General features: G+C 40.5%; 1 protein-coding gene across 1 annotated transcript; it reads right to left on the reverse strand.

Moving 5' to 3' along the window:
• Positions 1-14,459: 14,459 nt before the first annotated feature.
• LOC110919046 lies at positions 14,460-15,989 on the reverse strand. Its single transcript, XM_022163323.1, has 2 exons — positions 15,884-15,989; positions 14,460-14,926 (listed from the first exon to the last, which is right to left on the reverse strand). Exons 1-2 carry the CDS (start codon positions 15,987-15,989, stop codon positions 14,460-14,462), a joined length of 573 nt encoding a protein of 190 aa, XP_022019015.1.
• Between the last annotated feature and the right edge of the window lie 56,100 nt (positions 15,990-72,089).

The following is a 72,089-nucleotide window of genomic DNA, read 5'->3' on the forward strand; positions in this document are numbered from 1 at the left end:
CTCTTTGACCCCCTCATAAGTTAACTACTATTAATACTATAACCCGGCTATTTAGGACTGTATCCCTGCTGACTCAGACTACTTAGCCGAGGGTAACGTCACCGCCAGAAGCGGGGCCTACCATAATTTGCATTAATAACTTAATTCATTATCTTTCAATAATCCGACCCTTTAGGATTGTATCCTTGCTGACTCAAACTACTTGGTTGAGGGTAACGTCGCCTTCAAAAGAGGGGCCTACTACAATAACTAAGATAATCTCTTAAACAAGTGCAAAAGTGCGAAAATAATCAAAGGTTATACTAATACACGTGTCGGAACCAAGTGATTCATCTTGTCTATCTGTTTTTATTTTATTTTTATTTTCAGCATTTAGTTAGTTTTTATTTTTCTTAGTTTAAAACATTTTTCTAACCTTTTGATTTGATTAGACGTTGAGGATAAACCGGTATTAAAAGCTCTTGTGTCCTTGGACGACCTCGGTATCTTACCAACACTATACTACGTCCACGATGGGTGCACTTGCCCATATGTGTGTTTAGTGTTAGTGAATATCGTGTTTTATAAATTTAAAACTTGGCTAAAAGTGTAAAAAGGGCTTAAATATACATCTAAAATATACTACACTACACACGCATCAGGATACTTTCTTGGGTATGCCACCCCTAACTTACGAGTCTGGAATCTAGAGACTAAAAGGGTCGAGGAATGGTCTGAGGTCAGAGTACAAAGGCACACTTTGCCAGTCAAATGTCCTGGTCAGCCTTGGATGTTTGAGTACGATGACTTTTTCAATTCGATCAATGTTGAAGCCGTTGAAGAAACTGCTGCGGCAAGGATGTTTTTCGAGAGTGACAATGCAACAGTTTCACCGGTGGTTCGTCCAATTCTTGTCAATCAAGAACCATCTTCGGTGAACAATAATACTCTCGACAATGAGGATTTTCATGATGCAACCGAATTGAACGAATCTTCAGAGGATGATGAATTTCTAGATGCAGATCAAGAAGCTCCAACAACAGCAGTTCATGGTACTTCAGAGGGTACTCCTCCAGTGGATACCCCTAGAACAGCTGAAACAACTGCATCATCCTCTTCGTCAATTCCGGGCATTGATTTAGTTGTTGATCTCAATCTCAACAACCTGGGTATAAATATTCCAGTTCGAGATAATCCTGAAACAAGGATTCATAATACCCATCCTCAACAAAACATCATCGGAAATGTGCAAAGTGGCATTCAAACAAGAAACATGTTGCGAAACAACAACAATGCAGGCCTGTATGCAGCTATTCGAGAATCCGGGCAACAAAACGATTGGTCTTTCGCGTGTTATGTTTCACAGGAAGAGCCAAGAACTTGGAAAGAAGCCATGAAAGATAACTCTTGGGTTGAAGCAATGCAGGAAGAACTGCAACAATTCCAGAAGCTTGGTGTCTGGAAACTCGTAGAGAAACCTGCTGGCTACAAGAAGATTGGTACCCGTTGGGTGTTTAAATGCAAAAAGGATGACCGCGGAGTTGTTATCCGAAACAAAGCACGTTTAGTCGTTCAAGGTTTTCGTCAGATAGAAGGAATCGACTACAACGAAGTCTATGCACCTGTTGCACGTCTGGAAGCAATTCGGATCTTTCTGGGTTATGCCTCATTCAAAGGATTCAAGGTTTACCAGATGGACGTCAAAAGTGCATTCTTACATGGTGTGGTTGAAGAAGAGGTGTACGTCGAACAGCCTCCAGGTTTTGAAGATCCTATCGATCCCGATCGGGTTTGGTTGCTCAACAAAGCTCTCTATGGTCTTCATCAAGCACCGCGAGCTTGGTATGCAACCTTATCTAATTACTTGCTGGAGAACGGTTTTCGAAGGGGTCTTATCGACTGTACTCTTTTCATCAAAGAACAAGATGGAGATCTTCTTCTGGTACAGGTATACGTCGATGATATTATTTTTGGTTCTACTAATGATGTCTTGTGTAGGAATTTCGAGCGCATTATGCAGGATAAATTCGAGATGAGTGCTATGGGGGAAATGACTTTCTTTTTGGGCCTACAAGTATAACAAACGGAGTCTGGGATATTCATTCATCAGACTAAATATGTTGGCGACATCTTGAGCCGGTTCCAGATGTCTGTGCAACGCCCATTGGTACCCCATTGCCACAAAATCACGGAATTACTCCAGACTTGAAGGGTGAAGCTGTTAACCCCTCATATTACCGCGCAATGATCGGATCTCTTATGTACCTCACAGCATCAAGGCCAGATATAATGTACCCAACGTGCCTGCTTGCCAGATATCAAGTTAACCCGAAGGCCTCACATCTTGCAGCTGTAAAAAGGATTTTTCGTTATTTGAAGGGTTGTCCTGACACCGGTCTATGGTACCCTAGGGATAATAACTTTGAATTGGTCGCATTCAGTGATTCTGATTTTGGCGGATGCAAAATCGACGGCAAATCCACAACGGCTGGATGTCAGTTTTTAGGAAATCGCCTAGTCACATGGCAGTGCAAGAAGAAGACGTGCGTCGCTACATCAACATGAGAAGCTGAATACATTGCTGCCTCAAGTTGTTGCTCCCAAGTTCTTTGGATCCAACAACAATTACGCGACTACGGTTTTGAATTCCTAACTACTCCTATTTACGTTGATAATTCTGCTGCATTACAGATCACTAGAAATCCTGTGCAGCACTCAAAGACCAAACACATCGAAATCAAATATCACTTCATACGTGATTGCTTTGAGAAAAGGCTAATCGATGTTGTTAAGGTCCACACCGACGACCAACGTGCCGACCTTTTTACCAAAGCATTTGACAAATCAAGATTTGATTTTTTATTATTGGTAAACGGCATTAAGGTCAAGCAGGAGTAAACCAACATCGGAAAATCATTTTTGTAAATACCGTTGTGTTTCTTTAAATTTTATCTTAGTTTGTTGATTTTAGGGGGAGTAAATCAAAATTTGAAAATCCAAAAACATCGAAAAAATTTAAAAACACAAAAACAATAGAAAAGCAAAAATGAGTTTCCTGGCGAGCAAAAGAGAAAATGATAGTACATCAGTGGTCTATCCAAACCTCTTTAAACCTTAAATGAAAAACGATAAGCAGCTCTATATAAGATGTATCGGTAGGCTCACAATCATTTTAAAGTGTGCAGGGTGATATAAACTTAAATCGATTGAAGACCAGGTGGGAACCATTCATTAGCATATGGTCTTAGTACCGAAATTTCGTTTGATAGATTGCTGAGGTTCTGAGATATTCGGTCTTTATGCTGCTTATCATCTGGGTATCATGGTTGTATCTTTTACCGAAAAATAACGGGGACGCAAGTCTAGATCTTCCATGATACTATACGTGTACATACTGCATTCGACCTCAATAAGTGATCAACAATCACATGTCCATATCAAAATAAGTGATAATATATCACATTTATCCGGGAGTCAAGTTCGTCTCTCTGCTGTACGAAAGTACTGACCTGTTCACGGACTTGCTCCTGTGCCCTCATGCATATGAAAATCAAGTTCCTCATCAATAAGTGATTATATCACATAGGGCTTGTTTTCAAATCAAAATAAGTGAGAATCTCACATCATATACGGTCAAACAGTTGATAATCGGTATACTCACCGGTAAGATGAACCCTCGTGCATACCTTGATACGGGAATGTGTCGTGATATGGATGAACACCGGTCGGTAAGTATAAATCATACCTTAACGTATCCCCTCGCCATGATTACATCTGATAAGTTGAGCTTAAGTGGACAACAATACCGATAATTGTTATAGGATGCTTATCTTAATGTTAACTAATTGAACAACAAGAGCGTTTTGGCATGACCGTGCACTGATATGATTCTCTTACCCTCGAAACTCGCAAAAGAATGTCTGTATATATTTATTTACTGCTTTCAGTCTTTACATTTGAAAAATTCAAAAAAAAATATACCAAAAAGATTTTAGGTGTGTTTTAATATAAACTTTATAAAAGCCAAAAAGATTTTATTTCTATTTTATTTTCGATCGTACGATGTTGGAACTCGAGTCTTCGTTGCCTGAAACCTGAACGAAAACCGAATTGACTAAATCTTCATAAACGGTCGAAATTTGCAAGTTTTGAAAGTTAGAAACTAAAACTGACAAATTTATTAAACTTTCAAACTGTCGGACGGTGTTTGATTGTGACATGGTCATTCGTGTGTCATTTGTTTATATAAACTATATTTCAAGTAGTTGTTCTCATTACGCGTTTAGAGTTCTTGCATGTGCAGATTCTAAAGGCAAGGAGAATATGGTCGATGACAAGCTTCGGAATGAAGACACGACGTGAAGGCCCTCAAAAGATAAAAATGATCGAGTTGCCGCTGACCATCATCAACACCACAAGGATCTCAAGCTATAAGGATCAAGTCTTTCACGAGCATAACTCAAGGGGGAGCTTATGTCAAGGGGGAGTTTGTCAACACACTTCCTACATGAAACAGGGAGTTTGTTGATACACTTTCTGCTTTCAAGACGTGAAGACTTTGAAGATCCTCCGACATTGAAGACTTGAAAGGACGTCAGAGACTTGAAGACACGAAGATTGAGACAAAGCTACAGCCAAGGGGGAGTTTGTTGGTGCACTTGTGTCTGTACTTTGTCTGTATTTTGTCATGATATAAAACGATGTCTTTTGTTAGTCTTGTAAGTTTGACCAAGTCAACCATCCTCCTGGTTTGACTTGGCCAAACAGTTAGAACCTGATTGTAATATGCTTGTGCCGAAGGATGAGTTGTCGAAGGATGAGTCATCGAAGGATGAGTCATCGAAGGATTGTTTAGATCCTTCGATGAGCTCGAAGGATAAGCCTTCGATGGATGTTGATGGACCTCGAAGGATATCATCATTCGAGGTATATGTGGATCCTTCAATAGATTTCAGATCGATAGATGATCCTTCGATCAGTCTATCTGATCCTTCGACCAGACGAGCTGTGATGGGTATATATACTCATGTAATGTGTTCACTTCACAGACAGTCAGAAGTGAGTAAGAGAGAGTGTGTGAGTGAACTTAGTCTTGTAGAGAGTGTATTTTCAGTTTGGTCAAGGGCTGTAACCGTGTCCACTGAAATACAAGAGAAAACTTTGATATCTCGTGTGTCTACCTTTCTCTTTGTAGCTTGTGTTCTCATATAAACTACCGGTTTGCATTCTAGCTTGGATTCCGCACTTGCTAGTGTGTTAAACATAACAAGGATAAGGTTTAACCTCAACCTCCGGGGGACCTACAGAAAGATGGGGTTCGGTTGGTCTAGAACATTCTAGAACTTCTGAACCGTCCTCTCAATACTGATTCCAAGATCTCCGGCAATGTACCTTATCGGACATTTTGGAAACGGTAATGAAGTGGTTGGTATAGAGGTTCTAGAATATTATAGACAGCCGAACCCCAAATATCATTCGAAGAAGTCAACTCTTTTAAAGACTTCCCTGGTGTTCTGATCAATGGAGTCAGGATCGACCATCAGCTAACCGATGATGTTAGAATGGGCTACTACAAACTATGCTTGTATAAGAAAGAATTTTTTCATCCGGAAGACGTGTATGACAGGTTAGTGGTGGGCATGAATCGTTCTAACCGTAGAGATTGCTGGTGAGATTAAGAAGTGCAAGCTCAACACAGCTTACGAAGAGTTTGATAAATGGTATAAGTACCTAAAAGCTTTCTTGGGCTTTGGCATGAAAGTTGGGTTATTACACGATAAGTTTACCACCCTTGAAACACTTGTGCTTGATTCACAAGGTGCATTGGACATAAAGTAGTACATGGAGACAACACATGAACATAAACGCATAAAGATGAGTTAAAGAAAGTAACTGCCATGCATAAGGAATTGAAAGGAAGTGCTAAAAACTGTAAGGATTACAAGTATTTTAAAGAAGAAAGTTGAGATGCATGAACTTACGTTCAACAAGGTGATGAATGCACCATGGTAGGCTCTATCGATTCTCACAATGGAGTTTTTCCTAGATATGGTAAGATGAAAAACTAGATGAGGTTCACTAAATGTGGTTCACAATTCATAGGTTTTACAGTTCACCATAAAAAGAAAAACCAAGTTAATGACTCTCTGATAGAGCGACCATGGTGCATTCACCACCTTCTAGAACCTAAGTTCATGCCTCTCAACTTTTTGCTTTATAATTTCTGAAATCTCCTGACGGTTGTTAGCACTTCCCTTCAACTCCTTACGCGTCGCAGCTACATTCTTTAACTCATCTTTGATGAGTTTATGTTCATGTGTTTCTTCCATGAATTTCGTTATGTCCAATGCACTTTCTGAATCAAGCAAGTGTTTCAAGTGTGATTAACTTATCGCGTAAAAACCAAACTTTCATGGAAAAACTCTCAAAAGCTTTCAGGTACTTATCCCATTTATCAAACTCTTCCTTAGTTGTGGTGAGCTTGCACTTCTTAATCTTACTAGCAATCTCTACGGTTAGTAGACAAATCATACCCAGCACTAACTTGTCATACACGTCTTCCAGATGAAGAAATTCTTTCTTATACAAGCATAGTTTGTTGTAGCCCATCCTAACATCATCGATTACCAGATGGTCAATGCTGACTACATTGACCAGAATAAGTCTTCATAAGAGTTGGCTTCTTCGAATGAAAGATGGGGTTTGGTTGGTCTAGAACATTCTAGAACTTCTGAACCGTCCTCTCAATACTGTTTCCAAGATCTCCGATAATGTACCTTATCGGACATCTTGGAAACGGTAATGAAGTGGTTGGTTCAGAGGTTCTAGAATATTATAGACAACCGAACCCCAAATTTCATTCGAAGAAGTCAATTCTTTTGAAGACTTCCCTGGTGTTCTGGTCAATGGAGTCAGGATCGACCATCAGCTAACCGATGATGTTAGAAAGGGCTACTACAAACTATGCTTGTATAAGAAAGAATTTTTTTCATACGTAAGACGTGTATGACAGGTTAGTGGTGGGTATGAATCGTTGAGATTGCTGGTGAGATTAAGAAGTACAAGCTCAACACAGCTTAGGAAGTGTTTGATAAATGGGATAAGTACCTAAAAGCTTTCTTGGGTTTTGGCATGAAAGTTGGGTTATTACACGATAAGTTTACCACCCTTGAAACGCTTGTGCTTGATTCAAAACGTGCATTGGACATAAATTAGTACATGGAGACAACACATGAACATAAACGCATAAAGATGAGTTAAAGAAAGTTACTGCCATGCATAAGGAGTTGAAAGGAAGTGCTAAAAACTGTCAGCAGATTACGAGTATTTTAAAGAAGAAAGTTGAGATGCATGAACTTAAGTTCAACAAGGTGATGAATGCACCATGGTAGGCTCTATCGATTCTCACAAAGGAGTTTTTCCCAGATATGGTAAGCTGAAAAACTAGATGTGGTTCACTAAATGTGGTTCATAATTCATAGGTTTTACAGTTCACCATAAAAAGAAAACCAACTTAATGACTCTCTGATAGAGCCTACCATGGAGCATTCACCACCTTCTTGAACCTAAGTTCATGCCTCTCAACTTTCTTCTTTATAATACCTGAAATCTCTTGACGGTTGTTAGCACTTCCCTTCAACTCCTTACGCGTGGCAGCTACATTCTTTTACTTATCTTTGATGAGTTTATGTTCCTGTGTTTCCTCCATGTATTGCTTTATGTCCAATGCACCTTCTGAATCAAGCACAAGTGTTTCAAGTGTGATTAACTTATCACGTAAAAACCAAACTTCCAAGGAAAAACTCTCAAAAGCTTTCAGGTACTTATCCCATTTATCAAACTCTTCCATAGTTGTGGTGAGCTTGCACTTCTTAATCTTACTAGCAATCTCTACGGTTAGTAGACAAATCATACCCAGCACTAACTTGTCATACAGGTCTTTCGGATGAAGAAATTCTTTCTTATACAAGCATAGTTTGTTGTAGCCCATCCTAACATTATCGGTTACCAGATGGTCAATGCTGACAACATTGACCAGAATACGGAAGTCTTCATAAGGGTTGGCTTCTTCGAATGAAAGATGGGGTTCGGTTGGTCTAGAACATTCTAGAACTTCTGAACCGTCCTCTCAATACTGTTTCCAAGATCTCCGGCAATGTACCTTATAGGACATCTTGGAAATGGTAATGAAGTGGCTGGTATAGAGGTTCTAGAATATTATAGATAGCCGAACCCCAAATTTCATTCGAAGAAGTCAACTCTTTTAAAGACTTCCCTGGTGTTCTGGTCAATGGAGTCAGGATCGACCATTAGCTAACCGATGATGTTAGAATGGGCTACTACAAACTAAGCTTGTATAAGAAAGAATTTTTTCATCCGGAAGACGTGTATGACAGGTTAGTGGTGGGTATGAATCGTTCTAACCGTAGAGATTGCTGGTGAGATTAAGAAGTGCAAGCTCAACACAGCTTAGGAAGAGTTTGATAAATGGTATAAGTACCTAAAAGCTTTCTTGGGCTTTGGCATGAAAGTTGGGTTATTACACGATAAGTTTACCACCCTTGAAACACTTGTGCTTGATTCACAAGGTGCATTGGACATAAAGTAGTACATGGAGACAACACATGAACATAAACGCATAAAGATGAGTTAAAGAAAGTAACTGCCATGCATAAGGAATTGAAAGGAAGTGCTAAAAACTGTAAGGATTACGAGTATTTTAAAGAAGAAAGTTGAGATGCATGAACTTACGTTCAACAAGGTGATGAATGCACCATGGTAGGCTCTATGGATTCTCACAATGGAGTTTTTCCTAGATATGGTAAGATGAAAAACTAGATGAGGTTCACTAAATGTGGTTCACAATTCATAGGTTTTACAGTTCACCATAAAAAGAAAAACCAAGTTAATGACTCTCTGATAGAGCGACCATGGTGCATTCACCACCTTCTAGAACCTAAGTTCATGCCTCTCAACTTTTTGCTTTATAATTTCTGAAATCTCCTGACGGTTGTTAGCACTTCCCTTCAACTCCTTACGCGTCGCAGCTACATTCTTTAACTCATCTTTGATGAGTTTATGTTCATGTGTTTCTTCCATGAATTTCGTTATGTCCAATGCACTTTCTGAATCAAGCACAAGTGTTTCAAGTGTGATTAACTTATCGCGTAAAAACCAAACTTTCATGGAAAAACTCTCAAAAGCTTTCAGGTACTTATCCCATTTATCAAACTCTTCCTTAATTGTGGTGAGCTTGCACTTCTTAATCTTACTAGCAATCTCTACGGTTAGTAGACAAATCATACCCAGCACTAACTTGTCATACACGTCTTCCAGATGAAGAAATTCTTTCTTATACAAGCATAGTTTGTTGTAGCCCATCCTAACATCATCGATTACCAGATGGTCAATGCTGACTACATTGACCAGAATAAGTCTTCATAAGAGTTGGCTTCTTCGAATGAAAGATGGGGTTTGGTTGGTCTAGAACATTCTAGAACTTCTGAACCGTCCTCTCAATACTGTTTCCAAGATCTCCGATAATGTACCTTATCGGACATCTTGGAAACGGTAATGAAGTGGTTGGTTCAGAGGTTCTAGAATATTATAGACAACCGAACCCCAAATTTCATTCGAAGAAGTCAATTCTTTTGAAGACTTCCCTGGTGTTCTGGTCAATGGAGTCAGGATCGACCATCAGCTAACCGATGATGTTAGAAAGGGCTACTACAAACTATGCTTGTATAAGAAAGAATTTTTTTCATACGTAAGACGTGTATGACAGGTTAGTGGTGGGTATGAATCGTTGAGATTGCTGGTGAGATTAAGAAGTACAAGCTCAACACAGCTTAGGAAGTGTTTGATAAATGGGATAAGTACCTAAAAGCTTTCTTGGGTTTTGGCATGAAAGTTGGGTTATTACACGATAAGTTTACCACCCTTGAAACGCTTGTGCTTGATTCAAAACGTGCATTGGACATAAATTAGTACATGGAGACAACACATGAACATAAACGCATAAAGATGAGTTAAAGAAAGTTACTGCCATGCATAAGGAGTTGAAAGGAAGTGCTAAAAACTGTCAGCAGATTACGAGTATTTTAAAGAAGAAAGTTGAGATGCATGAACTTAAGTTCAACAAGGTGATGAATGCACCATGGTAGGCTCTATCGATTCTCACAAAGGAGTTTTTCCCAGATATGGTAAGCTGAAAAACTAGATGTGGTTCACTAAATGTGGTTCATAATTCATAGGTTTTACAGTTCACCATAAAAAGAAAACCAACTTAATGACTCTCTGATAGAGCCTACCATGGAGCATTCACCACCTTCTTGAACCTAAGTTCATGCCTCTCAACTTTCTTCTTTATAATACCTGAAATCTCTTGACGGTTGTTAGCACTTCCCTTCAACTCCTTACGCGTGGCAGCTACATTCTTTTACTTATCTTTGATGAGTTTATGTTCCTGTGTTTCCTCCATGTATTGCTTTATGTCCAATGCACCTTCTGAATCAAGCACAAGTGTTTCAAGTGTGATTAACTTATCACGTAAAAACCAAACTTCCAAGGAAAAACTCTCAAAAGCTTTCAGGTACTTATCCCATTTATCAAACTCTTCCATAGTTGTGGTGAGCTTGCACTTCTTAATCTTACTAGCAATCTCTACGGTTAGTAGACAAATCATACCCAGCACTAACTTGTCATACAGGTCTTTCGGATGAAGAAATTCTTTCTTATACAAGCATAGTTTGTTGTAGCCCATCCTAACATTATCGGTTACCAGATGGTCAATGCTGACAACATTGACCAGAATACGGAAGTCTTCATAAGGGTTGGCTTCTTCGAATGAAAGATGGGGTTCGGTTGGTCTAGAACATTCTAGAACTTCTGAACCGTCCTCTCAATACTGTTTCCAAGATCTCCGGCAATGTACCTTACAGGACATTTTGGAAACGGTAATGAAGTGGCTGGTATAGAGGTTCTAGAATATTATAGATAGCCGAACCCCAAATTTCATTCGAAGAAGTCAACTCTTTTAAAGACTTCCCTGGTGTTCTGGTCAATGGAGTCAGGATCGACCATTAGCTAACCGATGATGTTAGAATGGGCTACTACAAACTAAGCTTGTATAAGAAAGAATTTTTTCATCCGGAAGACGTGTATGACAGGTTAGTGGTGGGTATGAATCGTTCTAACCGTAGAGATTGCTGGTGAGATTAAGAAGTGCAAGCTCAACACAGCTTAGGAAGAGTTTGATAAATGGTATAAGTACCTAAAAGCTTTCTTGGGTTTTGGCATGAAAGTTGGGTTATTACACAATAAGTTTACCACCCTTGAAACACTTGTGCTTGATTCAAAAGGTGCATTGGACATAAAGTAGTACATGGACACAACACATGAACATAAACGCATAAAGATGAGTTAAAGAAAGTAACTGCCATGCATAAGGAATTGAAAGGAAGTGCTAAAAACTGTAAGGATTACGAGTATTTTAAAGAAGAAAGTTGAGATGCATGAACTTACGTTCAACAAGGTGATGAATGCACCATGGTAGGCTCTATCGATTCTCACAAAGGAGTTTTTCCTAGATATGGTAAGATGAAAAACTAGATGAGGTTCACTAAATGTGGTTCACAATTCATAGGTTTTACAGTTCACCATAAAAAGAAAAACCAAGTTAATGACTCTCTGATAGAGCCTACCATGGTGCATTCACCACCTTCTAGAACCTAAGTTCATGCCTCTCAACTTTCTGCTTTATAATTTCCGAAATCTCCTGACGGTTGTTAGCACTTCCCTTCAACTCCTTACGCTTCGCAGCTACATTCTTTAACTCATCTTTGATGAGTTTATGTTCATGTGTTTCTTCCATGAATTTCGTTATGTCCAATGCACCTTTTGAATCAAGCACAAGTGTTTCAAGTGTGATTAACTTATAGCGTAAAAACCAAACTTTCATGGAAAAACTCTCAAAAGCTTTCAGGTACTTATCCCATTTATCAAACTCTTCCTTAATTGTGGTGAGCTTGCACTTCTTAATCTTACTAGCAATCTCTACGGTTAGTAGACAAATCATACCCATCACTAACTTGTCATACACGTCTTCCAGATGAAGAAATTCTTTCTTATACAAGCATAGTTTGTTGTAGCCCATCCTAACATCATCGATTACCAGATGGTCAATGCTGACTACATTGACCAGAATAAGTCTTCATAAGAGTTGGCTTCTTCGAATGAAAGATGGGGTTCGGTTGGTCTAGAACATTCTAGAACTTCTGAACCGTCCTCTCAATATTGTTTCCAAGATCTCCGACAATGTACCTTATCGGACATCTTGGAAATGGTAATGAAGTGGTTGGTTCCGAGGTTCTAGAATATTATAGACAACCGAACCCCAAATTTCATTCGAAGAAGTCAATTCTTTTGAAGACTTCCCTGGTGTTCTGGTCAATGGAGTCAGGATCGACCATCAGCTAACCGATGATGTTAGAAAGGGCTACTACAAACTATGCTTGTATAAGAAAGAATTTTTTTCATACGTAAGACGTGTATGACAGGTTAGTGGTGGGGATGAATCGTTGAGATTGCTGGTGAGATTAAGAAGTGCAAGCTCAACACAGCTTAGGAAGTGTTTGATAAATGGGATAAGTACCTGAAAGCTTTCTTGGGTTTTGGCATGAAAGTTGGGTTATTACACGATAAGTTTATCACCCTTCAAACGCTTGTGCTTGATTCAAAACGTGCATTGGACATAAAGTAGTACATGGAGACAACACATGAACATAAACGCATAAAGATGAGTTAAAGAAAGTAACTGCCATGCATAAGGAGTTGAAAGGAAGTGCTAAAAACTGTCAGCAGATTACGAGTATTTTAAAGAAGAAAGTTGAGATGCATGAACTTAAGTTCAACAAGGTGATGAATGCACCATGGTAGGCTCTATCGATTCTCACAAAGGAGTTTTTCCCAGATATGGTAAGCTGAAAAACTAGATGTGGTTCACTAAATGTGGTTTGTAATTCATAGGTTTTACAGTTCACCATAAAAAGAAAACCAACTTAATGACTCTCTGATAGCGCCTACCATGGAGCATTCACCACCTTCTTGAACCTAAGTTCATGCCTCTCAACTTTCTTCTTTGTAATACCTGAAATCTCTTGACGGTTGTTAGCACTTCCCTTCAACTCCTTACGCGTGGCAGCTACATTCTTTAACTCATCTTTGATGAGTTTATGTTCATGTGTTTCCTCCATGTATTGCTTTATGTCCAATGCACCTTCTGAATCAAGCACAAGTGTTTCAAGTGTGATTAACTTATCACGTAAAAACCAAACTCTCATGGAAAAACTCTCAAAAGCTTTCAGGTACTTATCCCATTTATCAAACTCTTCCTTAGTTGTGGTGAGCTTGCACTTCTTAATCTTACTAGCAATCTCTACGGTTAGTAGACAAATCATACCCAACACTAACTTGTCATACAGGTCTTCCGGATGAAGAAATTCTTTCTTATACAAGCATAGTTTGTTGTAGCCCATCCTAACATTATCGGTTACCAGATGGTCAAGCTGACTACATTGACCAGAATACGGAAGTCTTCATAAGGTTTGGCTTCTTTGAATGAAAGATGGGGTTCGGTTGGTCTAGAACATTCTAGAACTTCTGAACCGTCCTCTCAATACTGTTTCCAAGATCTCCGGCAATGTACCTTATCGGACATTTTGGAAACGGTAATGAAGGGGTTGGTATAGAGGTTCTAGAATATTATAGACAGCCGAACCCCAAATTTCATTCGAAGAAGTCAACTCTTTTAAAGACTTCCATGGTGTTCTGGTCAATGGAGTCTGGATCGACCATCAGCTAACCGATGATGTTAGAATGGGCTACTACAAACTATGCTTGTATAAGAAAGAATTTTTTAACCGTAGAGGTCGGTATGAATCGTTCTAACCGTAGAGATTGCTGGTGAGATTAAGAAGTGCAAGCTCAACACAGCTTAGGAAGAGTTTGATAAATGGTATAAGTACCTAAAAGCTTTCTTGGGTTTTGGCATGAAAGTTGGGTTATTACACAATAAGTTTACCACCCTTGAAACACTTGTGCTTGATTAAAAAGGTGCATTGGACATAAAGTAGTACATGGAGACAACACATGAACATAAACGCATAAAGATGAGTTAAAGAAAGTAACTGCCATGCATAAGGAATTGAAAGGAAGTGCTAAAAACTGTAAGGATTACGAGTATTTTAAAGAAGAAAGTTGAGATGCATGAACTTACGTTCAACTAGGTGATGAATGCACCATGGTAGGCTCTATCGATTCTCACAAAGGAGTTTTTCCTAGATATGGTAAGATGAAAAACTAGATGAGGTTCACTAAATGTGGTTCACAATTCATAGGTTTTACAGTTCACCATAAAAAGAAAAACCAAGTTAATGTTAATGACTCTCTGATAGAGCCTACCATGGTGCATTCACCACCTTCTAGAACCTAAGTTCATGCCTCTCAACTGTCTGCTTTATAATTTCCGAAATCTCTTGACGGTTGTTAGCACTTCCCTTCAACTCCTTACGCATCGCAGCTACATTCTTTAACTCATCTTTGATGAGTTTATGTTCATGTGTTTCTTCCACGAATTTCGTTATGTCCAATGCACCTTCTGAATCAAGCACAAGTGTTTCAAGTGTGATTAACTTATCGTGTAAAAACCAAACTTTCATGGAAAAACTCTCAAAAGCTTTCAGGTACTTATCCCATTTATCAAACTCTTCCTTAGTTGTGGTGAGCTTGCACTTCTTAATCTTACTAGCAATCTCTACGGTTAGTAGACAAATCATACCCAGCACTAACTTGTCATACACGTCTTCCAGATGAAGAAATTCTTTCTTATACAAGCATAGTTTGTTGTAGCCCATCCTAACATCATCGATTACCAGATGGTCAATGCTGACTACATTGACCAGAATAAGTCTTCATAAGAGTTGGCTTCTTCGAATGAAAGATGGGGTTCAGTTGGTCAAGAACATTCTAGAACTTCTGAACCGTCCTCTCAATACTGTTTCCAAGATCTCCGACAATGTACCTTATCCAACATCTTGGAAACGGTAATGAAGTGGTTGGTTCAGAGGTTATAGAATATTATAGACAACCGAACCCCAAATTTCATTCGAAGAAGTCAATTCTTTTGAAGACTTCCCTGGTGTTCTGGTCAATGGAGCCAGGATCGACCATCAGCGAACTGATGATGTTAGAATGGGCTACTACAAACTATGCTTGTATAAGAAAGAATTTTTTCATACGTAAGACGTGTATGACAGGTTAGTGGTGCGGATGAATCGTTTAGATTGCTGGTGAGATTAAGAAGTGCAAGCTCAATACAGCTTAGGAAGTGTTTGATAAATGGGATAAGTACCTGAAAGCTTTCTTGGGTTTTGGCATGAAAGTTGGGTTATTACACGATAAGTTTACCACCCTTGAAACGCTTGTGCTTGATTCAAAACGTGCATTGGACATAAAGTAGTTCATGGAGACAACACATGAACATAAACGCATAAAGAGGAGTTAAAGAAAGTAACTGCCATGCATAAGGAGATGAAAGGAAGTGCTAAAAACTGTCAGCAGATTACGAGTATTTTAAAGAAGAAAGTTGAGATGCATGAACTTAAGTTCAACAAGGTGATGAATGCACCATGGTAGGCTCTATCGATTCTCACAAAGGAGTTTTTCCCAGATATGGTAAGCTGAAAAACTAGATGTGGTTCACTAAATGTGGTTCATAATTCATAGGTTTTACAGTTCACCATTAAAAGAAAACCAACTTAATGACTCTCTGATAGAGCCTACCATGGAGCATTCACCAACTTCTAGAACCTAAGTTCATGCCTCTCAACTTTCTGCTTTATAATACCTAAAATCTCCTGACGGTTGTTAGCACTTCCCTTTAACTCCTTACGCATCGCAGCTACATTCTTTAACTCATCTTTGATGAGTTTATGTTCATGTGTTTCCTCCATGTATTTCCTTATGTCCAATGCACCTTCTGAATCAAGCACAAGTGTTTCAAGTGTGATTAACTTATCACGTAAAAACCAAACTTTCATGGAAAAACTCTCAAAAGCTTTCAGGTACTTATCCCATTTATCAAACTCTTCCTTAGTTGTGGTGAGCTTGCACTTTAATCTTACTAGCAATCTCTACGGTTAGTAGACAAATCAAACCCAACACTAACTTGTCATACAGGTCTTCCGGATGAAGAAATTCTTTCTTATACAAGCATAGTTTGTTGTAGCCCATCCTAACATCATCGGTGGTTACCAGATGGTCAATGCTGACTACATTGACCAGAATATGAATACGGAAGTCTTCATAAGAGTTGGCTTCTTCGAATGAAAGATGGGGTTCGGTTGGTCTAGAACTTCTTAACCGTCCTCTCAATACTGTTTCCAAGATCTCCGAGAATGTACCTTATCGGACATCTTGGAAACGGTAATGAAGTGGTGGGTTCAGAGGTTCTAGAATATTATAGACAACCGAACCCCAAATTTCATTCGAAGAAATCAATTCTTTTGAATACTTGTTCTGGTCAATGGAGTCAGGATCGACCATCAGCTAACCGATGATGTTAGAATGGGCTACTACAAACTATGCTTGTATAAGAAAGAAATTTTTTCATCCGGGAGACGTGTATGACAGGTTAGTGGTGGGTATAAATCGTTCTAACTGTAGAGATTGCTGGTGAAATTAAGAAGTGCAAGCTTAACACAGCTTAGGAAGAGCTTGATAAATGGGATAAGTACCTGAAAGCATTCTTGGGTTTTGGCATGAAAGTTGGGTTATTACACGATAAGTTTACCACCCTTGAAACACTTGTGCTTGATTAAAAAGGTGCATTGGACATAAAGTAGTACATGGAGACAACACATGAACATAAACGCATAAAGATGAGTTAAAGAAAGTAACTGCCATGCATAAGGAATTGAAAGGAAGTGCTAAAAACTGTAAGGATTACGAGTATTTTAAAGAAGAAAGTTGAGATGCATGAACTTACGTTCAACTAGTGTTGGTGCACTTGTGTCTGTACTTTGTCTGTATTCGGTCTGTATATAAACGATGTCCTCGGTAGTCTGTAAGTTGACCAAGTCAACTATCCTCCTAGTTTGACTTGGCCAACAGTTAACTTATGTTTGATATATGTGTCGATGTCGAAGGATAGACTCGAAGGATTCTGTTGATCCTTCGAGGTGATCGAAAGATAGGCTTCGAACAATAGACCTCGAAAGGTGATCTTTCGAGGTCCTTGCTAATCCTTCGAAAGCTTTCTATCCGAAAGATGATCCTTCGGACCATCTTTCGGATCCTTCGACCAGGCATCATGAGCTGGGTATATATATACCCATGCAGTGTAGTGTGAAAGGTAGAGAGAGCACACAGACAAGAGATAGAGAGCTTGAGAGCATTCTGCTGGAAACACACACACACACACTTGAGAGTTTACATCTTTGGTTTTGTAAACATTGTGCTTGTAACCGTAACCTTCATACGTATTAATACAGTGGTGTTAATCGGTGAACTTTGTGTGTTCTTGTGTTTGTTCTTGCTTCATCCCGGTTTGCCTACTAGCTTGGATTCCGCACTCGCTAGTGGGTTAGTATAACAAGGTTTAGGTTGTTCTCGATCCTCCGAGAAAAAGGGACCTACAAGTGGTATCAGAGCCTCGCTCTTTGCCTTGTTTAAAACCGGTTTGTTCAAGTTCTTGGTGTGTTTGAACACTTGGTTTAGCACCCGTTTTTGGTGGTTTTCTTGCTTGTTTAAACTGAGAAACGGTTTCTAAACCTTCGGGAGTGTTCAGGGTCGGTTTGGGTAATCATAAAATTTGTTTTGTGAAACTTTGAATTTTCCGGCCATTCTTCCGGTTTGTCTCCGGTGACTGCACTTGGGGATAAGGTTGCCATTTTGGGTAAACTTTTTGAAAGTCAAATTGTTTGGTGAAAAGTTGGTGGCAGAACATCCTTTCTGCCGAAAGTTGGTACACCAACCTGTCACTTTTCTCACCAACCCCTCAGTACTTTCGGCAGTGTGTCAGACGTCGAAAGATAACTTTCGAGCTCGAAGGATCATCCTTCGATCAAGGAGATTCGAAAGATAACCATCCTTCGAACATCCTTCGAAGTCAGTGTGTTATCCTTCGAGTCAAGGAATCTTTTCGATAGATACATCCTTCGAGTCACTGTTCATTACGAAAGATAAGGATCCTTCGTGTTGGGTGAATCTTTCAAGGTTATCTTTCGAGGTTATTGTTCGAGCCATCAACAGTGATCCTTCGAACACTGTTGATTCTTCGAACAAGTGTCATCTTTCGAGACCTGTGTTCGAAACATAAGGAGAATCTTTCGAAATTATCTTTCGAAAGATAAGGATCCTTCGTATAAATCAATCTTTCGAAGTCATCCTTCGAAGTTTTTGTTCGAAACTCAACAAGGATCTTTCGAACCCTGTTGATCATTCGAACAAGTATTGATCTTTCGAACAGGTTGGACCTTTCAATCCTTATCTGTTTTACACTTAACAGTTTGTGGTGTGTAGGTTTGGTATTTCTATTTGATCAAAATGAGCTGTACAAGTCCATGGGATTGGAGTTTGGACTCACGAAACAATCAAGAGTTAGTGACTGCTGCAGATTGGGCAAAAAGTATGGTACCACAGCCATCAATCAGTCCAAGTCAATGGGCTTTGGTATCCAATCAAAGTCAAAGTCTTCAGAACCTTCTGATTAGTGAAAGTGAAACTGGCAGCAACAATCGTCCACCTAAGTTGAACCATATGAACGATTTTCCATCATGGAAAAACCGTTTTCACACATATGTTCAGGGGCAAAGCACTGATCTTTGGACGTGTTTCATCAATGCGTTCAATACTAATCTTGAGACTGCTGCGTCAACTTCAGAAGGTTATGCAAATATGCTTGAAAATGACAAGAAGGCTTATGAATTGGAGAAAAAGGCCTTTGCCACACTTACTCAAGCACTCAACAAAGACATCTACCATCAGTTCTCATATTGCAAGACCACGAAAGCATTGTGGGATGCCTTAGTTGCTAGAGGAGAAGGCAATGCAGCTGCTCGAAAATCTCGGCATGATCTGTTGAAGAAAGAGTTTGAGTCCTTTCAGTTTTTGGAAAATGAGACTCTGAATGATATGATCACACGTTTCTATCATTTGATTAGTGAGATGTGTGCTTATGGAGTTGTCGCTACTCAACAAGAAATGGTGAGTAGATTTGCTGACGCCTTACCTCCAAAGTGGAGTTCCTTCATTGAACTGTTGAAGCATACTGGAACTCTAGATCAAGTCAACATCTATGAGTTCATTCAAAAGCTGGAACATAAAAATGATGAAGAGATTAGGAAAGCAAGGCGTGCTCCAGCTCCTCAGAATACGGAAATGTATCTTCCAGGATTCGATGTTTTGGCAAGATCTGCTGCAGCTCAGCAACAGCAACCTAAGCTGCAGACTGCATTTGTGTCCAATACAAGTTCAAGTTCCTTTCCGTTTTCTCAATCAACAGCTGCTCCACCACAACCTCAATTCGACCCGAGGTCCTACATTCCTGTTCCAACACAACCACAACCTCAACAACAACAACAGCAAGCTCACTATACAAGCAATCCTCAACCTCAACCCCAAAGTCATCACACAATCCGAGTCGACAACTCAAATCTTGCACACCTTAGCATTGAAGTTGCTAAGGAACATATGGAGATTATCAACACCATGGTCAGTGCATACTGTGGTTTGGTAGCAGGTCAGCTTGGAAACATCAACATGACCAATGAAGATTATGATCAGATCGACAAGGAAGAAATGGAGTTGATGGATATTAAATGGGCTTTTGCTAGTGCGGTTAGAAGGGCAAAAGATTTCATGGCACGAACTGGAAGAACTTCGTTGGAAGGAAAGAAAAACACGAAGTATGGGTTTGATATTAATGCCGTCACGTGCTTTAACTGTGGCGAGAAAGGGCACTTCAAACGTGAGTGCACTCGACCAACAAAACACGGCAATCACAACCCTTTCAGAAACCAGACAAATGTGAATGCCCAACAAGAAAACCGTGAGAGGAGAATGGTGGCAGTGAACAACAATCAGGGACAGCCTGGAACTACCAATCACAATCGGGCTTTGGCTGTTCAAGCTGATGAAGGATGTGACTGGTCAGTTCAGTTTGGTGAAGGAGATCAGGGAAGTGGAACTGCATTATATGCTAAGGTCATCGAGCAGGTACATAAAGAAGAATCTTCTGGGAGCGATGACAGTTCTGGTTATTCTGGCAGTTCGGATGAAGAAGGCTCTGTTTCTGGGGATAATCACTCAGAGCCTGATGTGAATGAAGAAGGAGATGATGATCTTCAGGAGCTACTGAATGAAGCTGATGAGCTTAAATGTCAGAAATCAATTCTGATTAGGAAGGCTGCTACTGCATCAAAGGAAATGGAAAAGCTATTCTCTGAAGATGGAGCTTTTTCTTTTCAATCTGCCTTTATGGCAAACGGCTCAGCCTCTACTAGTCAGGTAACTTCTGAACCTCCTGCTCCTATTATCTGTAAATCATGTGCAGAGATGAAGCTTGAATCAGAAAAGCTTCATAGTCATAATCAGAGTTTGGTTATTGAACTATCGAAATGCAAAGAGGCGAATATGGCTTTAACTCGGAACGAAAAAGATTTTAAGGAAGTAATTGAAACTTTAAAGAAAAATGTTTCCGAAGTTAATAAAGTAGTTTACCACAAGCAAGTAAGTATAAATGAATATATTAACACTGTGGAAGAAACTAAGAAGCAACTAGCCATTGCCAAATCTGAGCATGATGCGATCAAACAGAAGTTGGATAGTTATTCTAACTCCCGATTTGTGCTTGATCACATCATCGATGTTCAACAATTGAAAGGGAATCAGAAAGGCATAGGGTACAAGAAATGTCCACCCCCTGTTATGAACAATTATACCAAGATGCCTGATGAGGAGGAAATGCCTCGGTATGAACCCAGTGTGCCTCTTGATTTTGAGGAATTTACTACTGGCCTAGGGTTCAAACCGGACAGTTCATCTAACACATCCGAAAAGCAACAAGAAGCATCAACATCCATGGATCAAAGTTCTCCAATCATTGAGGACTGTGAGACATCGGATGATGAACCAGAAGCGGATGTGAGTGAACAGGATAACTCACTTAACAAGATGAAAGGAGCTGTCATTCCCATTGAGAATCACATCCTGTGTGATCCTGACACTCCTGCCGTTTCATCAGTCGAGAAACAAGTGACAGATCCTGTCAAGGTTGAAAAGAAGGCGGTGTCTACTGTTAAAAGCAGTAATATGTTGTATACCTTGGTTGGAGATAGTAAAATCTATTCAGATCACGTTTTTCCAATTAAAAATGTAAATAAATCTTTGATTGATAAAGTCTTTGAAGACAATACAAACAAATTTTTGGGAAAAACTCTACCAGGAATTGTGGTAACACAATGTGATCCAATTCCTAAATCTGAAATTAGAAAACAGTTTAGGAATCAGAAATCTCCAACCACTCTACAACCTAGTGCTTCTAAAGGTAAACAACCAATCAATCGAGCTCAAAAGCCTGAAACAACAAGAGCTCGAGTTCAAAAGAAAGAAAAGGATGTCAAGTTTGTGTCATCCAAGGGTACTGATAAGATTGAAACTTTTGAAAACAAATCTAATACAGATTTTGTAAAACAAGTCACAATCTTAAAACGAAACAGTGATAACAATTACACTCAACACACAAACGGGTGTGATGAAAAGGCTAGTACCTCTGGGTCCACGACCTCGACATCTTGTGGTCAGTCAAGATCTCCTAAGCTTGTTGAAAGGAGAAAATGTTTTAAGTGTGGAACAATTGGGCACATTATCAGAAATTGCCCAAATGCTCCAAAGAAGAAGTTTGTTGAGAAAACTCCACCTGAAACAGTTCACCCTCAACGTCGGTCAGTTTCACCTAAACAAGACAAACGAACTGTAAAAGAACAAGAAACTAAAGAACGACGTAAGAACATAAAAACTGTTGAAAAAGCTTTAAAATCTGAAGTTAAAACAGTACAAAAGGAACCAAGTGTGTCACAGCCTGTAAAACCAGAACCTTCAAAAACTGGTAGGCACAGACAAACTGGGTTACCTAAGTCGGGTGACAATTCAGGGGGAGCAGTTGTTCTTGAAAACCATCAAGAGATAGAGCTTACGTATCGTGATGCCAAGGGACGACCCAAGACCACTAAGGCTTGGGTCCCCATTCTCAACTGATATGTTTAATTGACATGTGCAGGATGTTCTAGGAGGAACTATTAATAGTCATTGGATTGTTGATAGTGGAGCATCCAGGCACATGACTGGCGACTTACGGCTCCTGTATGACGTGAGAAATATAAGAGGAGGGTATGTTGCCTTTGCGGGTGATAAAGGAGGGTACATCACTGGAGAAGGAAGTATCTCCAATGGCATCGTGTGTTTTGACAAGATCAATTATGTGAAGCAAATTGATCACAATCTTCTGAGTGTGTCGCAAATCTGCGATAAAAAGTTCTCAGTGATTTTTGATGACGCTGGCTGCTATGTGCTGAAACCTGGATTCAAAATTCCACAAGAATGGATTCTCTTATCGGCTCCGAGAGTTAATGATCTTTATATTCTCGACATGAGCCAGGCGATTACAACATCTGCACAAGTTACTTGTTTTGTCTCAAAAGCCACAGAAAAGGAGTCTATATCTTGGCACAGAAGAATGGGACACATTCACTTGAGAAAGATGAACCATTTGGTGAAAAATAATCTTGTGAATGGTGTGCCTGTAAGAAGTTTTCATCTACAAGATATCTGTGTCTCGTGCCAAAAGGGGAAGCAAACGAAGAAGTCTCACCCTTTGAAGAAAATCAACACTGTTAGCATGCCTCTCGAACGTCTTCATATGGACCTTTTTGGACCTATGAAGCACAAGACAACGTTTGGTGATGCTTATTGTTTAGTAGTTACTGATGACTACTCTAGATTTTCTTGGGTATCTTTTATGGCACACAAAAGTGAAACTCCTGGCATCCTCAAGGATCTTCTTACAATGTTGGAGAATCTCTATACGTTGAAAGTGAAAAGGATCCGAAGCGACAATGGAACTGAATTCAAGAATCAAGTTATGGATGAGTTTTGTACTTCTAAAGGCATTCTTCATGAGTACAGTTCTCGTTATACTCCACAACAAAATGGTGTCGCTGAGAGGAAGAATCGGACTATTATTGAAACTGCAAGAACAATGTTAGTAGAGTCGGAACTCCCTATTCAATTCTGGGGAGAGGCTGTATCGGCTGCTTGCTACACGTTGAACAGAGTTCTTACAGTTAAGAGACATGGCAAGACTTGCTTCGAACTCCTTCAGAGAAGGAAACCGGATCTTTCTTACCTTGAACCGTTTGGTGCTCCTTGTACTATGATTGAGCCGGATGGAAAGTTTGGTGCAAAAGCTATCGAGGGTTTCTTCCTTGGATATGCTACTCCGAATTTTCGTGTTTGGAATCTAGCTACCAAAAAGATTGAGCTATGGAGCGAAGTTAGGGTTCAAAGGTACACGAGTCCTGTTAGGGCTCCGGGTGATCCGTGGATGTTCGATTATGATGGACTATTTGACTCCTTCAATCTGCCAACCTTTGATGAAGAATCAGCAGCGGCTCGGATGTTGTTGGAAAGTGACAACGCTGCTGTCTCACCATTGGTTAGACCTATTGTTGTTGACCCTCAAGTTTCCACGTCTGTCAACAATATGGTTCAAAATGAGGTTTATGAAGATGCTGCTGATTATAATGACTCTTCTGAAGATGATGAATATCATGATGCAGCCGAAGGATCTTCAGCTCCAGCTGCTCCTGTTCAAGGTGCTTCTGTAGATACACCTCATACGCAGAATGTAGATACTGCTGAAGGAAATGCATCCACCTCTACCCTCATTCCAGGTGTGGAGCTGGTTGTTGATCTTAATCTGAATAATTTGGGTATCAATGCTCGTGTGCCAGATAATCCTGAAATGAGGATTCACGATACACATCCACAGCAGAATATCATAGGAGATGTCCATCGCGGTGTGCAGACGCGTAATCAGCTGAGAAACAACCGGAATGCTGGTTTGTATTCAGCTATAAGAGAATCTGGTCAACAAAATGACTGGTCCTTCGCGTGTTACGTGTCACAAGAAGAACCAAAATCGTGGAAAGAAGCTTTGAAAGACAGTGCTTGGGTTGAAGCCATGCAGGAAGAATTACAGCAATTTCACAAGCTTGGTGTTTGGAAGCTTGTTGAAAAACCTGAGAATTACAAGAAGATTGGCACACGATGGGTCTTCAAATGCAAGAAAGACGACCGTGGAGTGGTTATTCGAAACAAAGCTCGTTTAGTCGTTCAAGGTTTTCGTCAGATAGAAGGGATTGACTACAACGAAGTCTATGCACCAGTTGCACGTCTGGAAGCTATTCGGATCTTTCTGGCTTATGCCTCATTCAAAGGATTCAAGGTTTACCAGATGGACGTCAAAAGTGCATTTCTACATGGTGTGGTTGAAGAAGAGGTATATGTCGAACAGCCTCCAGGTTTTGAAGATCCTGTCCATCCTGATAGGGTTTGGTTGCTCAACAAAGCTCTGTATGGTCTTCATCAAGCGCCACGAGCTTGGTATGCAACCTTATCTACATATCTGCTGGAGAACGGTTTTCGAAGAGGTCTTATCGATTGTACTCTCTTCATCAAAGAACAAGATGGAGATCTTCTTCTGGTTCAGGTATATGTTGATGATATTATTTTTGGTTCTACTAATGATGTTTTGTGTAGGAATTTCGAGCGCATCATGCAGGATAAGTTCGAGATGAGTGCTATGGGGGAAATGAATTTCTTTTTGGGCCTACAAGTGCAACAAACAGAGTCTGGGATATTCATCCATCAGACTAAATATGTTGGAGACATCTTGAGCCGGTTCCAGATGTCCGATGCAACGCCCATTGGTACCCCATTGCCAACTAATCACGGAATAACTCCTGACTTGAAGGGTGAACCTGTTAGCCCTTCATACTATCGCGCGATGATCGGATCCCTTATGTACCTCACAGCATCAAGGCCAGATATAATGTACCCAACGTGCCTACTTGCCAGATATCAAGTTAATCCGAAGGCCTCACATCTTGCAGCTGTCAAAAGGATTTTTCGTTATTTGAAGGCTTACCCCGACACCGGTCTGTGGTATCCTAGGGATAATAACTTTGACTTGATCGCATTCAGTGATTCTGATTTTGGCGGATGTAAAATCGACGGCAAATCCACAACGGCTGGATGTCAGTTTTTAGGAAATCGCCTAGTCACATGGCAGTGCAAGAAGCAGACGTGTGTAGCTACATCAACATGCGAAGCTGAATACATTGCTGCCTCAAGTTGTTGCTCACAAGTTCTTTGGATCCAGCAACAATTGCGGGACTACGGTTTTGAATTCCTAACTACTCCTATATACGTTGATAATTCTGCTGCTTTAGATATCACTAGAAATCCTGTGCAGCATTCAAAGACCAAACACATCGAAATCAAATATCACTTCATACGTGATTGCTTTGAGAAAAGGCTAATCGATGTTGTTAAGGTCCACACCGATGACCAACGTGCCGACTTATTTACCAAAGCTTTTGACAAATCTAGATTTGACTTTTTATTATTGGTAAACGGCATTAAGGTCAAGCAAGAGTAAACCAACATCGGAAAATCATTTTTATAAATATCTTTGTGTGTTTTAAATTTATCTTCGTTTATTGATTTTAGGGGGAGTAAATCCAAAAATCTGAAAATCCAAAAACATCGAAAAATTTCAAAAACACAAAAACAATAGAAAATCAAAAATGAGTTTCCTGGCGAGCAAAAGAGAAAATGATAGTACGTCAGTGGTCTATCCTAACCTCTTTAAACCTTAAATGAAAAATGATAAGCAGCTCTATATAAGATGTATCGGTAGGCTCACAATCATTTTAAAGTGTGCAGGGTGATATAAATCTTAATCGACTGAAGACCAGGTGGGAACCATTCATTGGCATATGGTCTTAGTACCGAAATTTCGTTTGATAGATTGACGAGGTTCTGAGATATTCGGTCTTTATGCTGCTTATCATCTGGGTATCATGGTTGTATCTTTTACCGAAAAATAACGGGGACGCAAGTCTAGATCTTCCATGATACTATACATACGTGTACATATTGCATACTGCATTCGACCTCAATAAGTGATAAACAATCACATGTCCAAATCAAATAAGTGATAAAATATCACATTTATCCGGGTGTCAAGTTCGTCTCTCTGCTGTACGGAAGTACTGACCTGTTCACGGACTTGCACCTGTGCCCTCATGCATACGAAAATCAAGTTCCTCATCAATAAGTGATTATATCACAAAGGACTTGTTTTCAATTCAAAATAAGTGAGTATCTCACAATTTATACGGTCAAACAGATGATAATCGGTATACTCACCGGTAAGATGAACTCTCGTGCATACCTTGATACGGGAATGTGTCGTGATGTGGATGAACACCGGTCGGTAAGTATAAATCATACCTTAACGTATCCCCTCGCCATGATTACATCTGATAAGTTGAGCTTAAGTGGACAACAATACCGATAATTGTTATAGGATGCTCATCTTAATGTTAACTAACTGAACAACAAGAGTGTTTTGGCATGACCGTACACTGATATGATTCTCTTACCCTCGAAACTCGCAAAAAGAATGTTTGTATATATTTATTTTTTTACTGCTTAACTTGTATTATTTTCTTTTAAAACAGTTTCGTCGTTTGGTGCATATCAGCACGACATTAGCGGTGATGTCGTTTGATAACACTCAAAGGATTTTAAATTGTTGTCTTTTACTTTCAAAAAAATACCAAAAAGATTTTAGGTGTGTTTTAATATAAACTTTATAAAAAGCCAAAAAGATTTTATTTCTACTTTATTTTCGATCGTACGATGTTGGAGCTCGAGTCTTCGTTACCTGAAACCTGACTGAAAACCGAACTGACTAAATCTTCATAAACGGTCGAAATTTGCATGGTTTTGAAAGTTAAAGACTTAAATTGACAAATTTATTAAACTTTCAAACTGTCGGACGGTGTTTGATTGTGACATGGTCATTCGTGTGTCATTTGCTTATACTATGTTCCAAGCAGTTGTTCTCATTACGCGTTTAGATTTCTTGCATGTGCAGATTCTAAAGGCTAGGAGAACATGGTCGATGACTAGCTTTGGAATGAAGACACGACGAGAAGGCGCTCAAAAGATGAAGATGATCGAGTTGCCGCTGGCCATCATCAACACCACCAGGATCTCACTTCATAAAGTTAAAGTATTTCACGAGCATAACTCAAGGGGGAGCTTATGTTAAGGGGGAGTTTGTCAACACACTTCCTACATGATACGGGTAGTTTGTTGATACACTCTCTGCTTTCAAGACGTGAAGACTTTGAAGATCCTCCGACATTGAAGACTTGAAAGGACATCAGAGTTTTGGTAACTCGAAGACCAAAGACCGTCGAGATTCAAGACGAGTCTGCAACTATAGAAGATAAAGACAAAGCTACAGCCAAGGGGGAGTTTGTTGGTGCACTTGTGTCTGTACTTTGTCTGTATTCGGTCTGTATATAAACGATGTCCTCGGTAGTCTGTAAGTTGACCAAGTCAACTATCCTCCTAGTTTGACTTGGCCAACAGTTAACTTATGTTTGATATATGTGTCGATGTCGAAGGATAGACTCGAAGGATTCTGTTGATCCTTCGAGGTGATCGAAAGATAGGCTTCGAACAATAGACCTCGAAAGGTGATCTTTCGAGGTCCTTGCTAATCCTTCGAAAGCTTTCTATCCGAAAGATGATCCTTCGGACCATCTTTCGGATCCTTCGACCAGGCATCATGAGCTGGGTATATATATACCCATGCAGTGTAGTGTGAAAGGTAGAGAGAGCACACAGACAAGAGATAGAGAGCTTGAGAGCATTCTGCTGGAAACACACACACACACACTTGAGAGTTTACATCTTTGGTTTTGTAAACATTGTGCTTGTAACCGTAACCTTCATACGTATTAATACAGTGGTGTTAATCGGTGAACTTTGTGTGTTCTTGTGTTTGTTCTTGCTTCATCCCGGTTTGCCTACTAGCTTGGATTCCGCACTCGCTAGTGGGTTAGTATAACAAGGTTTAGGTTGTTCTCGATCCTCCGAGAAAAAGGGACCTACAACTAGGTGATGAATGCACCATGGTAGGCTCTATCGATTCTCACAAAGGAGTTTTTCCTAGATATGGTAAGATGAAAAACTAGATGAGGTTCACTAAATGTGGTTCACAATTCATAGGTTTTACAGTTCACCATAAAAAGAAAAACCAAGTTAATGACTCTCTGATAGAGCCTACCATGGTGCATTCACCACCTTCTAGAACCTAAGTTCATGCCTCTCAACTGTCTGCTTTATGATTTCTGAAATCTCTTGACGGTTGTTAGCACTTCCCTTCAACTCCTTACGCATCGCAGCTACATTCTTTAACTCATCTTTGATGAGTTTATGTTCATGTGTTTCTTCCACGAATTTCGTTATGTCCAATGCACCTTCTGAATCAAGCACAAGTGTTTCAAGTGTGATTAACTTATCGCGTAAAAACCAAACTTTCATGGAAAAACTCTCAAAAGCTTTCAGGTACTTATCCCATTTATCAAACTCTTCCTTAGTTGTGGTGAGCTTGCACTTCTTAATCTTACTAGCAATCTCTACGGTTAGTAGACAAATCATACCCAGCACTAACTTGTCATACACGTCTTCCAGATGAAGAAATTCTTTCTTATACAAGCATAGTTTGTTGTAGCCCATCCTAACATCATCGATTACCAGATGGTCAATGCTGACTACATTGACCAGAATATGTGTTCATAAGAGTTGGCTTCTTCGAATGAAAGATGGGGTTCAGTTGGTCAAGAACATTCTAGAACTTCTGAACCGTCCTCTCAATACTGTTTCCAAGATCTCCGACAATGTACCTTATCCGACATCTTGGAAACGGTAATGAAGTGGTTGGTTCAGAGGTTATAGAATATTATAGACAACCGAACCCCAAATTTCATTCGAAGAAGTCAATTCTTTTGAAGACTTCCCTGGTGTTCTGGTCAATGGAGCCAGGATCGACCATCAGCGAACTGATGATGTTAGAATGGGCTACTACAAACTATGCTTGTATAAGAAAGAATTTTTTCATACGTAAGACGTGTATGACAGGTTGGTGGTGGGGATGAATCGTTTAGATTGCTGGTGAGATTAAGAAGTGCAAGCTCAACACAGCTTAGGAAGTGTTTGATAAATGGGATAAGTACCTGAAAGCTTTCTTGGGTTTTGGCATGAAAGTTGGGTTATTACACGATAAGTTTACCACCCTTGAAACGCTTGTGCTTGATTCAAAACGTGCATTGGACATAAAGTAGTTCATGGAGACAACACATGAACATAAACGCATAAAGAGGAGTTAAAGAAAGTAACTGCCATGCATAAGGAGATGAAAGGAAGTGCTAAAAACTGTCAGCAGATTACGAGTATTTTAAAGAAGAAAGTTGAGATGCATGAACTTAAGTTCAACAAGGTGATGAATGCACCATGGTAGGCTCTATCGATTCTCACAAAGGAGTTTTTCCCAGATATGGTAAGCTGAAAAACTAGATGTGGTTCACTAAATGTGGTTCATAATTCATAGGTTTTACAGTTCACCATTAAAAGAAAACCAACTTAATGACTCTCTGATAGAGCCTACCATGGAGCATTCACCAACTTCTAGAACCTAAGTTCATGCCTCTCAACTTTCTGCTTTATAATACCTAAAATCTCCTGACGGTTGTTAGCACTTCCCTTTAACTCCTTACGCATCGCAGCTACATTCTTTAACTCATCTTTGTTGAGTTTATGTTCATGTGTTTCCTCCATGTATTTCCTTATGTCCAATGCACCTTCTGAATCAAGCACAAGTGTTTCAAGTGTGATTAACTTATCACGTAAAAACCAAACTTTCATGGAAAAACTCTCAAAAGCTTTCAGGTACTTATCCCATTTATCAAACTCTTCCTTAGTTGTGGTGAGCTTGCACTTTAATCTTACTAGCAATCTCTACGGTTAGTAGACAAATCAAACCCAACACTAACTTGTCATACAGGTCTTCCGGATGAAGAAATTCTTTCTTATACAAGCATAGTTTGTTGTAGCCCATCCTAACATCATCGGTGGTTACCAGATGGTCAATGCTGACTACATTGACCAGAATATGAATACGGAAGTCTTCATAAGAGTTGGCTTCTTCGAATGAAAGATGGGGTTCGGTTGGTCTAGAACTTTTGAACCGTCCTCTCAATACTGTTTCCAAGATCTCCGAGAATGTACCTTATCGGACATCTTGGAAACGGTAATGAAGTGGTGGGTTCAGAGGTTCTAGAATATTATAGACAACCGAACCCCAAATTTCATTCGAAGAAATCAATTCTTTTGAATACTTGTTCTGGTCAATGGAGTCAGGATCGACCATCAGCTAACCGATGATGTTAGAATGGGCTACTACAAACTATGCTTGTATAAGAAAGAAATTTTTTCATCCGGAAGACGTGTATGACAGGTTAGTGGTGGGTATAAATCGTTCTAACTGTAGAGATTGCTGGTGAAATTAAGAAGTGCAAGCTTAACACAGCTTAGGAAGAGCTTGATAAATGGGATAAGTACCTGAAAGCATTCTTGGGTTTTGGCATGAAAGTTGGGTTATTACACGATAAGTTTACCACCCTTGAAACACTTGTGCTTGACTCCAAAGGTGCATTGGACATAAAGTAGTACATGGAGACAACACATGAACATAAACGCATAAAGACGAGTTAAAGAAAGTAACTGCCCTGCATAAGGAGTTGAAAGGAAGTGCTAAAAACTGTCAGTACATTACGAGTATTTTAAAGAAGAAAGTTGAGATGCATGAACTTAAGTTCAACAAGGTGATGAATGCACCATGGTAGGCTCTATCGATTCTCACAAAGGAGTTTTTCCCAGATATGGTAAGCTGAAAAACTAGATGTGGTTCACTAAATGTGGTTCATAATTCATAGGTTTTACAGTTCACCATAAAAAGAAAAACCAAGATAATCACTCTCTGATAGAGCCTATCATGGTGCATTCACCACCTTCTAGAACCTAAGTTCACACCTCTCAACTTTCTACTTTAAAATACCCGAAATCTCCTGACGGTTGTTAGCAATTCCCTTCAACTCCTTACGCATGGCAGCTACATTCTTTAACTCATCTTTTGATGAGTTTATGTTCATGTATTGCCTCCGTGTACTGCTTTATGTCCAATGCACCTTCTGAATCAAGCGCAAGCGTTTCAAGTGTGATTAACTTATGGCGTAAAAACCCTACTTTCATGGCAAAAGCCTCAAAAGCTTTCTGGTACTTATCCCATTTATCAATCTCTTCCTTAGTTGTGGTGAGATTGCACTTCTTAATCTTTCCAGCAAGCAATCTGTACAGTTAGTAGACAAATCATACCCACCACTAACTTGTCATACACGTCTTCCGGATGAAGAAATTCTTTTTTATACAATCATAGTTTGTAGTAGCCCATCCTAACATCATCGGTTAGCCGATGGTCAATGCTGCCTACGTTGACTAGAATATGGAAGTCTTCAATAGAGTTGGCTTCTTCGAATGAAAGATGGGGTTCGGTTGGTCTAGAACATTCTAGAACTTCTGAACCCTCCTCTCAATACCGTTTCCAAGATGTCTGACAAGGTACCTAAACGGACATCTAAGAAACCGTAATGAAGAGGTTGGTTCAGAGGGTTCTATAATATTCTAGAACAACCGAACCCCAAATTTCATTCGAAGAAGTCAACTATTTTAAAGTCTTCCCTGGTGTTCTGGTCAATGGAGCCTGGATCGACCATCAGCTAACCATGATGTTAGAATGGGCTACTACAAACTATGCTTGTATAAGAAAGAATTTTTTCATCCGGAAGACGTGTATGACAGGTTAGTGGTGGGTATGAATCATTCTAACTGTAGAGTTTGCTGGTGAGATTAAGAAGTGCAAGCTCAACACAACTAAGGAAGAGTTTGATAAATGGGTTAAGTACCTGAAAGCTTTCTTGGGTTTTGGCATGAAAGTTGGGCTATTACACGATAAGTTTATCGCACTTGAAACGCTTGTGCTTGATTCAGAAGGTGCATTTGACATAAAGTAGTACATGGAGGCAACACATGAACATAAACGCATAAATATGAGTTAAAGAAAGTAACTGCCATGCGTATTGAGTTGAAAGGAAGTGCTAAAAATTTTCAGCAGATTTCGGGTATTTTATAGCAGAAAGTTGAGATGCATGAACGTAGGTTCAAGAAGGTGGTGAATGCACCATGGTAAGCTCTATCGATTCTCACAAAGGAGTTTTTGCCAGATATGGTAGGCTGTAAACTAGATGTGGTTCACTAAATGTGGTTCATTATTCATAGGTTTTACAGTTTACGATAAAAAGAAAACCAAATTAATGACTCTCTGATAGAGCCAACCATGGTGCATTCACCACCTTCTTGAACCTAAGTTCATGTCTCTCAACTTTCTACTTTAAAATACCATAAAATCTAGAAAATCTCCTGATGGTTGTTTGCACTTCCCTTCAACTCCTTACGCATGGTAGCTACATTCTTTAACTCATCTTTGATGAGTTTATGTTCATGTGTTGCCTCCATATACTACTTTAAGTCCAATGCACCTTCTGAATCAAGCACAAGCATTTCAAGTGTGATTAACTTATCGTGTAAAAACCCAACTGTCATGGCAAAACCCTCAAAAGCTTTTTGTTACTTATCCCATTTATCAAACTCATCATGTGTTGTGGTGAGCTTGCACTTCTTAATCTTACCAGCAATCTCTATGGTTAGTAGCCGAATCATTCCCACCACTAACTAGTCATACATGTCTTCCTGATGAAGAAATTCTTTCTTATACAAGCATAGTTTGTAGTAGACCATCCTAACATCATCGGTTAGCTGATGGTCAATGCTAACTACATTCACCAGAATACGAAGGTTTAAAAAAAGTCGGCTTCTTCGAACGAAAGATGGGGTTCGGTTGGTCTGCAACAATCAAGAACTTCTGAACCATTCTCTTCATTACCGTTTCCAAGATATCCGGCAAGGTGGAAATGTTGGAAATGGTAATGAAGAGGTTGGTTCAGAGGTTCCAGAATATTCTAGACCAACTGAACCCCAGATTTCATTCGAAGAAGTCAACTCTTTTGAAGACTTCCCTGGTGTTCCGCTCAATGGACTCAGGATCGACCATCAGCTAACCAATGATGTTTGAATGGGCTACTACAAACTATGCTTATATAAGAAAGAAATTCTTCATCGGAAGACGTGTATGACAGGTTAGTGGTGGGTAGGAATCATTCTATCCGTAGAGATTGCTGGTGAGATTAAGAAGTGCAAGCTCAACACCACTAAGGAAGAGTTTGATAAACCAAGCATAGTTTGTTGTAGCCCATCCTAACATTGTCGGTTACCAGATGGTCAATGCTGACTACATTGACCAGAATACAGAAGTCTTCATAAGGGTTGGCTTCTTCGAATGAAAGATGGGGTTCGGTTGGTCTAGAACATTCTAGAACTTCTGAACCGTCCTCTCAATACTGTTTCCAAGATCTCCGGCAATGTACCTTATCGGACATTTTGGAAACGGTAATGAAGGGGTTGGTATAGAGGTTCTAGAATATTATAGACAGCCGAACCCCAAATTTCATTCGAAGAAGTCAACTCTTTTAAAGACTTCCCTGGTGTTCTGGTCAATGGAGTCAGGATCGACCATCAGCTAACCGATGATGTTAGAATGGGCTACTACAAACTATGCTTGTATAAGAAAGATTTTTTTCATCCGGAAGACGTGTATGACAGGTTAGTGGTGGGTATGAATTATTCTAACCGTAGAGATTGCTGGTGAGATTAAGAAGTGCAAGCTCAACACAGCTTAGGAAGAGTTTGATAAATGGTATAAGTACCTAAAAGCTTTCTTGGGTTTTGGCATGAAAGTTGGGTTATTACACAATAAGTTTACCACCCTTGAAACACTTGTGCTTGATTCAAAAGGTGCATTGGACATAAAGTAGTACATGGAGACAACACATGAACTTAAACGCATAAAGATGAGTTAAAGAAAGTAACTGCCATGCATAAGGAATTGAAAGGAAGTGCTAAAAACTGTAAGGATTACGAGTATTTTAAAGAAGAAAGTTGAGATGCATGAACTTACGTTCAACAAGGTGATGAATGCACCATGGTAGGCTCTATCGATTCTCACAAAGGAGTTTTTCCTAGATATGGTTAGATGAAAAACTAGATGAGGTTCACTAAATGTGGTTCACAATTCATAGGTTTTACAGCTCACCATAAAAAGAAAAACCAAGTTAATGACTCTCTCATAGAGCCAACCATGGTGCATTCACCACCTTCTAGAACCTAAGTTCATGCCTCTCAACTTTCTGCTTTATAATTTCCGAAATATCCTGACGGTTGTTAGCACTTCCCTTCAACTCCTTACGCATCGCAGCTACATTCTTTAACTCATCTTTGATGAGTTTATGTTCATGTGTTTCTTCCATGAATTTCGTTATGTTCATGTGTTTCAAGTGTGATTAACTTATCGCGTAAAAACCAAACTTTCATGGAAAAACTCTCAAAAGCTTTCAGGTACTTATCCCATTTATCAAACTCTTCCTTAGTTGTGGTGAGCTTGCACTTCTTAATCTTACTAGCAATCTCTACGGTTAGTAGACAAATCATACCCAGCACTAACTTGTCATACACGTCTTCCAGATGAAGAAATTCTTTCTTATACAAGCATAGTTTGTTGTAGCCCATCCTAACATCATCGATTACCAGATGGTCAATGCTGACTACATTGACCAGAATAAGTCTTCACAAGAGTTGGCTTCTTCGAATGAAAGATGGGGTTCGGTTGGTCTAAAACATTCTAGAACTTCTGAACCGTCCTCTCAATATTGTTTCCAAGATCTCCGACAATGTACCTTATCGGACATCTTGGAAACGGTAATGAAGTGGTTGGTTCAGAGGTTCTAGAATATTATAGACAACCGAACCCCAAATTTCATTCGAAGAAGTCAATTCTTTTGAAGACTTCCCTGGTGTTCTGGTCAATGGAGTCCGGATCGACCATCAGCTAACCGATGATGTTAGAAAGGGCTACTACAAACTATGCTTGTATAAGAAAGAATTTTTTCATACGTAAGACGTGTATGACAGGTTAGTGGTGGGTATGAATCGTTGAGATTGCTGGTGAGATTAAGAAGTGAAAGCTCAACACAGCTTAGGAAGTGTTTGATAAATGGGATAAGTACCTGAAAGCTTTCTTGGGTTTTGGCATGAAAGTTGGGTTATTACACGATAAGTTTACCACCCTTGAAACGCTTTTGCTTGATTCAAAACGTGCATTGGACATAAAGTAGTACATGGAGACAACACATGAACATAAATGCATAAAGATGAGTTAAAGAAAGTAACTGCCATGCATAAGGAGTTGAAAGGAAGTGCTAAAAACTGTCAGCAGATTACAAGTATTTTAAAGAAGAAAGTTGAGATGCATGACCTTAAGTTCAACAAGGTGATGAATGCACCATGGTAGGCTCTATCGATTCTCACAAAGGAGTTTTTCCCAGATATGGTAAGCTGAAAAACTAGATGTGGTTCACTAAATGTGGTTCATAATTCATAGGTTTTACAGTTCACCATAAAAAAAACCAACTTAATGACTCTCTGATAGAGCCTACCATGGAGCATTCACCACCTTCTTGAACCTAAGTTCATGCCTCTCAACTTTCTTCTTTATAATACCTGAAATCTCCTGACGGTTGTTAGCACTTCCCTTCAACTCCTTACACGTGGCAGCTACATTCTTTAACTCATCTTTGATGAGTTTATGTTCCTGTGTTTCCTCCATGTATTGCTTTATGTCCAATGCACCTTCTGAATCAAGCACAAGCGTTTCAAGTGTGATTAACTTATCGCGTAAAAACCCAACTTTCGTTGCTAAACTCTCAGAAGCTTTTAGGTTCTTATCCCATTTATCAAACTCTTCCTTAGTTGTGGTGTGCTTGCACTTCTTAATCTCTCCAGCAATCTCTACGGTTAGTATAGAAATCATACCCACCACTAACTTGTCATACACGTCTTCCGGATGAAGGGAGTTCTTTCTTATACAAGTTGACTTCATTGACCATAATATGAAAGTCTTCAAAAGAGTTGGCTTCTTCGAATGAAAGATGGTGTTCGGTTGGTCTAGAATGTAATATTCATAAACTTTAAAACCATATAATCTTATAAAAGTCTAATTATTTCTGAGAATTGTATAATTTAAATGGGGTAAATTAGTTATGGGGATATATGTCTAATCTTGACAAAAATAGAAGGTTTACATTTTTCAAAAATCAACATGATATGTCTACATTCATGGAAAAATAATAATAATAATAAATTATAAGGTTAAATATAAAAAAGAAATGCATGCATGTGCATGCTTTAGTCCTATGATCTAAGGATAAAGAATATGTTATATAAAATAAAATAAACATTATACATGATAATGTTTCTTCAAGACAACTGTGCATCTCGTTCTTCTGATCAAAGTTTATCCTATATTTTCAAAAGAAAAATAAAGTTTATGAGTTTCCTTTAAACGAACTGTCACTGTCCGATCTTTGGGGTTTGTTATCACCGATTTCAAGTTTTGTGTAAGTCGTTTGTCGCAATACGAAACCCACCGATATTTCTGGGATAAATCTTCGATCGTCAACCGTTTTATACCAAATTAGATTCCTTCATTGCCCACAAAACCTCAATTTATTAGCCACGACCGTCGCACGTCCATTCGTCACCGTAAACTCCGTAATCTGAAGCCTCTGATTTGCATCAGGCCTCCGCACAACCACCACTCCCTACCGCGTACAGCAGTACTGCAACCCGTTACGGAACCACCATCGGCCGCCGCGAATCAGTTTTGCCGCCACAATCATCTGTCATCATACCAGCTACTGTATTCCTTCGTCTTATTAGCACAACGTTCAGGTCAGTTTTGTGACACTTCGGGTTTCCCCGAACAACCTTCTTGTAATAGCACGGTGTGTGCATATATTATTAAATAGAAATTTGTAAATTATATGGGTGTGCTATGTGATCCTTGTATTAAACTATGTGCATGTAATATATATATATATATATATATATATATATATATATATATATATATATATATATATATATATATATATATATATATATATATATATATACGGTTATAATAGTGAACCGAGACCACGAACCCGACTCGAGACCACTCTCGGTCTCGAGTAAACAGTAACGGTTGGGCCGGATTGGGCCATAGGCCCCTTTGAGCCCACTCGAAACCCTTGTAGGGTGCACCACCCAAACCGGGTATAAAACCCCTCATCCACCTTCTCCCTTACACTCTCACACACTCTCTCCCTCACTAAAACCCTAGAACTACAAGACATCCCCTCCTTTCTCTCGGATTCAACCGGCAACAACAAGGAATCTCGATCAAGCTCATCATCATCACCCGGATACCTCATTTTCTCACCTTCTTCCTTGACTCGGTACCTTTTCATCAACCGGTTAGCATCTTTGCCTTTCACTAGGTGTTTATGTGTATAATAATGTTATTTGCTTTGAATGATTGAAATGATGGATGATATGTGTGAGCTCTTGAGATTTGAATAATGAATGATTAATGGTGTAGGGTGTTTATGATCATCTGATTTATGTTGTTATTATAGGTCATAGTGTTTAGAACAAATGCTACATGATTGTTGCTTGTGAAATGCATGTTTGGGTGTGTTAAAGGTTTATTGATTTGCTTCTATGTCCACGTGAATAAATCGGTGAATCATAGTGAATGTGTTGGTTGAATAATCAAGTTATGAAAACCCTAAGGATGAACAACATTAATATGATATGAAGGTGTTATAAAAATTTGAAAACTTGTTGTTTGATCTATTTTGGTTAAGTGTTAGACAAGGGAACATGTTTGTGAAACCTTATTGGATAGTACATAAGGGCATGAAATCAGAATTCTGTTGCATAGTACAATTCGGGCAGATGTATCAGAATCAGCAGGTAAACGACTCGAGACCAACGGTTGCGACTCGAGACCTAGGCCAAGCAACTTCAAAACAGACTTAAGGGACTCGAGATCATCAAGGTCTCGACTCGAGACCACATCGTGACAACTCGAGACGGGACTCGAGACCTCCGAAGTTACGAGTCATGCCTGCACCACTCGAGACCAACCATTACAAGCCGAGACCTCCTGGTTGCGACTCGAGACCGCATGTTCTCGAGTCGAGACCACCTTGTTTCGACTGGGCTGTTCACTTTAGTTATTGGGCCACAAAGTGATTCGTTTGGGCTGAACTGTGTGTTAATTGTTGACTGATCCAATAGTAGAGCAGGCCCAATAACTCAACATGTATTTGTATGCATTCTATGTGTTAGATTCTAGTAGGATATACGTGATTACTTGTACCCCCAAACCTGACCTATACTGGTAACCATGTTAGGACGTGGTGACCAACAAGTTTGACCAAGTAAGCTAATCTGCCGAGCAACCCAAGGTGAGTTCACAACTTAAAGCATGCGTTCCCGGTGGTTTGGGAAACAGAACTAAAACAACACTATCCCCTTGAGAGGGATCCAAACTTACTTTTCTTCCCTTGTTATTGGGAACTCTTAGTTAATTACTGTTTATACGGAATGCAATGAGCAACGCTAAACGAAACTCTATCACTTAAGTCCCTACTACTTAATACCGATTAGTCGCCGGGGCCAGGCGAACGGGTTATTAGTTGATAGCGCTATTTAGGTCTTACCAGCCTCACACCGTGCCCGTGTATGGGATCGGCAGTGAACTAATAGACTCTGGCAAATCCGTCAATGATGATAGAACGTTGTCAAACAGGGCACTTTATGGAAACGTACGGTTACATGAAGTATTCGGTATTGGAAAAACAGTTTAGTTGCTTACTTATGGGGTAGCTCCCCATGGCATGTATAAACGGGTAAATTAACTGGCAATTAAAAACTTAACAACTCGTGGACTCGCCAACATTATTGTTGACACTCTACTGCATGCTTTGCAGGTACCCAGTGACTCAGGAGCTTGCTACTTGGGGATGTGTAGTGGTCGTCTAACCCGTGTGTTGGGTTTTAACAAACTTGAACTAAGAACTTTGTTTTAATACATTTTGTCTATGCTTCCGCTACTTATCTGAACTACTATTTAAACTTAAAAACTTTGGAACTTTAACTATGATATTTGCTAACCTTGTGGTTGGTGAGTATTACTTATATTATTATTTATATTGCTCAGTATAATTGGTGGCTGGATCCTGGTCAGTCACGCCTCCAAGCGGTGGTACTCCGCATGTGGAGTTTGGGGGTGTGACAGATTGGTATCAGAGCCATTGGTTATAGTGAACATGGTTTTAAAAAAAAGGGGAATCTTTTTTTGAGAAAAACCAAACTATAACCCGTGACTCATGACGACACTACACTCCAAGTGCAAGACTCGACCCATTAGACCTCATAGCTCGGACTAGTATTTACTTGCGTGCTTGCTTTATGCTTTTTGGTTCTGTTCTGCTATACGTACTAGTGTGCCTAGTTAGATAGATACGCCTCCCTCTTCCATCTCATTCTCGCTATACTACGACATCACACTCATACTATGTTTTCTGGTTATGAAGACAATGAGTGGACGCGGAAGAGGAAACGTTAACATGACTCAGGCTTAGTTCACTAACCTGATCAACACAGTGGCTGCAGCTTTCGCAGCTCACCCTGGAGGTAAACTCGTTATCCTAGGATGTTTAGATCCTACCGCCGCATCGTCTTTCACCCCTAAACCTATTCGCTTCGCTTCTTACAACAGGTCAGCATGCACCTGCGCAACCACACGTGTGTACTTTCAAAACTTTCATGGATTGCAAACCTCTCCCATTCAATGGCACTGAGGGTGCCATAGGTCTTCTGCACTGGATTGAGAAAGTCGAAGCTGTCTTTGCTGTCTGTGAGTGTCCCCCTGCAAATTGGGTGAAGTTTGCCACTGGTACGCTTGAAGGAAACGCGCTTTCCTGGTGGAAGGCACAAATTCAGATGTTTGGTTTGGAAACTGCTAATGCTACCGCGTGGGAGGATTTCAAGGACATGATTAAGGAGGAGTATTATCACAGGCATCACATCCACAAGCTCGAAAACGAGTACTATGAGCTCAAGATGGTTGGATCAGAGATCGAGGCATACACCAAACTGTCCAACGACTATGCTGCTCTTTGCCCAAACATGTCTCGACCTATGTACCGAAGGGTCGAATTGTACATCAAGGGTTTGGCCCCAGAAATTCAAAGCCATGTGACCTCAGCCAACCTCACTACCATTCAGCCCGTCGTCCGTCTTGCTCACAAACTCACTGATCAGGCTGTGGAACAGAGCAAGTTGCCCAAAAGGATCAGTGCCACTGATGGAACTTCTGGTGATAACAAGCGTAAGTGGGAAGGAAACCAACCCACTCAGGCCCCGACTCAGCAAAGGAAAACTGAAAACAACAAAGGCTCGCAGCAACAGGGTGGCTATCGAGGGAACCACCCCAAGTGTAACAAGTGTAACCGACATCACAACGGGCCATGTGGCAAAAGTCAGTGTCAGCGATGCAACAAGATGGGGCATGAAGCCAAGGATTGTAGGAGTCAGTTCCCAGCCAGGCAGAATCAGCAACAACCGCAACAACAACAGCAGCAAGGAAATAACCGTGGGTGCTACAAATGTGGAGCAACGGGGCACATGCGAAGGGATTGCCCTGAACTAAACCAGAACCGCAACAACAATCAGGGAGCTGGAAACAACGACCAAAACAACAATGCTGGGAATGGTGCAAGAGGAAGGGCTTTTGTGATTGGAGCTGGAGAAGCGAGGAATGACCCCAACGTCGTGGCGGGTAAGTTCCTACTCGATGATGGTTATGTTTCTGTACTATTTGATTCTGGAGCCGATGCTAGTTATGTGTCTCTACGTATTCGTAAGAAGCTTAAGCACCCGCCTTCGTTACTAAGTTCTAAACATATCGTCGAGCTAGCTAATGGTAGAAACATCGAGGCCTCACATGTTATCAACGACTGCAAACTAGAACTGTTTGGACAGACCTATAGCATCGATCTTTTCCCTATCGTTCTTGGAAGCTTCGACGTCGATATCGGTATGGATTGGTTATCCAAACATCGCGCGGAAATCCTTTGTCAAGAGAAAATGATTCGCATTCCCCGCCGTTCTGGCAAACCCCTCATCGTGCAAGGTGACAAAGGCGGAGAAGTCACATGCATCATCTCGTTCTTGAAAGCCCAGAAATGTTTATGAAAGGGGCACACCGCTATCTTAGCACTTGTCGCCAACACAAAGGAAAAGGAAAAGAGGATTGAAGATTTTCCAGTAGTACGCGACTACCCCGAGGTGTTCCCTGAAGAACTACCTGGACTCCCTCCCCACCGTCAGGTCGAATTCCAAATCGAGCTAGCTCCCGGAGCAGCGCGTATAGCTCGTGCGCCTTATCGACTAGCCCCCGCAGAACTGAAGGAACTTTCTACGCAACTACAGGAACTATTGGATAAAGGATTTATCCGCCCTAGTTCATCACCCTGGGGAGCACCCGTACTCTTTGTTAAGAAGAAGGATGGCACATTCCGAATGTGCATCGACTATCGTGAGCTGAACAAGGTTACCATCAAGAATCGCTACCCTCTCCCGCGTATCGACGATCTATTCGATCAGTTGCAGGGATCGAGCTACTACTCTAAGGTCGACCTACGATCGGGCTATCATCAGCTAAGAGTCCGTAATGAAGACATCTCCAAAACTGCGTTCAGAACTCGTTATGGTCATTACGAATTCCTTGTCATGCCCTTTGGAATGACTAATGCGCCTACGGTTTTCATGGACCTCATGAACCGAGTGTGCAAGCCTTACCTCGACAAATTCGTGATTGTGTTTATCGACGACATCCTGATCTACTCGAAAAGTCAAGAAGAGCATGAACAACACCTACGCCTTATCCTCGAACTCCTTCGCAAGGAACAACTGTACGCCAAGTTCTCGAAATGCGACTTCTGTCTTCGAGAAGTCCATTTCCTTGGGCACGTGGTCAATAAGGACGGAATTCACGTCGACCCAGCTAAGATCGACTCTATAAAGAATTGGCCTACCCCTAAGACTCCGACCGAAGTTCGTCAATTCTTGGGATTGGCAGGATACTATCGTAGATTTATCAAGGGGTTCTCAAAGATCGCTCAGCCTCTCACGGCTCTCACTCAGAAGGGTATTGCTTACAAGTGGAATGAAGCTCAGGAATCTGCATTTCGGAAGCTAAAGGATAACCTCTGTAGTGCTCCTATCCTCTCGTTACCTGAAGGTACCGACGACTTTGTGGTTTACTGCGATGAGTCTATTCATGGGCTCGGTTGCGTGCTGATGCAACGCGAGAAAGTTATTACCTACGCTTCTTGACAGCTTAAGACTCACGAAAGAAACTACACTACGCACGACTTGGAACTGGGAGCAGTGGTTTTTGGTCTTAAGATATGGAGACATTACCTATACGGTACCAGGTGCACTATTTACACCGATCACAGGAGTCTCGAGCATATCTTTAGGCAAAAGGAATTAAACATGCGACAATGCCGATGGGTTGAACTCTTGAATGATTATGAATGCGCAATCAAGTACCATCCGGGCAAGGCCAATGTCGTGGCAGACGCCCTCAGCCGGAAAGACACTACGCCCAAGCGCGTGCGAGCGCTACAACTCACCATCCAGTCTAACCTCCCTACTCAAATTAGAAATGCTCAGGTTGAAGCTATGAAACCGGAAAACATCAGGGCTGAGTCCCTGCGAGGATCGAGGCAGAGATTAGAACAAAAAGAAGATGGTGCTTACTATGTGACAGGGCGCATTTGGGTTCCACTCTATGGAGATCTACGTGAACTTGTGATGGACAAAGCCCATAAGTCCCGTTACTCAGTACATCCTGGTTCGGATAAGATGTACCACGACTTAAGCACTACGTATTGGTGGCCTGGCATGAAGGCCCACATAGCAACATATGTCAGCAAATGTTTGACCTGCGCAAGAGTCAAGACTGAGTATCAGAAACCAGCAGGCCTACTCCAACAACCAGAAATCCCGAAGTGGAAATGGGAGCAAATTTCCATGGATTTCGTTACTGGCCTACCTAGATCCCAACGCGGGAATGACACTATTTGGGTCGATTGACCAAGTCCGCACACTTTTTGGCCATTAAGGAAACAGACAAGTTTTCTACTTTGGCGGAGGTTTACTTAAAGGAAGTAGTTTCGAGACACGGGGTGCCAACCTCCATTATTTCCGATCGAGACGCTCGTTTTACTTACGAGTTGTGGCAAGCTATGCACAAATCCTTCGGATCACGTTTGGACATGAGCACCGCTTATCACCCACAAACGGATGGGCAGTCTGAACGCACCATCCAAACCCTGGAAGACATGCTTAGAGCATGTGTGATCGATTTTGGCAAGAATTGGGAGAAGCATCTACCGCTAGTGGAATTCTGTGACAACTCGAGTTTCTAAGATTCCATTTTCGCATTTATTGCACGTTCATTGTTTGTTTAGTTGTTTACTTGCACAATTAGTTTGCTGTGAAACTGTAACGTTTTGATTCAGTTAAGTATATTGTATATTGAACATGGTTATGGGTTAATTATGAAAGATTTGTCAAATGTATGAACTTGGTGGTGAAATTGTGAACTATTTTGAAATGGTGTACTTGTGTAAAATATGATACTTAGGGATGTATAGAGTAATTAGTGAAATCCTAGTGATTCTTAACCCTAATCATTCACTAATCACCACACAAAAACAAAACACGTACTTCCACTTCTCTGATCTTCTCTGGCAATCATCATCTCCATCATTGGCACAAGTCTTCTACATCAATCTCGATCTTTCAATCTATTTAGAATCAATTCAAGGTAATTGTTAATGATTGTTTATTGTCACTGATTCTTGATTATGTGATTCATGTAAACCCTAGTTCCATATGTAATGATTCTGTGTTATTGAATTCTGATTATTGTGAATTGATGTTGATTGTTGTGATGATTTAGATGATTGATTTGTCAAAACTATTGATGATTGATTTGATTCTGCATTATGAAAGTATGAATTAGGGTTTTGATCGTATGAATGTTAAAATGTAACTGTTGCTTTGATTCTGTGAAATGGCTGTGGAAATCACGTATGTTGAAACTCGTTGTTAACAGTCAGGGCTTTGTGAAGTCACAAAGGTCAGAGTTTTGTGTTTGTCTGAGTTTTGTAACAACATGCTTAGTCCGAACTTTATACCTAAAAAGAGTCTGAGTTTTGTGATAAACATAGTCAGAGTTTTGTAACCCTAATTGATAGTCCAAGTTTTATCCTAGGGAAGAAAGTCCAAGTTTTATCCTAGGGAAGAAAGAAGAAAGTCCAAGTTTTATCCTAGGGAAGAAAGTCCAAGTTTTATCCTAGGGAAGAAAGTCCAAGTTTTATCCTAGGGAAGAAAGTCCAAGTTTTATCCTAGGGAAGAAAGTCCAAGTTTTATCCTAGGGAAGAAAGGGAGTCCAAGTTTTATCCTAGGGAAGAATGGGAGTCAGGGTTTTAAAACCCCTAGTCCGAGTTTTTAAGCAAGGAACCACCCCCCTTAGTCCGACTTTTGAAGGGGAAGCCCCCCTTGTTCCTGTCCGAGTTTTATGGCCCCAAACCCCTCCCCTTTTGTCCGAATTTTGTAAATGAAACCCTAGGAGGTCCGAATTTTAAAGGGGGAACATTTTTCAGAGTTTTGTTGAGGCTTCAAGGGTCCGATTTTAAAGGAGGGAACCCTGAGTCCGAATTTCTGGTCCTGGAACATTGTCTGACCTTTTATTGTGTTGTTATGTCCAACCTTTGTGAATTAAACATGATGTTACCTTGATTGCATGCTAATAGTCTGAACTTTACAAGTGCTGTGTGTATCAAAGCTTGCTGTATGATGCTATATATGATTGTATGCTACTGAATGCAACTGTATGTTCCTGTATGTGTGAACAATCTCTTCTTATCATTCTGTACACAATGAACACACATAACACAAATGCTTGAATATCAAGGACTTGTAAAACCTACTTGAATGTAACACTTACATCGAATCATGTGCAATGTATCCTAGGTCGTGTGTAACGGACTTAGACATTTAATTAACCCTAGAAGCAATAACATACCGAGCAAACCAAGGTGAGTTCACAGTCTTACTAAGGCATGGGATTCCCGGGGGATAGGGAATGGGTTGAATGATGGAATTGAACAATTACGCGTACATACACGGTTACTAGACTATCTACCATGGTCCTCGGGTTAAGCAGGACACTTACGTAAAACCTACGTAAACAGGAAATATGCTACTGTCTTCCGGAGTCAGGAAGGACACTTACGTAAAACCTACGTAAACAATAACATGCTACTGTCTTCCGGAGTCAGGAAGGACACTTACGTAAAACCTACGTAAACCCCACGCGTACCACTGTCCTCGGGTACAGAAGGACACTTACGTAAAACCTACGTAAAGCTTGTACGTACTACTGTTCTCGGTTGTGAAGAACACTTATGGTTACGAATAGTCTAGTGGATATACAACATGGGAAGCCCCCACCAATAGAACGTACTATCGGCCCAGTAGAGCCACATGTTACAAACGAACTTACTATTACGCATTTACTTTCTGTGAACTCGCTCAACTAGTTGTTGATCCTCTGTTACATGCCTTGCAGGTCGTTAGGTACATGGGGCTTGCACAGGGAGGAGCTGGTCGTTGTGGGCATGGATCGTGAATGTTTTGTTAAACACTTTATGACATTTCATACTTTATTATATTGGGTTTTATTTATACGCTTCCTCTAAACAGTGATAACCTACTTATGTTTTGAACACCTTTCATATGGATTGGTTTGATTTAATGTCACTTACTTTTACTATATACGTTGTTCTATATGATTGGTGGCTTGATCCTGGTCAGTCACGCTCCCAAGCGGTGATACTCCGCAGGTGGATTTTGGGGGTGTGACAGATTGGTATCAGAGCCATTGGTTATAGAGAACTTGGTTTTAATATGGGAAAAACGTTTTTATTAAAACCAGACTATAACCAGAACAGTGCTCTCAACGATCCACAACGACGCTTCGCTCCACGTGCAAGACTCAACCTCCTAGGTAATAAGGTTTATGTTTATTGCCTACATGCTAGAATTACATAGAACTTTGCTCATGGTATGCTTAAATTACATTGCTCACTATTTGTTATTGCTTGAGGACACTTGTGTGCTTACACTCTTCTGTCATCGCACTATTCGCGAACCTCTCTCACCTACGCTACATTTGCTATGAAGATCATGGCCGGACGCATCATCTTGACTCAAGCCCAGTTGACGGCTCTCATTAACGAACGAATTGCTGCGGCACTTGCAACCACACAAGCATGAGGTGTACCCTGCAGTCGTAACAGGATCTTTAGATCCTACACTCCTAAATCAACTCTTGTGTTTAACCTTGTCCTATTCTTATACGCAATAGGTCAACACGCTCAGCCACCTGTTTACACCTTCAAAAATCTCAAGGATTGCCAACCTAGTACCTTCAGTGGAACTGAGGGAGTTGAAGGCCTCCTCCACTGGTTCGAGAGGCTCGAAACTGACTTCGAGGTGTGTGATTGCCCTGAGTCTCGTAGAGTATAGTTTGCTACTGGAACACTCGAAGGTGCTGCATTAACCTGGTGGGAAGCACAGGTTCAGATGGTAGGGCTGGCAGCTGCTAATGCCACCCCCTGGAACGAGTTCAAGGACCTGATTAAGGAAGAGTTTTGCAGTCGTGAAGACATCCACGAACTAGAGGTGGAGTTTCTCAACTTACAGATGGCGGGGTCTGAAATTGAAGCTTATACGAAGAGATCAAATGAATTAGCCACATTTTGTCCCACTATGGTAGACCCTCCCACCAAACGTATCGAGCTGTATCTCAAGGGTCTGGTGCCAGAAATTCAGAGTCATGTGACCGCCGCTAATCATGGCACTATCCAGCGAGTCACCCGGCTTGCTCATCGTCTCACAGACCAGGCAGTAGAACAAAACAAACTACCGAAACGTGTTAAAGCTGATACTACATGTGCTTCTAGTGATAACAAACGCAAGTGGGATGAAAACCTGAGCAAGGGATTAATTTTGGTCCAGCCTATGGCGCAGCAACAAAAGATAGATGACTACCAAAGCCCCAGACAGCAGTTCTCTAGTAGTCATGGGCAGAGTGGATATCGAGGAAATCATCCAAAGTGTAACAGATGCAATAGACACCACAGCGGTCAGTGCAACAAGGGCCGTTGCCAGAGGTGTCTCAAGATTGGCCATGAAGTTAAGGATTGTCGAAGCTCACGTTCGGTAACTCAAGAACAGCAACGACCGCCTCAATCTTCACAGAATCAGCAGCAACAACAAAGTTTTAAAGGATGTTTTCAGTGTGATGCTAAAGATCACTACAAGAGACATTGTCCGCATATAAACCAGGACCAGACTCAGAACCATGATCATGGAAACAGGGACGACAATGGGGATAGCGTTGGGGGAAGCAATGGAAACAATGACGCCAGGGCCGCATGTATGTGATTGGTCAGGGTGACGCAAGGAACGATCCTAACGTATTAATGGGTAAGCTTCTTCTCGACGACTTATATGTTACTGCCTTGTTTGATTTGGGTGTGGATACCAGTTATATGAAAGTTAGTCAAATGTTAAAAAGTGCACCAACTCTTTTGAACACCCAAACATGTCATAGTGTTAGCTAATGGTAAAAGTCTAGAGGCCATTCATAGTTCAGGATTGTAATCTTATCCTCGCTGGTCAGACGTTTCCTATCGACCTCATTCCTACAGTTCTGGACAGCATCTATAGCTCACGCACCGTATCGCTTAGCTCCATCAGAATTGGAAGAACTATCGACGCAGCTACAAGAACTCTTGGATAAGGGATTTATCCGACCTATCTTTTCGCCTTGGGGAGCTCCAGTACTATTTGTGAAGAAGAAGGATGGCACTTTTAGGATGTGCAATGACTACCGCGAACTGAACAAAGTCACAGTGAAGAACCGTTACCCTTTTTCCTCGTATTGATGACTTATTCGACCAGTTGCAAGGGTCGAGTTACTACTCCAAGATTGATCTAAGGTCCGGTTATCACCAGCTGAGAGTCCGGGATGAGGACGTCTCCAAGACAACATTCAGAACTCGCTACGGTCACTACGAGTTTCTAGTCATGCCATTTGGGCTTACGAACGCGCCTGCAGTTTTCATGGATCTTATAAACAGGGTGTGCAAACCCTATCTAGACAAGTTCGTAATCGTTTTCATTGACGACATCCTGATCTACTCCAAGAATCAGGAGGAACACGAGCAGCACTTACGCCTTATCTTGGAACTTCTTCGAAAGGAACAACTGTACGCCAAGTTTTCAAAATGCGACTTCTGGCTTCGTGAAGTCCACTTCTTAGGCCATGTGGTGAACAGGGATGGGATTCATGTCGATCCATCCAAGGTAGATTCGATCAGGAACTGGCCTGCACCGCGTACACCAACGGAAATACGCCAATTCTTGGGTTTGGTGGGGTACTACAGACGATTCATCAAAGACTTCTCAAAGATCGCACAGCCGCTTACAATGCTGACACAGAAGGGTGTCACCTACCGTTGGGGAGATTCCCAGGAAACCGCTTTCCAGTACTTAAAGGATACGCTATGCAGCACACCTATTCTCTCATTGCCAAAGGGCACAGATGATTTTGTGGTCTGTTGTGACGCATCGATACAGGGGCTTGGTTGTGTATTGATGCAGCGTGATAAAGTTATTGCCTACGCTTCGCGGCAACTCAAAGTTCATGAACGGAATTACACGACGCACGATCTAGAGCTGGGAGCTGTTGTTTTCGCGCTCAAGATATGGCGACACTACCTGTACGGTACCAAGTGCACTATCTACACCGATCACAGGAGTCTCGAGCATATCTTCAAGCAGAAGGAATTGAACATGCGTCAACGACGATGGGTCGAGTTACTAAATGATTACGAATGCGTCATCAAGTACCATCCTGGCAAAGCCAATTTTGTGGCTGACGCTCTCAGTCGAAAAGACACTTTACCTAGGTGTGTACGAGCTTTGCAGCTCACTATTCAGTCTGATCTTCCTGCACAAATACGAGATGCTCAGGTGGAAGCATTGAAACCAGAAAACGTCAAGGCTGAAGCCTTACGCGGCTCAAGGCAACGATTAGAACAGAAGGAAGACGGCGCCTACTACGTAACAGGACGTATTTGGGTCCCACTGTATGGCGGTTTACGAGAACTTGTGATGGATGAAGCTCATAAGTCTCGCTACTCGGTACATCCAGGTTCGGATAAAATGTACCACGATATTAGAACTGCATATTGGTGGCCTAGTATGAAGGCCCACATTGCAACTTACGTCAGAAAATGTTTGACTTGTGCGAGAGTCAAGACAGAGTACCAGAAACCCTCCGGCCTACTCCAGCAACCAAAGATACCGCAGTGGAAATGGGAAGAAATTTCCATGGATTTTGTTACTGGTCTGCCTAGATCCCAGTGCGGGAATGATACTGTTTGAGTGATCGTAGATCGACTCACCAAGTCTGCTCATTTCTTGGCTATCAAAGAAACGGACAAGTTCTCTACTTTAGCAGACATCTACTTGAAAGAAGTTGTTTCGAGGCACGGAGTGCCAACCTCTATTACTTCGGATCGGGATGCACGATTCACTTCAGAACTATGGCAAGCAATGCAAAAGCTTTTGGCTCTCGATTAGACATGAGCACAGCTTACCACCCTCAGACGGATGGGCAGTCTGAGCGCACGATTCAAACCCTAGAAGACATGCTTCGGGCATGTGTTATTGGTTTCGGCAACAGCTGGGAAAAGCATCTCCCGTTAGTGGAGTTTTCGTACAATAATAGTTACCACACCAGCATACAAGCTGCTCCATTCGAGGCATTGTACGGACGTAAATGCTGGTCACCTCTCTGTTGGGCAGAGGTGGGGGATAGTCAGATTACAGGTCCAGAAATGGTAGTTGACGCTACTGAACGAATTGCACATATACGACAACACATGGCGGCAGCTCGTGATCGCCAGAAAAGCTAGGCTGATAACCGCAGAAAACCGCTCGAATTCCAAGTTGGGGATCGAGTGCTACTCAAAGTCTCACCCTGGAAGGGTGTGGTCCGTTTTGGTAAACGGGGCAAGCTCAATCCACGGTACGTTGGACCGTTCGAAATCACTGAAAGAATAGGCAAAGTAACCTACAGACTAAACCTACCAGCTGAACTCGGTGCAGTTCACAACGTATTCCACGTGTCGAATCTGAAGAAGTGCCTGTCAGATGAGACCCTCATAGTTCCTTTTAAGGAACTCACTATCGACGAGCGGTTGCAGTTCGTCGAGGAACCAGTTGAAATCAAGGACCGGGATGTCAAGGTCCTCAAGAATACTAGAATACCTCTTGTACGAGTTCGTTGGAACTCCCGTCGTGGCCCAGAGTTCACCTAGGAACGGGAAGATCAAATGAAACCCAAGTATCCCCAGTTATTCGGAAACCGTGCAACCACTACTGAGCCTGAAGCTACTACTACAGAATTTCGGGACGAAATTCCAAATCAACGGGGGGATGATGTGACACCCCAGGAAAATCAGTAAACGATATAACTTACCTAGCTTCCTCAGTAACCGCATGCTAAATTTCGGGACGAAATTTCTTTTAAGTTGGGGATAATGTGAAAACTCAAGTTTCTAAGATTCCATTTTCGTATTTATTGCACGTTCATTGTTTGTTTAGTTGTTTACTTGCACAATTAGTTTGCTGTGAAACTGTAACGTTTTGATTCAGTTAAGTATATTGTATATTAAACATGGTTATGGGTTAATTATGAAAGATTTGTCAAATGTATGAACTTGGTGGTGAAATTGTGAACTATTTTGAAATGGTGTACTTGTGTAAAATATGATACTTAGGGATGTATAGAGTAATTAGTGAAATCCTAGTGATTCTTAACCCTAATCATTCACTAATCACCACACAAAAACAAAACACGTACTTCCACTTCTCTGATCTTCTCTGGCAATCATCATCTCCATCATTGGCACAAGTCTTCTACATCAATCTCGATCTTTCAATCTATTTAGAATCAATTCAAGGTAATTGTTAATGATTGTTTATTGTCACTGATTCTTGATTATGTGATTCATGTAAACCCTAGTTCCATATGTAATGATTCTGTGTTATTGAATTCTGATTATTGTGAATTGATGTTGATTGTTGTGATGATTTAGATGATTGATTTGTCAAAACTATTGATGATTGATTTGATTCTGCATTATGAAAGTATGAATTAGGGTTTTGATCGTATGAATGTTAGAATGTAACTGTTGCTTTGATTCTGTGAAATGGCTGTGGAAATCACGTATGTTGAAACTCGTTGTTAACAGTCAGGGCTTTGTGAAGTCACAAAGGTCAGAGTTTTGTGTTTGTCTGAGTTTTGTAACAACATGCTTAGTCTGAACTTTATACCTAACAAGAGTCTGAGTTTTGTGATAAACATAGTCAGAGTTTTGTAACCCTAATTGATAGTCCATGTTTTATCCTAGGGAAGAAAGTCCAAGTTTTATCCTAGGGAAGAAAGTCCAAGTTTTATCCTAGGGAAGAAAGTCCAAGTTTTATCCTAGGGAAGAAAGGGAGTCCAAGTTTTATCCTAGGGAAGAATGGGAGTCAGGGTTTTAAAACCCCTAGTCCGAGTTTTTAAGCAAGGAACCACCCCCCTTAGTCCGACTTTTGAAGGGGAATCCCCCCCTTGTTCCTGTCCGAGTTTTATGGCCCCGAACCCCTCCCCTTTTGTCCGAATTTTGTAAATGAAACCCTAGGAGGTTCGAATTTTAAAGGGGGAACATTTTTCAGAGTTTTGTTGAGGCTTCATGGGTCCGATTTTAAAGGAGGGAACCCTGAGTCCGAATTTCTGGTCCTGGAACATTGTCTGACCTTTTATTGTGTTGTTATGTCCAACCTTTGTGAATTAAACATGATGTTACCTTGATTGCATGCTAATAGTCTGAACTTTACAAGCGCTGTGTGTATCAAAGCTTGCTGTATGATGCTATATATGATTGTATGCTACTGAATGCAACTGTATGTTCCTGTATGTGTGAACAATCTCTTCTTATCATTCTGTACACAATGAACACACATAACACAATTGCTTAAATATCAAGGACTTGTAAAACCTACTTGAATGTAACACTTACATCGAATCATGTGCAATGTATCCTAGGTCGTGTGTAAATGACTTAGACATTTAATTAACCCTAGAAGCAATAACATACCGAGCAAAACAAGGTGAGTTCACACTCTTACTAAGGCATGGGATTCCCGGGGGATACGGAATGGGTTGAATGATGGAATTGATCAATTACGCGTACATACACGGTTACTAGACTATCTACCATGGTCCTCGGGTTAAGCAGGACACTTACGTAAAACCTACGTAAACAGGAAATATGCTACTGTCTTCCGGAGTCAGGAAGGACACTTACGTAAAACCTACGTAAACAATAACATGCTACTGTCTTCCGGAGTCAGGAAGGACACTTACGTAAAACCTACGTAAACCCCACGCGTACCACTGTCCTCGGGTACAGAAGGACACTTACGTAAAACCTACGTAAAGCTTGTACGTACTACTGTTCTCGGTTGTGAAGAACACTTATGGTTACGAATAGTCTAGTGGATATACAACATGGGAAGCCCCCACCAATAGAACGTACTATCGGCCCAGTAGAGCCACATGTTACAAACGAACTTACTATTACGCATTTACTTTCTGTGAACTCGCTCAACTAGTTGTTGATCCTCTGTTACATGCCTTGCAGGTCGTTAGGTACATGGGGCTTGCACAGGGAGGAGCTGGTCGTTATGGGCACGGATCGTGAATGTTTTGTTAAACACTTTATGACATTTCATACTTTTTTATATTGGGTTTTATTTATATGCTTCCGCTAAACAGTGATAACCTACTTATGTTTTGAACACCTTTCATATGGATTGGTTTGATTTAATGTCACTTACTTTTACTATATACGTTGTTCTATATGATTGGTGGCTTGATCCTGGTCAGTCACGCTCCCAAGCGGTGATACTCCGCAGGTGGATTTTGGGGGTGTGACAGATTGGTATCAGAGCCATTGGTTATAGAGAACTTGGTTTTAATATGGGAAAAACGTTTTTATTAAAACCAGACTATAACCAGAACAGTGCTCTCAACGATCCACAACGACGCTTCGCTCCACGTGCAAGACTCAACCTCCTAGGTAATAAGGTTTATGTTTATTGCCTACATGCTAGAATTACATAGAACTTTGCTCATGGTATGCATAAATTACATTGTTCACTATTTGTTATTGCTTGAGAACACTTGTGTGCTTACACTCTTCTGTCATCGCACTATTCGCGAACCTCTCTCACCTACGTTACATTTGCTATGAAGATCATGGCCGGACGCATCAACTTGACTCAAGCCTAGTTGACAGCTCTCATTAACGAACGAATTGCTGCGGCACTTGCAGCCACACAAGCAGGAGGTATACCCTGCAGTCGTAACTAGGATCTTTAGATCCTACACTCCTAAATCAACTCTTGTGTTTAACCTTGTCCTATTCTTATACGCAATAGGTCAACACGCTCAGCCACCTGTTTACACCTTCAAAAATCTCAAGGATTGTCAACCTAGTACCTTCAGTGGAACTGAGGGAGTTGAAGGCCTCCTCCACTGGTTCGAGAGGCTCGAAACTGACTTCGAGGTGTGTGATTGCCCTGAGTCTTGTAGAGTAAAGTTTGCTACTGGAACACTCGAAGGTGCTGCATTAACCTGGTGGGAAGCACATGTTCAGATGTTAGGGCTGGCAGCTGCTAATGCCACCCCCTGAAACGAGTTCAAGGACCTGATTAAGGAAGAGTTTTGCAGTCGTGAAGACATCCACGAACTAGAGGTGGAGTTTCTCAACTTACAGATGGCGGGGTCTGAAATTGAAGCTTATACAAAGAGATCAAATGAATTAGCCACATTTTGTCCCACTATGGTAGACCCTCCCCCCAAACGTATCGAGCTGTATCTCAAGGGTCTGGTGCCAGAAATTCAGAGTTATGTGACCGCCGCTAATCATGGCACTATCCAGCGAGTCACCCGGCTTGCTCATCGTCTCACAGACCAGGCAGTAGAACAAAACAAACTACCGAAACGTGTTAAAGCTGATACTACATGTGCTTCTAGTGATAACAAACGCAAGTGGGATGAAAACCTGAGCAAGGGATTAATTTTGGTCCAGCCTATGGCGCAGCAACAAAAGATAGATGACTACCAAAGCCCCAGACAGCAGTTCTCTAGTAGTCGTGGGCAGAGTGGATATCGAGGAAATCATCCAAAGTGTAACAGATGCAATAGACACCACAGCGGTCAGTGCAACAAGGGCCGTTGCCAGAGGTGTCTCAAGATTGGCCATGAAGCTAAGGATTGTCGAAGCTCACATTCGGTAACTCAAGAACAGCAACGACCGCCTCAATCTTCACAGAATCAGCAGCAACAACAAAGTTTTAAAGGATGTTTTCAGTGTGATGCTAAAGATCACTACAAGAGACATTGTTCGCATATAAACCAGGACCAGACTCAGAACCGTGATCATGGAAACAGGGACGACAATGGGGATAGCGTTGGGGGAAGCAATGGAAACAATGACGCCGGGGCCGCATGTATGTGATTGGTCAGGGTGACGCAAGGAATGATCCTAACGTATTAATGGGTAAGCTTCTTCTCGACGACTTATATGTTACTGCCTTGTTTGATTTGGGTGTGGATACCAGTTATATGAAGGTTAGTCAAATGTTAAAAAGTGCACCAACTCTTTTGAACACCCAAACATGTCATAGTGTTAGCTAATGGTAAAAGTCTAGAGGCCATTCATAGTTCAGGATTGTAATCTTATCCTCGCTGGTCAGACGTTTCCTATCGACCTCATTCCTACAGTTCTGGACAGCATCTATTGCTCACGCACCGTATCGCTTAGCTCCATCAGAATTGGAAGAACTATCGACGCAGCTACAAGAACTCTTGGATAAGGGATTTATCCGACCTATCTTTTCGCCTTGGGGAGCTCCAGTACTATTTGTGAAGAAGAAGGATGGCACTTTTAGGATGTGCAATGACTACCGCGAACTGAACAAAGTCACAGTGAAGAACCGTTACCCTTTTTCCTCGTATTGATGACTTATTCGACCAGTTGCAAGGGTCGAGTTACTACTCCAAGATTGATCTAAGGTCCGGTTATCACCAGCTGAGAGTCCGGGATGAGGACGTCTCCAAGACAACATTCAGAACTCGCTACGGTCACTACGAGTTTCTAGTCATGCCATTTGGGCTTACGAACACGCCTGCAGTTTTCATGGATCTTATGAAAAGGGTGTGCAAACCCTATCTAGACAAGTTCGTAATCGTTTTCATTGACGACATCCTGATCTACTCCAAGAATCAGGAGGAACACGAGCAGCACTTACGCCTTATCTTGGAACTTCTTCGAAAGGAACAACTGTACGCCAAGTTTTCAAAATGCGACTTCTGGCTTCGTGAAGTCCACTTCTTAGGCCATGTGGTGAACAGGGATGGGATTCATGTCGATCCATCCAAGGTAGATTCGATCAGGAACTGGCCTGCACCACGTACACCAACGGAAATACGCCAATTCTTGGGTTTGGCGGGGTACTACAGACGATTCATCAAAGACTTCTCAAAGATCGCACAGCCGCTTACAATGCTGACACAGAAGGGTGTCACCTACCGTTGGGGAGATTCCCAGGAAACCGTTTTCCAGTACTTAAAGGATAGGCTATGCAGTGCACCTATTCACTCATTGCCAGAGGGCACAGACGATTTTGTGGTCTGTTGTGACGCATCGATACAGGGGCTTGGTTGTGTATTGATGCAGCGTGATAAAGTTATTGCCTACGCTTCGTGGTAACTCAAAGTTCATGAACGGAATTACACGACGCACGATCTAGAGCTGGGAGCTGTTGTTTTCGCGCTCAAGATATGGCGACACTACCTGTACGGTACCAAGTGCACTATCTACACCGATCACAGGAGTCTCGAGCATATCTTCAAGCAGAAGGAATTGAACATGCGTCAACGACGATGGGTCGAGTTACTTAATGATTACGAATGCGCCATCAAGTACCATCCTGGCAAAGCCAAGGTTGTGGCTGACGCTCTCAGTCGAAAAGACACTTTACCTAGGCGTGTACGAGCTTTGCAGCTCACTATTCAGTCTGATCTTCCTGCACAAATACGAGATGCTCAGGTGGAAGCATTGAAACCAGAAAACGTCAAGGCTGAAGCCTTACGCGGCTCAAGGCAACGATTAGAACAGAAGGAAGACGACGCCTACTACGTAACAGGACGTATTTGGGTCCCACTGTATGGCGGTTTACGAGAACTTGTGATGGAAGAAGCTCATAAGTCTCGCTACTCGGTACATCCAGGTTCGGATAAAATGTACCACGATATTAGAACTGCATATTGGTGGCCTAGTATGAAGGCCCACATTGCAACTTACGTCGGCAAATGTTTGACTTGTGCGAGAGTCAAGACAGAGTACCAGAAACCCTCAGGCCTACTCCAGCAACCAAAGATACCGCAGTGGAAATGGGAAGAAATTTCCATGGATTTTGTTACTGGTCTGCCTAGATCCCAGTGCGGGAATGATACTGTTTGAGTGATCGTAGATCGACTCACCAAGTCTGCTCATTTCTTGGCTATCAAAGAAACGGATAAGTTCTCAACGTTAGCAGACATCTACTTGAAAGAAGTTGTTTCGAGGCACGGAGTGCCAACCTCTATTACTTCGGATCGGGATGCACGATTCACTTCAGAACTATGGCAAGCAATGCACAAAGCTTTTGGCTCTCGATTAGACATGAGCACAGCTTACCACCCTCAGACGGATGGGCAGTCTGAGAGCACGATTCAAACCCTAGAAGACATGCTTCAGGCATGTGTTATTGGTTTCGGCAACAGCTGGGAAAAGCATCTCCCGTTAGTGGAGTTTTCGTACAATAACAGTTACCACACCAGCATACAAGCCGCTCCATTCGAGGCATTGTACGGACGTAAATGCCGGTCATCTCTCTGTTGGGCAGAGGTGGGGGATAGTCAGATTACAGGTCCAGAAATGGTAGTTGACGCTACTGAACGAATTGCACAGATACGACAACGCATGGCGGCAGCTCGTGATCGCCAGAAAAGCTACGCTGATAACCGCAGAAAACCGCTCGAATTCCAAGTTGGGGATCGAGTGCTACTCAAAGTCTCACCCTGGAAGGGTGTGGTCCGTTTTGGTAAACGGGGCAAGCTCAATCCACGGTACGTTGGACCGTTCGAAATCACTGAAAGAATAGGCAAAGTAACCTATAGACTAAACCTACCAGCTGAACTCGGTGCAGTTCACAACGTATTCCACGTGTCGAATCTGAAGAAGTGCCTGTCAGATGAGACCCTCATAGTTCCTTTTAAGGAACTCACTATCGACGAGCGGTTGCAGTTCGTCGAGGAACCAGTTGAAATCAAGGACCGGGATGTCAAGGTCCTCAAGAATACTAGAATACCTCTTGTACGAGTTCGTTGGAACTCCCGTCGTGGCCCAGAGTTCACCTGGGAACGGGAAGATCAAATGAAACCCAAGTATCCCCAGTTATTCGGAAACCGTGCAACCACTACTGAGGCTGAAGCTACTACTACAGAATTTCGGGACGAAATTCCAAATCAACGGGGGGATGATGTGACACCCCAGGAAAATCAGTAAACGATATAACTTACCTAGCTTCCTCAGTAACCGCATGCTAAATTTCGGGACGAAATTTCTGTCAAGTTGGGGATAATGTGACAACTCGGGTTTCTAAGATTCCATTTTCGCATTTATTTCACGTTCATTGTTTGTTTAGTTGTTTACTTGCACAATTAGTTTGCTGTGAAACTGTAACGTTTTGATTCAGTTAAGTATATTGCATATTAAACATGGTTATGGGTTAATTATGAAAGATTTGTCAAATGTATGAACTTGGTGGTGAAATTGTGAACTATTTTGAAATGGTGTACTTGTGTAAAATATGATACTTAGGGATGTATAGAGTAATTAGTGAAATCCTAGTGATTCTTAACCCTAATCATTCACTAATCACCACACAAAAACAAAACACGTACTTCCACTTCTCTGATCTTCTCTGGCAATCATCATCTCCATCATTGGCACAAGTCTTCTACATCAATCTCGATCTTTCAATCTATTTAGAATCAATTCAAGGTAATTGTTAATGATTGTTTATTGTCACTGATTCTTGATTATGTGATTCATGTAATCCCTAGTTCCATATGTAATGATTCTGTGTTATTGAATTCTGATTATTGTGAATTGATGTTGATTGTTGTGATGATTTAGATGATTGATTTGTCAAAACTATTGATGATTGATTTCATTCTGCATTATGAAAGTATGAATTAGGGTTTTGATCGTATGAATGTTAGAATGTAACTGTTGCTTTGATTCTGTGAAATGGCTGTGGAAATCACGTATGTTGAAACTCGTTGTTAACAGTCAGGGCTTTGTGAAGTCACAAAGGTCAGAGTTTTGTGTTTGTCTGAGTTTTGTAACAACATGCTTAGTCCGAACTTTATACCTAACAAGAGTCTGAGTTTTGTGATAAACATAGTCAGAGTTTTGTAACCCTAATTGATAGTCCAAGTTTTATCCTAGGGAAGAAAGTCCAAGTTTTATCCTAGGGAAGAAAGAAGAAAGTCCAAGTTTTATCCTAGGGAAGAAAGTCCAAGTTTTATCCTAGGGAAGAAAGTCCAAGTTTTATCCTAGGGAAGAAAGGGAGTCAGGGTTTTAAAACCCCTAGTCCGAGTTTTTAAGCAAGGAACCACCCCCCTTTGTCCGACTTTTGAAGGGGAATCCCCCCTTGTTCCTGTCCAAGTTTTATGGCCCCAAACCCCTCCCCTTTTGTCCGAATTTTGTAAATGAAACCCTAGGAGGTCCGAATTTTAAAGGGGGAACATTTTTCAGAGTTTTGTTGAGGCTTCATGGGTCCGATTTTAAAGGAGGGAACCCTGAGTCCGAATTTCTGGTCCTGGAACATTGTCTGACCTTTTATTGTGTTGTTATGTCCAACCTTTGTGAATTAAACATGATGTTACCTTGATTGCATGCTAATAGTCTGAACTTTACAAGTGCTGTGTGTATCAAAGCTTGCTGTATGATGCTTATCATTCTGTACACAATGAACACACATAACACAATTGCTTGAATATCAAGGACTTGTAAAACCTACTTGAATGTAACACTTACATCGAATCATGTGCAATGTATCCTAGGTCGTGTGTAACGGACTTAGACATTTAATTAACCCTAGAAGCAATAACATACCGAGCAAACCAAGGTGAGTTCACACTCTTACTAAGGCATGGGATTCCCGGGGGATAGGGAATTGGTTGAATGATGGAATTGAACAATTACGCGTACATACACGGTTACTAGACTATCTACCATGGTCCTCGGGTTAAGCAGGACACTTACGTAAAACCTACGTAAACACGAAATATGCTACTGTCTTCCGGAGTCAGGAAGGACACTTACGTAAAACCTACGTAAACAATAACATGCTACTGTCTTCCGGAGTCAGGAAGGACACTTACGTAAAACCTACGTAAACCCCACGCGTACCACTGTCCTCGGGTACAGAAGGACACTTACGTAAAACCTACGTAAAGCTTGTACGTACTACTGTTCTCGGTTGTGAAGAACACTTATGGTTACGAATAGTCTAGTGGATATACAACATGGGAAGCCCCCACCAATAGAACGTACTATCGGCCCAGTAGAGCCACATGTTACAAACGAACTTACTATTACGCATTTACTTTCTGTGAACTCGCTCAACTAGTTGTTGATCTTCTGTTACATGCCTTGCAGGTCGTTAGGTACATGGGGCTTGCACACGGAGGAGCTGGTCGTTGTGGGCACGGATTGTGAATGTTTTGTTAAACACTTTATGACATTTCATACTTTATTATATTGGGTTTTATTTATACGCTTCCGCTAAACAGTGATAACCTACTTATGTTTTGAACACCTTTCATATGGATTGGTTTGATTTAATGTCACTTACTTTTACTATATACGTTGTTCTATATGATTGGTGGCTTGATCCTGGTCAGTCACGCTCCCAAGCGGTGATACTCCGTAGGTGGATTTTGGGGGTGTGACAAATTCTCCTACAATAACAGCTACCACACCAGCATTCAGGCAGCACCCTTCGAGGCATTGTACGGTCGTAAATGCCGATCACCTCTTTGCTGGGCGGAAGTTGGTGACAGCCAGGTCACAGGCCCAGAACTGGTAGTAGACACAACTGAGAAGATTGCCCAGATCAGACAACGCATGGCGGCAGCTCGTGACCGTCAGAAAAGCTACGCTGATAAGCGTAGAAACCGCTAGAATTCCAGGTCGGGGACCGGGTTCTACTTAAAGTCTCACCCTGGAAGGGTGTGGTTCGTTTTGGTAAACGGGGCAAGTTAAATCCACGATATGTTGGACCATTCGAAATTACCGAGAAAATCGGTAAGGTTACTTATAGATTGAATCTGCCTGAAGAGCTGAGTGCGGTGCACAATGTCTTTCACGTGTCTAATCTGAAGAAGTGTCTGTCAGATGAAACACTCATAATCCCCTTCAAGGAACTCACTATTGATGAACAGCTACACTTTACTGAGGAACCGATTGAGATCACGGATCGAGAAATCAAAACCCTCAAACGTAGGCAGATACCTCTCGTGCGAGTTTGTTGGAACTCGCGACGTGGCCCAGAGTTCACCTGGGAGCGGGAAGACCAGATGAAGTGCAAGTATCCCCAGTTGTTCCCAAACGAAACCCCCAGCACTGAAGCTACAACCGAAATTCGGGATGAAATTCCAAACTAACGGGGGGATGATGTGACACCCCGTTCAAACACTCTCACACATACTAGTTTGTCAGTGGCTGCCTTAACTTTCGGGACAAAGGTTCTTAAAACTTGGGGATAATGTGACACTTCGGGTTTCCCCGAACAACCTTCTTGTAATAGCACGGTGTGTGCATATATTATTAAATGGAAATTTGTAAATTATATGGGTGTGCTATGTGATCCTTGTATTAAACTATGTGCATGTAATATATATATATATATATATATATATATATATATATATATATATATATATATATATATATATATATATATATATATATATATATATATATATATATATATATATATATATATACGGTTATAATAGTGAACCGAGACCACGAACCCGACTCGAGAGCACTCTCGGTCTCGAGTAAACAGTAACGGTTGGGCCGGATTGGGCCATACGCCCCTTTGAGCCCACTCGAAACCCTTGTAGGGTGCACCACCCAAACCGGGTATAAAACCCCTCATCCACCTTCTCCCTTACACTCTCACACACTCTCTCCCTCACTAAAACCCTAGAACTACAAGACATCCCCTCCTTTCTCTCGGATTCAACTGGCAACAACAAGGAATCTCGGTCAAGCTCATCATCATCACCCGTATACCTCATTTTCTCACCTTCTTCCTTGACTCGGTACCTTTTCATCAACCGGTTAGCATCTTTGCCTTTCACTAGGTGTTTATGTGTATAACAATGTTATTTGCTTTGAATGATTGAAATGATGGATGATATGTGTGAGCTCTTGAGATTTGAATAATGAATGATTAATGGTGTAGGGTGTTTATGATCATCCGATTTATGTTGTTATTATAGGTCATAGTGTTTAGAGCAAATGCTACGTGATTGTTGCTTGTGAAATGCATGTTTGGGTGTATTAAAGGTTTATTGATTTGCTTCTATGTCCACGTGAATAAATCGGTGAATCATAGTGAATGTGTTGGTTGAATAATCAAGTTATGAAAACCCTAAGGATGAACAACATGAATATGATATGAAGGTGTTATAAAAATTTGAAAACTTGTTGTTTGATCCATTTTGGTTAAGTGTTAGACAAGGGAACATGTTTGTGAAACCTTATTTGATAGTACATAAGGGTATGAAATCAGAATTCTGTTGCATAGTACAATTCGGGCAGATGTATCAGAATCAGCAGGTAAACGACTCGAGACCAACGGTTGCGACTCGAGACCTAGGCCAAGCAACTTCAAAACAGACTTCAGGGACTCGAGATCATCAAGGTCTCGACTCGAGACCACATCGTGACAACTCGAGACGGGACTCGAGACCTCCGAAGTTGCGAGTCATGCCTGCACCACTCGAGACCAACCATTACAAGCCAAGACCTCCTGGTTGCGACTCGAGACCGCATGTTCTCGAGTCGAGACCACCTTGTCTCGACTGGGCTGTTCACTTTAGTTATTGGGCCACAAAGTGATTCGTTTGGGCTGAACTGTGTGTTAATTGTTGGCTGATCCAATAGTAGAGCAGGCCCAATAACTCAACATGTATTTGTATGCATTCTATGTGTTAGATTCTAGTAGGATATACGTGATTACTTGTACCCCCAAACCTGACCTATACTGGTAACCATGTTAGGACGTGGTGACCAACAAGTTTGACCAAGTAAGCTAATCTGCCGAGCAACCCAAGGTGAGTTCACAACTTAAAGCATGCGTTCCCGGTGGTTTGGGAAACAGAACTAAAATAACACTATCCCCTTGAGAGGGATCCAAACATACTTTTCTTCCCTTGTTATTGGGAACTCTTAGTTAATTACTGTTTATACGGAATGCAACGAGAAACGCTAAACGAAACTCTATCACTTAAGTCCCTACTACTTAATACCGATTAGTCGTCGGGGCCAGGCGAACGGGTTATTAGTTGATAGCGCTATTTAGGTCTTACCAGCCTCACACCGTGCCCGTGTATGGGATCGGGAGTGAACTAATAGACTCTGCCAAATCCGTCAATGATGATAGAACGTTGACAAACGGGGCACTTTACGGAAACGTACGGTTACATGAAGTATTCGGTATTGGAAAAACAGTTTAGTCGCTTACTTATGGGGTAGCTCCCCATGGCATGTATAAACGGGTAAATTAACTGGTGAAACAAGTTTTTGGTAATTAAAAACTGGACAACTTGTGGACTCGCCAACATTATTGTTGACACTCTACTGCATGCTTTGCAGGTACCCAGTGACTCAGGAGCTTGCTACTTGGGGATGTGTAGTGGTCGTCTAACCCGTGTGTTGGGTTTTAACAAACTTGAACTAAGAACTTTGTTTTAATGCATTTTGTCTATGCTTCCGCTACTTATCTGAACTACTATTTAAACTTAAAAACTTTGGAACTTTAACTATGATGTTTGCTAACCTTGTGGTTGGTGAGTATTACTTATATTATTATTTATATTGCTCAGTATAATTGGTGGCTGGATCCTGGTCAGTCACGCCTCTAAGCGGTGGTACTCCGCATGTGGATTTTGGGGGTGTGACAAGTTTGATGCACAATCCGAATACCAGAATCAGTTGTTCTATTCTATAATACCACTTCTTAAAAGCCTTGTTTTAAAAGTTTATTGATTAGTTAGTTGTTCGTGCTCGACGCATCAGGTTGTCGCTTTAACTCAGTTCCAACTGACTGTTCGATAGCTCTAGTCGGGTGTCTTCGATAGGCTTACGTCGGCTATTGTGGTAATGGTCTACTCCGTATATGATTAATTGGTTCAAATATGCGTCAGTGCCCTTAATTCGTTCCGGCTACTAAACCGTTTTTTTAGAAGAAAGTTAACATGTTAATACGATTTTATTTCGATTCATTCGCACCTATGTTCTAGTTGTTTTGATTGAGCAAAAGTTCGTAAAATACATTGATTCGTTTTATTATAATTGAAGTACAAATGTTAAGGACCTACAACTATTTGCGACTTCATTGTGACCTTTGGGAATACTCATCAATACAACCCCCAACAGTTTATATGCTCCTTATGCAATATGTGGACCCAATTAGTTTTAAACCTTAACATGTTAATACGATTTTATTTCGATTCATTCGCACCTATGTTCTAGTTGTTTTGATTGAGCAAAAGTTCGTAAAATACATTGATTCGTTTTACTATAATTGAAGTACAAATGTTAAGGACCTACAACTATTTGCGACTTCATTGTGACCTTTGGGAATACTCATCAATACAACCCCCAACAGTTTATATGCTCCTTATGCAATATGTGGACCCAATTAGTTTTAAACCTTAATTTGACTTAAGAGATTTTGATGGACTCTAATTTTAGTCCATATATGTTGATCCTGTATGTTTAATTTCATAACTTAATTACACTAGTGGTTACAACGAATAGTTATAAACTGCCATGATATAGGAAAATTTTAAATAACTATGTAAATGAAGAAATGGTTTCAATCTAGTTAATCTAGCATGTGTATGACAGATACAAAATGAAGTATTTGAATTGAGCAGGAAATATATATATTCATTTAAGATTGGTTAATAAAGATTAAGTCATTTTCGTCGGAATACCAATAAGACATGGTCGTGTAATGCCTTATAAATCTAATTTGAAATCCTAACTAAATGATAGGTTCGCGTACCGTTGAGGGCGACTTGGTCTTGTTTTGTTTTTGCTTCGCTTGCTATTAAGGTACGAATTCTGTTTCGTTTACATCATAGTATTTTTATTCAAATCCGTTACTTTGTAGTACGGATGTTTTCGCTACTAGTCTCTGTTTCGTATTGTTATATGATTAGTATTTATTGTAGCATGCAATAGACCTTAGACCTTGTGCTCATTATTGCATGTTCCCTTTAGACTTATGGCAATATACTTTTATTTCTGATACGCTTTGTACTCTGTCACCCGAGCAATTATATGTTTAGACTTGTCGTTGGGGCGTCAACGACATGGCACTCATCGTGACGGTGCGTAACTAAAGTTCACGGCGTTTCTAGTTTGTGCTTGTGTAGCACATGGCCCCTAGAGGCGAATAGATCGATCTTAGCTCTGACTCCTGACTCCTGTTGAGATGGATTAATTTTTGTACGCCTACACGCACCATCTCGGTGCATGGACTATAGCCATGCATGCCTCTGTTTAGGCTCGTGGGTGCTTCTATATTACGTGACTTGTTTTATTGTTATGTGTTGTTATATTTTGTCACGTATGTCTTGTCTCTGTTATGCTCTGTTGATATGTTTATATGCATCTGATTATGTTCAGTGTTGTTGTCTGTTCAGTATAAGTTTTGGGCTTCAAGTTATATAAGTATATGTTTCAGTGCCAAAATCTAGACTTGTTTAACGTCGGTACCGTTCATGTTTCTGTCCATATGCGTGCCTTACTTTTACTGGTGATTTCTCTGTTACTGGGCAACTTTTTGGCTCAGCCGTAGTTTCTTTCTTGTGTTTGTCTTATTTGTTTGACAGGTAATTTGGGAAACCTGGGGAATAAGTGAAGAGTGTATTGAAGTTAAAGATTTTTTTATTTCGGTAATGTAATGAAAATGTAATTAGGATCTTTTGTTTTCAACGTTATGGATAGGTTTTAGTTTTGATATCTATATGAGTGACACGTCAGCCTGTTCAGGTTGGGGTGTTACAATTATGGTATGAGAGCCAAGGCTCTTTCCTGTAGAAAAGTTAAACCTTAAAAACAACATGTGAGTTAATGGGTAGACGTTGGGTTAGGATTTCGACTTTCAATCAATTTTCTTACTCATTAGTTGTCGTCTTGGGTCTATCTGCTTGTGGCGTTTCTTTTGTCGATCGCTACTAGATCTACCTATGATCATGTTCAGTATCCAACTCTTTTATGTATCAATTCTGTAAGTTTGGCACAATATCTGTGTTCGTTTTGGGTTTTTACTTCTGTAAGTGACAGTCTTAGTTTCGGATTAAGATTCAGATTTTGTGTTTAGTATTATATCTGTTAGTATATGGTCCAAGTGTCTGTCTCAGTATTTGTTTTTGTGCTGGCTATTGTTTCCTTTCTTGTTCCTTATCAAATTCCAAAATTTCCGTAAGTTCTCCGGTACATTGTGTTATCTAGGTTATCTAAGTCACTTTGTTTCTTAAATATAAAGTTTCCAGTTGTATAAAATATTTTTCTTTATCTTTATGGGATAATAATTTGTTATCAAATTCAATAAATTATTGGTTTTGGATAAAATCCAAATGTTTATTTAAAGTAAATAGTTTGGGTAGTTATTTTGTTTTAAAAAGAAATCATAGAGTTATTAAATATATTGGTTGTATACAATAGTTATTCTATCATCATTATGGAATTCTTGTATGAATCGGAACATTGTGGAGGACACGATTGAAGTAACTATGCCATCGAAGGAACTCGAGTACGCTCCACGGGGACCTTACTATCATACGTGCTTCAAGAGGTGTTTCACATCAGTAATATGTATCCGTGTGGAATCGACACATCTTCCTTAGTTATCTTTCTGTTATTCCTTGGAGTATAACACTTGTCTATGATTTCTCTATGGTCTCTTTGTTTGCCTTACAATTTGGATAAGTTATCGAGATGCATGATGGGAGGACAATTAGGGCACAATTATAAGATAATTGACAATTACGGTCATGAACGTAATGGTGAATTATAGGTACATATGTGCGCTTTTAGATTCCTGTTATGTAGATTGATGTCTATCCGAATCTACTTAGTCTTAGTACCCTTATGTTTCATATGTTTGATATCTTTGTCGGATCTCATATGCATTTCGAACCGATTTAGTCCTCGTTTACTTCTCACCTTAAAAGTTCAGTATTAATAAAGTACCATATTTTGTATATTTTGTATCTGAATCTATTATGTTTGTTATGTATCCGTTATATTGATATATGTGTGTCATTCATGCTTAGCAATTTCGAGGACGAAGTTTTTTTTAGGAGGGTAGAGTTGTAATATTCATAAACTTTAAAACCATATAATCATATAAAAGTCTAATTATTTATGAGAATTGTATAATTTAAATAGGGTAAATTAGTTATCAGGATATATGTCTAGGGGATGGATCATGAGAAAACTAGTTTAAATGAGAAAACTAAAAAACTAACAAAAACAACCTAAAAATAAAACCTAAAAAAATACCATTTTTTTTACAATTTTTTAAAGAAAAATCGCTAATTTTTATGTATGGAAAAAATTTTTTCTTGTTGTACTGCACATGTGCACTAATACGGAAAGCCTAAACCACTTAACCCACCCCCCACCGACATCCCCAAAAACCTAACCCCCCCCCCACCCCACCCCCCAAAAACCTAAATTCACCCTCCCTAACCCCCCCCCCCCACCCCCCAAAAACCTAAACCCCCCACCCCCACCCCCCAAAGACCTAAAACTAAACCCTAAACATAAACCCGAAAAAAACCTAAACCCCCCACCCCACCCCCCCAAAAAAACCTAAACCCCCCCCCCCACACCCAAAAACCTAATCCTAATCCTAAACCTCCAAAAAAACTAACCCTAAAAGCTAAACTAGACTCAAAAAGCTAATTTTAAGCATGTAATGCAATTGTAGTACATGTTATATTGCACATGTGCGCTACTATAATAATAGTGTTGAAAACAAGACGACACCATAAATCTTTTTTTATGTCATAAAAAATATGCTCGAATATACTTGAATGAAAGATAAGAAAATTTGTGATCTTATGGTGCCATTTTTGTTTTAAAATGATAACGTATGGAGAAATGGGAAATGTTTGAAAAGTTATATATTTTTTTATTCAATTTTACCCCTCCTTCATTAAAAGTCCCCCTCCTTCATTAAAAGTCTCCCTCCCCCTCCTTTTTAGTGGATTTTAGTTAGTTTTCTAGTTTTCTCATTTATATCTAGTTTTCTCATGATCCTCTCCCTATATGTCTAATCTTGACAAAAATAGAAGGTTTACATTTTTCTAAAATCAACATGATGGGTGTACATTCATGGAAAAATAATAATAATAATAATAATAATAATAATAATAATAATAATAATAATAATAAATTATAAGGTTAAATATAAAAAAAATGCATGCATGTGCATGCTTTAGTCCTATGATCAAAGGAAAAAGAATATGTTATATAAAATAAAATAAACATTATACTCGATAATGTTTCTTCAAGTCATCTGTGCATCTCGTTCTTCTGTTCAAAGTTTATCCTATATTTTCAAAAGAAAAACAAAGTTTATGACTTTCCTTTAAACGAACTGTCCGATCTTTGGGGTTTGTTATCACCGATTTCAAGTTTTGTGTAAGTCGTTGGTCAACCCACCGATATTTCTCGGATAACTCTTTGATCGTCAACCATTTTATACCAAATTAGATTCCTTCATTGCCCACAAAAACTCAATTTATTAGCCACGACCGTCGCACGTCCATTCGTCACCGTCATCTGAAGCCTCTGATTTGCATCAGGCCTCCACACAACCACCACTCGCTGCCGCATACGGCAGTACTGCAACCCGTTACCGAACCACCATCGGCCGCCGCGAATCAGTTTTGCCACCGCAATCATCTGTCATGATACCACTACTGTACTCCGTAGTCTTATTAGCACAACGTTCAGGTCAGTTTGATGCACAATCCGAATACCAGAATCAGTTGTTCTATTCTATAATACCACTTCTTAAAAGCCTTGTTTTAAAAGTTTATTGATTAGTTAGTTGTTCGTGATCGACGCATCAAGATATCGCTTTAACTCGGTTCCAACTGACTGTTCGATAGCTCTTGTCGGGTGTCTTCGATAGGCTTACGTCGGCTATTGAGGTAATGATCTACTCCGTTTATGATTAATTGGTTCGAATATGCGTCAATTCCCTTAATTCGTTCTGGCGAATAAACCGTTTTTTTAGAAGAAAGTTAACATGTTGATATGATTTTATTTCGGTTCATTCGCACCTATGTTCTAGTTGTTTTGATTGAGCAAAGTTTCGTAAAATACATTGATTCGTTTTACTATAATTGAAGTACATATGTTAAAGACCTACAAATATTTTCGACTTCATTGTGACCTTTGGGAATACTCATCAATACAACCCCCAACAGTTTATATGCTCCTTATGTAATATGTGGACCCAATTAGTTTTAAACCTTAGTTTGACTTAAGAGATCTTGATGGACTCTAATTTTAGTCCATATATGTTGATCCTGTATGTTTAATTTCATAACTTAATTACACTAGTGGTTACAACGAATAGTTATAAACTGCCATGATATAGGAAAATTTTAAATAACTATGTAAATGAAGAAATGGTTTCAATCTAGTTAATCTAGCATGTGTATGACTGATACAAAATGAAGTATTTGAATTGAGCTAGAAATATATATATATATATATATTCATTTAAGATTGATTAATAAAGATTAAGTCATTGTCGCCGGAATACCGATAAGACATGGTCGTCTAATGCCTTATAAATCTAATTTGAAATCCTAACTAAACGATAGGTTCGCGTACCGTTGAGGACGACTTGATCTTGTTTTGTTTTTGTTTCGCTTGCTATTAAGGTACGAATTCTATTACGTCTACATCATAGTATTTTTATCCAAATCCGTTACTTTGTAGTACGGATGTTTTCGCTACTAGTCTCTGTTTCTTATTGTTATATGATTAGTATTTATTGTAGCATGCAATAAACCTTAGACCTTGTGCTCATTATTGCATGTTCCCTTTAGACTTATGGCAAGATACTTTTATTTCTGATACGCTTTGTACTCTGTCACCCAAGCAATTATATGTTTAGACTTGTCGTTGGGGCGTCAACAACATGGCACTCATCGTGACGGTGCGTAACTAAAGTTCACGGCGTTTCTAGTTTGTGCTTGTGTAGCAAATGGCCCCTAGAGGCGAATAGATTGATCTTAGCTCTGACTCCTGACTCCTGTTGAGATGGAATAATGTTTGTACGCCTACACGCACCATCTCGGCGCATGGACTATAGCCATGCATGCCTCTGTTTAGGCTCATGGGCCTTCTATATTACGTGACTTGTTTTATTGTTATGTGTTGTTATATGTTGTCACGTATGTTTTGTCTCGGTTATGATATGTTGATATGTTTATATGCATCTGATTATGTTCAATATCTGTTGTCTGTTTAGTATAAGTTTTGGGCTTAAGTTATATAAGTATATGTTTCAGTGCCAAAATCTAGACTTGTTTAACGTCAGTACCGTTCATGTTTCTGTCCATATGCCTGCCTTACTTTTATTGTTGATTTGTCCGTTACTGGGTGGGCCTCTTTTTGGATCAGCCGTAGTTTCTTTCTTGTGTTCGTCTTATTTGTTTGACAAGTAATTTGGGAAACGTGGGGAATAAGTGAAGAGTGTATTGAAGATAAAGATTTTTTTTTATTTGGGTAATGTAATGAAAATGTAATTAGGATCTTTTGTTTTCAACGTTATGGATTGGTTTTTCTTTTGATATCTGTATGAGTGACACGTCAGCCTGTTCAACTGGGGTGTTACATAGAACATTCTAGAACATCTGAACCGTCCTCTCAATATCGGACATCTTGGAAACGGTAATGAAGAGGTTGGTTCATAGGTTATAGAATATTCTAGACCAACCGATCCCCAAATTTCATTCGAAGAAGTCAACTCTTTTGCAGACTTCCCTGGTGTTCTGGTCAATGGAGTCAGGATCGACCATCAGCACACTTGAAACACTTGTGCTTGATTCAGAACGTGCATTAGACATAAAGCACTACATGGAGGCAACACATGAACATAAACCAATAAAGATGAGTTAAAGAAAGAAACATCCATACGTAAGGAGTTGTAAGGAAGTGCTAAAAACTGTCAGGAGATTTCGGGTATTTTAAAGCAGAAATTTAAGATGCATGAACTTAGGTTCAAGAAGGTGGTGAATGCACCATGGTAGGCTATATCGATTCTCACAACGGAGTTTTTCCAAGATATGGTTAGCAGTAAAACAAGATGTGGTTCACTAAATGTGGTTCATAATTCATAGGTTTTACAGCTCACCATAAAAAAAACCAACTTAATGACTCTCTGATAGAGCCTACCATGGAACATTCACCACCTTCTTGAACCTAAGTTCATGCCTCTCAACTTTCTTCTTTATAATACCTGAAATCTCCTGACGGTTGTTAGCACTTCCCTTCAACTCCTTACACGTGGCAGCTACATTCTTTAACTGATCTTTGATGAGTTTATGTTCCTGTGTTTCCTCCATGTATTGCTTTATGTCCAATGCACCTTCTGAATCAAGCACAAGCGTTTCAAGTGTGATTAACTTATCGCGTAAAAACCCAACTTTCGTTGCAAAACTCTCAAAAACTTTTAGGTACTTATCCCATTTATCAAACTCTTCCTTAGTTGTGGTGTGCTTGCACTTCTTAATCTCACTAGCAATCTCTACGGTTAGTAGAGAAATCATACCCACCACTAACTTGTCATACACATCTTCCGGACGAAGGAATTCTTCATAATATAAGTATAGTTTTTAGTAGCCCATCCTAACATCGTCGGTTAGCTCATGGTCAATGATGACTACATTGACCAGGAAGTTTTCAAAAGAGTTGGCTTCTTCGAATGAAAGATAGTTTTCGGTTGGTCTAGAACATTCTGGAACTTCTGAACCCTCCTCTCAATACGGTTTCTAAGATGTCCGATAAGGTACCTTAACGGACATCTGGGAAACAGTAATGAAGAGGTTGGTTCAGAGGTTCTAGAATATT

Source organism: Helianthus annuus, chromosome 9 (assembly GCF_002127325.2).
Source record: "Helianthus annuus cultivar XRQ/B chromosome 9, HanXRQr2.0-SUNRISE, whole genome shotgun sequence".
Classification (NCBI taxonomy): Eukaryota; Viridiplantae; Streptophyta; class Magnoliopsida; order Asterales; family Asteraceae; genus Helianthus; species Helianthus annuus.

Bases quoted from the DNA above. Each gene is read 5' to 3' on its own strand.
- LOC110919046 (XM_022163323.1), bottom strand. From the start codon at position 15,989: ATGGAGGAAACACATGAACATAAACTCATCAAAGATGAGTTAAAGAAT. The intron at 14,927-15,883 runs GTATTATAAAGC...TGGTCAATGTAG, and splicing joins CAACCGTCAGGAGATTTTAG to TCAGCATTGACCATCTGGTA.